Raw genomic sequence first — 72089 nt, forward strand, 5'->3', positions numbered from 1 at the left:
ATTATCTTCCCTACCTTCACCTATGCAGAAAGACCACTCATAAGGGGGGAAAGAAAAGGAGGAAGGGCACAGTAACCCTGCATCTCATGTGCTCTGAGGATATAAATGCAACCTTGACCTTGTCCTTGCTTCCTACTCAAAGCTAAATTTATCCAGGAAAAATTTCATCCTGCAGTAAAATGTGGGTTATCCTCATGGCCTGATCAATCAGCAGGGATGAAATCAGGCAATGTTGACTATTCAGTTTTATCAGCCGCAGACAATAGCAAAATGTCACTGGATTTCTCTGAATCACGCATTTCATGTAGCTGATGTTCCTTTTTTAAATTAAAGACAGCACATTGCAAACTTTCTGACAAATCTCACTGCTGTCCTGAGGTTACATGAGATCACTGGTTATTCATGTTAGCAGCTCCTCAGACAAGGAAAAGACTCGATAATCTACACAGTACCAAGAAAATGGATTTGTCAACATTTCTCATCAAGTTGAATAGAGAAAAAAAAACGGAAAAAGATTTTTTTTTTCTCTGCCATAAATTTTCTGTTGCAATCAAGCTATTGCTCTTCCAAGATATGTTCCTTTGACTGAATTAGAGAGGTTTTAAAAAGTAACAACTGGTAAAATATGCATGTACTTGCTCATCTTGAGCATCTTGATTTGATTGGCCTTGATTTGAGCTACCAAGGAGAGTAGGCATCTTATATAATTTTTTAAGCAACGTTTATTCTAATAAAAAGTTTGTATGTAGTACAATCCTTTTACCCTAATGCAGCTGGAGCCCTGTCAGAAACTCAGTACCCAGCAGAGTTTCAATTTTTACCCACAGACACACTCCATCTTGCAGCAGCTCTAAAGGCTGTTCGCATGGATCAGACATGTTTCTTTCTAATGAGAAAACTGAAATTAACAATTAAACCCACATAGAAATTACTAATAATCTGCTGTTGTGGTGATCACACATAGAAGGAGGTAGAAATCAGAAAAATACGAAGCAATAAAATGCCCATTGATGACCAGTAAGGCAGAACTCTCCTCTTCTAGCAGGCTGATACTGAGCTTTAAAAACTAAACTGCAAGTCCATGGAATTTGACACCTTTTTCACCCTATGATACTCTAATTCTGACAAATTCTAATTCTGTCTAATTTTTTTTCCTTATTTCCAGGGACTGAATTAGACCAAATTTTAGCCGTATCCTGTTATGAGAGAAACAATGAACCCATGCGGCATTTAAGAGTCAGGTCTCAGCATAAGTAGAAATCACTTAGCCTGCTCTGCCTCATACCTTGAAGAATTTGGCTTGATCTATAGACCACACTATTTCTATTTGTCCTCTTACTTGGTCTGTTCAGCCTGGAGGAGACTGAAGGGAGACCTCACTGCAGTTACAGCTTCCTTGTGAGGGGGAGAGGAGGGCCAGTGATCTCTGCTCTGTGGTGACAGCGACAGAACCTCAGGGAATGGCCTGAAGTTGTGCCAGGAAGGTTTAGTTTGGGTATTAGAAAAAGGTTCTTCACCCAGAGGGTGGCTGGGCACTGAACAGGCTCCCCAGGGCAGTGATCACAGCATCAGCCTGACAGAGCTCAAGAAGCACTTGTACAACACTCTCAGGCATAGGATGTGACTCCTGGGGACAGCGCTGTGCAGGGCCAGGTGTTGGACTCAATGACCTTGTGGGTCCCTTCCAACTCAGCTTATTCTGTGACTTGCGGTTAAGGTGGAAGTCTCTGTTTATAAGGGAACATTTGGTCACAGATGAAGGAAGGTATTTGCTTTCTGCTGCTTTACTGCACACCCCCAGCACATTCCTGCAGATGGGACAAACAGAGGCCATGTGGCTCGGTCTGCCATGGCAGCAGCTGGTACTGTGTGCTCTGCAGGGCCAGCAGATGAGGCTGCTGTTGGGATAGGGGCTGCAGGCAGGGCAATGTGCAGAGCCAGCAGCAATTCTCTGCTGACCAGTGACCCACACTTAGGTGAGCACACAGAAGAGGAGTGTTTGTACTCTGTGTCATAGCGTCCCTTCTTATTTCGTCGCTTTGAGAAGGCCAGAAGTTCACACCTGGACTGCCCTGTCCAGGAGAGGCTGCCCAATACCCACCTGCAATAAATTGTGTGCTCAACACTGATTCTTAGTGATGTAGATGGGAAAAAGCCCAGCCCAATGGCAGTACCATACATTCTCACAAAAGCCTTATCAACATGTTTCAGTCTTTCCAGGACTGACTCTGATGTCAGGGCGAGTGGGAAGCATGGACAAACAGAGTTTCCTTCTTTGTGTGCTGCCTTCTCAGTCCACATTTTGCCAGCCTAATCAGATGGAGATAAACACCTTGCAATAGACTGGGCAACTGACGTCAGCTTTTTGTGTGCTTGGAATGATGTCAGCACAGCTTTGCAATGCTTTAACCTCTGAGCAGAAATAAGCCCAGCAGCAACCCACCACTTTGCACAAGCTGCTACGCCAAGATTATCTCCTTTTTGCCCCGCTGGCTACAGATGCTGGGTGAAGGAGGCGGGAGAATCAGAATAGGATCCACTCCTGTACTGAGCCAGTTTTTAAGAGGAGTCTAAACAAATTTGAGTTACATAAAGAATAAATGACACCTCCCAGAACAGTAGTGAGGCCCTTAAGAAATGGATACCACTCATTTACATCAGTGCAAATAATATCAAATTAATTTCTCAGAATTTAAATTACCATCACTGTAAATGTATTTTTCCACATACTTGCATACACTCACCAATATACATAACAATTTACACGTTAAATTCAGCCTAGAGTTTCAAATTTTTATAGAGGCCTCTGCCAAGGCATTTCTAGAGGATCAGGATTTCATGCTAATAGCCTACATTTGCTTAATTCAGATGTCAAAAAAACCCAAAATGGAGACACAGAAACTGGTACCAAGAATGTAAGTGTCAAGAACATGGGGAAAAGCAAAAGTCAGTGCCAGAACTGGTGTGATTAAGGAGTTTTTTTAGTTTCTTTTTTGGATTTTCTTAAGAAATTTTCCTCAGTAGTTTCTCCTGTTCAAGGAGAATTACACCATATTACAGGCCACTTTACTTACACTTTGATTTCAATGTCTCATTGTGTTACCAATTTTCAACATTTTCTTCTGCTTTAAGAATAGGAAAGTTACAAGCTAGTTGTTAGCTGGAATGTCACTTATTAAATTAGCAAGTTTTTCATAGAAATTTTAGCCAAAATTTAAAGAATAAAGAACTGATTATTACTAATTCTTTTGGTATTCATTATGCTATTAGTCACAGAGCTCACTCATACATTTCCAAATTTCAACACAATCATTTCAGGATGAAGTGTATTATTTTTTTCCCTTCTTAATAATTTTTCCTTGGCATCAAATTTCATGCCCTTCCTCTCCAATCGCCAGGAAAGCACAGTTTGGGATTCAAGACTCTTGGGTTGAGCTTTTTTAGTTTACTTTTTCCTTCCAGAAACACAAGTTTACCAAGCGTAGTTCATCTACAAGAGAATGCATTTTTAATTGAGTTGTTTATATCCACAACACATGCACACCTCAGCAAGACTAAGGGATCAGGTTATATGACATCATGGTGCCAAAGGAATAATTGTCTCTTGTTTGTGCAGTCCTGAAGAAAAGCCCATAGCTTGAAATCGCACACAGGGCTGCACTGACAGGATATATATTGTAGTAAAAAAAAAGTTTGGTTTCTTTTTTTTTCCCCAGTTGGGAGGAGTAGAGGAGAATGAGGGGCTGGAGGGCTTCCAAAGTGTGCCATGGGGTCATATTCTGTGAAATGGTTTTGCTTGTAGACATGGCTTTTCACCCTGCACAGTTGTGAGATCATCCTTTTCCCCAGGACTGAGAGGCAGCTAAGACAATGTGACAGTCTGCTCAGCAAAATCCCAAATCCCACTGCAGTTGCTTCCCAAACTGAGGGTGGAGCACGAAGAAAGCTGTCTCAAGCACTTCTGCAGCAAGCAGTGCTATACCTGTATACTCAACTAGCAGTGCCCATGAAGCAGAAATAACAAAAAAAAGAACCAGAAATCAGAATCACAAATCCCCCTCTTGGGTTTAGCTTTAGTAAGAAGGAAGCTTCAAAAAAAAGATACCCCTACAGCATTTTATAAAACTGACTTCAGCTGCCAAAGGATTCCTCTGCAGCTTCATCCTCAAATAAAAAATTCACTGCAAACGAGCAATCATTAGTCAGCTGCATTTTTCATACAATTACTGGCAGTGAAAAAGCAAGCATGCAGGTTGCTGGAAAATAAGGTCTAACTGCTTCCACCCAAACAGAACAGAAGCTGTTCACTTAAGTTTTAGTGGGGGAGAGGGAAATCCTCAGTGCTCCCCCTTCTCTCTATGACTGATTACAATCTGCTTTTTTCTATAAAGCACATTTATTGTGGGAGTTTGATTTGAAAGAATTTCAAGTAATTTAAACTTTGGCTGCAGGCATTCAGATCATTTAAAAACTGATCTTCAAGCGTTTCTACATGTTAATAACATTTCTGGTTAGTGCTATAATCAAGTTTTAATTCTCAATCTACCAAAAGAAACACATGCCAAGAATTACCTAGGAAGAAATCATGACAAAGTTAGCCAGGCTGACAGTAAACCCTACGCTAGCAGTTTTACTGCATTAATCTTTACTTTGCAAAGGAGAATTTTGAGGCTGGGGGGTTTCTTTAGGGGTGACTGTCAACCACCTATAGCTTTTTGAAACTACAGAGGTGCTGAAAAGAGCCTGCAGTGTGGTTCAAATCAAAGCCCAGTTCAAACACTCCTTAATAGACCAGGATTCATCTCTCCTGCCTCATGTACTCAAAGCATCTTATTTTGCATCTTAAACCCTACATGCTCTTATATATGTCACTGCCTGCATCTGTTAATTATCAAGGTGAATTACAGAAACAGAATCTGCCCTTAAATAAAAGACATTAAATTAACAGGTGCTAATTCAGATCCTTTCTGGAGCTGAGGTGCAAAGGCAAAATGCAGATTGCCCCAGGATTTTGGAAAGTGCAAATACCAGCTCACTCCATTTTCGTATCTCACTTCATCAGCCAAAGAGCCTCCCAGCACCAAAGCTCTCACCACATTTCAAGACCCTTTTTGAAAAAGGTAAATGAGCTTGGTAAGATACAGGGACAAGCAAAAAGAAAATAAAATAAAAGCCAATTTTATTCATAGCAAATGGTAAAATTGTTGATGAAAAGGCTTACAGTGTTAACTTGTAAATAAATATAAGTGCTAAGTTTTCTCAGATCATGGACTAGGCAAGAGCTTGTCAGCAACACAAAATACCAGCTGAACGATGCTAACAGAGCCAACTCCTGCAGCACCTCAGGCATTCAGTAAAAACACTGTTCACCACTGAAGTTTAGTTAAATATGCACAATTTTATTTATTGAAGAGATTAGGACAAAAACATTAAACCAAATACATGACAAAGCACCAGAGGCAGTAAAACCCCACCATGCACATCACCAATCTTTCCTCCTATAAGGTACTTATAAAATAAAAAAATGTCCTTCTTGACACAGCACCATCTTCAGAGTGTAAAAACATTACTCCTTTATATTCTTAGTTACCAAAATAGAACCAAGGCAGGTCAGCTGCAGCTAGCTTTGTCTCTTGATAAAGAACTGTGAAACATCCTCTTGAGAGTGGGACCATAACTTTCCTGCAAGGCAGGCAAATAGCATCCATACGTCAAATGCCAAGTAGCTGTACGCACATGCCACATACTATAATTAAGCACAAATTCAAGTAACATTTACATACTACAGAGTCCACATGTACCTACCCAAAAAACATGACCACTTCACAAAACGTATACAGGCAGTAATATCAGAACAACTGAGGTACTGGAAACACAAATATTTATGCCAAGAGATTTCAATATCATACAGCAATATAAAAGCAGTAATAAAAACATTTGCCAGTCTAAATCAAATAAAGCTATCTAGGAAAAAAAAAAATAAAGAAGCTAAATAAAAAGTTATTTAGGGACAGAAATACCTGAACAGAAAAGAAGTGTGTTAACTACAGCATGTAACATGTCATCCCAAGTCAACCCGTAATTGAAGTACTGGCTTAATACATCACTACTGTGACATTTTCTTCAATAAATAGAATAAGTCTTGACAATACAAAAGGTGCATATTACTGTGTATGTTTCAAGAGGAATATCTGTAATATAAATGTTCAGCTTATTAATACCCTCTTATTTCTTAGTCTGGACATAAGCAAAAATGAAAACCAAACAATTCTTTTCCCAAGTTTAAAGGAATTCAAAGAAAAAACCCACAATACTCTTCCTCAACAATAAAGAGCCCTCTATTTACACATGGGCTAGTCAGTAAAGAAGAGATTGGTATTCAGATGAAGACACTGTTAAGGGCTTTCTGCCCTCTCTCGTCATATACGTGCAGCATGGCAGATATGGAAGCCAGTATCTCATATCTTTAAAAAAAAAAAAATTATACAGTTTTCTTCTTTTCTTTTTTTCTTCCCTATTATAGCAGTAATTCATCTGGAAGTTCGAATTATAATAGCTTCCTGCAACAAACCATTTGACACAAAACAGAACAGCCTGTTAAATGACAGTTACTTCCCCTTAAGGGAACAAAGCATTAAAATGTCATTTCCTGACAAGAATATTAAGTAGTTTATTTAGAAGAAATGACTTGAAAATAGCTATCAAGAGACATGAACTGAAATTTTGCTTGTTTTTAGCACCCACTTTTCATGTCCGTCTTTGTGCATCTAATTTTTTTCTTGTATTAATCCCATTAATTATTAGACATCTGATTAAAAAAGTTAGCCAATTGTATTTTCCCTGAATAATGGCTGAAGTTAAATATCTAACAGTGCGATGCCAAGATGTGAGCTGAGGCAAAAAAGTTTCTATTTGTTGTGAGTTACCACTGTTTTTAATGGAACAGAAACAGGAGTGATACAGCTGCACCAGAATTGGCATGTGCAGTCTCCTTGGCTCCAAAAAGGTGAGAAGCTACAATTGCTCCATGCTGCCTTTTCTCCTCCAAATCAATCTAACCTGATAGCAAGCTCTCCCCGCCCCCCCCAATCTGTCCCCATGCTACATTTGTTATATTAGCTCCTTGTGGAGGTTCCTTCTCAATCCGAGGACCTCTGAGTGTCTTTTGCTACCAAGCTAGGCTGATGCAGGATGTGATTGAACGCGGTCAGGAAGGGCTCCTTCATGTGTCCATCTCCAGGTTGTGTACCTTCTGAACACCAGTCTTTGTGCTCAGTTAAAGAATGGGTCCAAGTCTTCTTCCATGTTGACATCAGGCACCAGCTGATCTGATACTTCCTTAGCACCATATCCTGAATTCGATACATTAAAATCTGTAGAAAACCACGGATGGTCCAGAATTTCCTGGGAAGTCAGCCTTTCTGATGGCTCTCGACGCAGTATGCTACGTATGAGGCATTTTGCCTTAGGGGATAGAGTTTCTGGAATGTTAAACTGCCCTCTACGGATCTTGCTGAAGAGGGAACTAGGCTCAATGTCATGGAAAGGATAGCGTCCAACTAGCATGGTATAAAGCATGACACCTAGACTCCATACGTCCGCTGCTTTGCCAGAGTAGCTGCCATTTGTGTTCAAGATCTCTGGACTCACATAGGCTGGGCATCCATGCTTATCAGAAAGAGAGTCATCATTTCCTCTTAAAATATAAGCATCTTCTAGGCTTTCCAATTTCACTCTAGTCCTGCGGGAGGGAAAAAAAAAAAGAACACTATCAAGGTAAGTAAAATCAAACACAAATTCTGGCTGCTGCAATTACATGGTCATAATAGTCATACTCTGCCAAAATCTGACAACTGCAGAAGTGCATCAGTTTAAAATCCTACTCACAGCAGCTGTTACAGATAAATTGGTATTGTCTCTTACATACTGGTTAGAGATATTAGAGACATATAGGGAACACTGCCACACATACAGCTACAAGATTTCAAATACAGTCATGTCCACTAAATTCATTAGTAAGTTTATCTCTTAAAAATAGAGAAGGAACTACCATATCCATGCTTTTGGTTAATTTTACACAGACATGATTTCCAAAAAGGGACATAAACCTCAAGACATTTTCTGAGCTGGATGCATTCTAACCTACCCCATGTAGGATTCATGCCCAAATACAAACCCAGTTCTAATGACACAAGGTTATTTTGACACCTTCATGCTGGCAAAGCCACTCTGTACACCTGTAATTCCATGAGGCTTAACAGTAATGAAATGGTCACTCTGATCCGGAACAACCCCTCCGACCAACCAACATCTTCCTTTACCCCAGCAATTTTAAGAGAAATTAAGAATGAGCACTTTTAACAGATTTCAGTCTTCCCAAATAGACTTTTGGGTGAGGGAGATCAGGTGAGCTGAAGACCAAGATTAACAGCAAGCTTATCTACCCAGCTGAGCTGGAGGAGCTCCTCACACTGGAATGAACAGAGAAGCTGGCAAAGGACTTGCAGAGATGACAGGGATGCCTTATCTAGATTGCAAACCCCTGCTGCCTGCAAAGCACTGTGAACTTGTCACTGTGCTGCAGTAATTATCTCTGCAAGAGAATTTTCTTTCCTTATGGATATCACATAGGAGCAGAAAAAATGATGCAGAGCTGCTTGTCATAGCACAAGATGAACATAACCTTTCTTTCCTTTCTCACTGCTAGGCTTTGTATCTATATTTTAAAAATATATCCCTGTTGGAGGCATCCAAAGGATTACCAAGTACCTTTTACTATTTCCCAGAAAAGGATGGGTTTGAGAATAGAGTCACTACAGTGCAACTGGGCTTGTCCAGTGCCTTGGGATGGCAGAGTGACCTAGCAGTAGTGCAGATTTTCCTTTCAACAATTTGGGATCATAACTTAACTTGGGTATTACTGCCCTCATTCCTCAACCCCACAGGTCTGTTATGATCACTCTTAGCCCTGTGTCATGGCCCTGTTCCCATACCACAGACATTTACAGGCAGGGACTGATCTCCATCCCAGAAGGCAAAACTTGCGTCTCTTGACTAAAGCACGTAATTTAACAGGCATTAAAATAGACAAGGAGAGCCTTGTTTCTTAAATGTTTACTGAAGACAACATTGACTGAGCTTGAGCTGTGACATCTGGGCCAGCTCTGGCTTAGACTTAGTTCCAGGGCAGTTCAGCCCTATCTTTTTTGAACCAACAGAAGAGCCTTTTACTCCATGGAGTACTCCAGAGGCAACGGTGCCATAAACTTTCATGACACTTGGACCTTTTCAACAGCTAAATACGTTTACTAGCAGAGGTGAAAGCCCCTCTGGCAACATGCCCCAAATGAGGAAGTCATAAATACAGAATTCCGAATACCTGGCTCCCAAGCACAGTGTGTCAGGGCAACTTCTTCTCTCCTGAAACAGGACAGTGTTTGCTCCTCCAGTTCAGGGCTAATGTGCTTTGCTCAAGACACCTGCTTCCTCATTAATTACCACTGCCATCCTAACAGTACTTCTGGCCATGGATGACTCCCTCATTAGCACTCAAATAATACTATACAGCAGCAATGCACCACACAGGAAGCGGGCTGCAAGGAAAAACTTAACTACAATTACCAAGACCACAGAAATTTCCCTCTGTACACAAAGCAGAGGGTCCACAACAGGAGAGTGACTTTAGGAGAGTCCTTTCACAGTGCTCAGCTTTGACACATTCCTGCACCTGCACAGCAGAGGAAGAGAAGCAAGGAGAAACGCCCAGAGGAAAAAAACATGCCAAAGAGGGCAGAGAACAGAGAAGAGGAAATGAAAGGGAAGGCAGGGACATGAGTTGTGGTTCCATTTGCATTGCCCACCTCAGTTTTTCCATAGAAAAGCATGTGTAGCAATAAAACAGTGGGGCCAGATACTCAAACATGCATTAAGTCACTGAACTGCCAGACAGGAAAGCATCGACTCACTCCTGCTAACTAACAGAAGCAGAACACACACACAGGGAGTGGGGCAGAGCAGGCTATTTATAAACAACTTCCAGGAGGGAATTCACCCCCACAAGCACTCGCCTGCCATCCCAGTGTCAACAACACAGGGAAATGTTGTTTACTTTCCTATCCTATTTTACATTTCTGGGAGTTGCCAAAGACTTTGGAAAAACAGTTCAATAAGAAGCTTTTATATTACATAAAATTATTGGAATTCCCTAATCTCTCATTTCCTACAATGGACGCAGTACAAAACCACAGAGAACAGACTGAAAGGTGCATCAAAAAGTCCTATTTTTTTCCAAAAGAAAGAATTTCTTGATAATAAAAAAGAACCATCACACAAAAGCCATATCCTCATCTTGCTTTCCTCGCAAGGTGCTGCAGCCTCCACACAAAACAGAGGGTTTTGTTTAAGCAAGCAAATGGAACAACAGCTGGCCCTTATCTCCCTGCTCCTCTGTAAGCTATGGGCAAATGAAAACACTCAACCCAGGTTTTTCATCCTGCTGAGCTGACAGGCTTTGAGGAAACAAAAGGTCCCAAATTAAACAAAAACACAACCTTCAGTCCTCTTCCTCCTGATCAGCCCCCAAACCCTCAGCCAGAGCCTCCCTTGTGTGCAAGGTGCAGGTGGTGAAATGGCTCCCCCACAAACAGGCAGCGCTCCCGCGGCACCGGGCACGCGTTTCCCCGGCAGGCTGCAGGGCCTGCGTGCCCTGAGCACACACCGCCAGCTGCACCGCCTCAGCAGGGCTTTTCTCCCCTCCCAGCTACACACAGGCACCGCCCGGGTGTTCCCGGTTCCATCTCCAGCTCCGGTGTCTTCGCAGAACACAACAACACAGGTTTTCTCTCCGCGCAGCCAGGAGAGCACAGGAGGACGGGAAGGGCTGTCTGATGTGACACAGCCGGCAGCAGAAGGAGCTCACAGGGTGGTTCTGCCAGCGCCCCTCACCACCAGCCAGGACTGGGGCTGGGTGAGCCAGTGCAGCCCATTTTCAGTGACAGATTATCTCACCCACCTCAGCCTCAGCCAGTGGGTACCGCGCAGGTGTGCGCAGCAACTCTCACTCCCCTTTTAACAGTCATTTCACATCTTTTCAGGCAATCAAAAAGGAGCAGCCTGGCTCAGAAGCTGCTATTTCCCAATGCACAGCACCCCATCTCTGTGAGAAACAGCTTCCAGCTCTTCTGGTCTTACCTTAGTCTGCATTTCAAGCATTAGCTGAAAGAGCTGCCCTTTCTGCAATACAGTGAGGATTTTGGGTTTGGTTTTTGAGGTTTTTTTGGGAGGGGGACAGCAGGCAGGGAGTATGGAGGGGAATGGGAAAAAGGGGATTCAAAGTCTAAATACAGAGAAATGCAGAGACATGCTGAATGAGAAGCAATCTCTCCCCCACATGCCTCTCTCAGAAAACACTGAGATCAAATACCCAGGAAAAGGAATAAAAGCCAACGACAACAAACAGACCCTGAAAACTACAAGTTGATTTTGAGAATACAGAACCTCCACAGAAAAGGGTGGGGAGTGCATCCAACTGCAGATTAACTGGACAACCCAAAATTTGACATTTGTTAAGGCAAAGGACAGGAAAAGTCAAACATGAAGGTGTGAAATCACAATCAACTTTCAAGCGCCTCCCATCACAGAGAAGAAAAAGGACAAACAAAACCAGCTCTCTAAAAACCTCTCATTCTTTAAATAATTAACTCACTTGAGTCAACTAAAGATCCCCACAAAAGAAAAAAGTTTTCCAAAAGCACCAGCATTTGAGCTTGACGAACAGTTGCAACAAAATTAATCCCCAAAGTTCAAATGCAAGCTACTGCCACAGCTGGACCAGAATCACTTTGTACACACACTGAAGGGCAACAAAGACTTTTGCCAACCCTTACGTAATTACAATACATAATTTCAAGTTTTAATGCAGACCCCAAATAAGCACTTGGAAAAAGACCATTATGCATCTATCAGATCATTGATAAAACACTGCATTAGTTTAATGCATTAAAAAAAATACAACACTGAATCACGGCTATTTAAAAAGGGGAAGCTATTCTGCCTATGAATGCTTTCCCATTACTGGTGAATGAAACCACAGAAGTGCAATCAGAGGGCAGCAGCAGCACTCGGACGGGAAATGCGTCTTTGTCCCCATAGAAACCGTCAGGGAAACCCATGAAAAACAATACCACTCAGTTTCTTATCAATATGCCATTCATTACTTGACTGCATTCAGACTTTGCTCTTCAGTAATGTAACAAAACATAATCAATTAAACGTCTTCCAGAAGATTCTCCAATGCAACCTTCTGAGTTAGCACTCACCTCTGCCTTTGTTGCTCATTCCATACTTTTTTCCAACAGATTCACATTATTCTTCCCTGCAGAGCTTTGGGACTACCAGCAAATTGCTATCCTGCCTTTTGACCCTGAAACCAGGCTGTAAGAATCCAACATTCACACTTACTTTCCAGAAGCAAACAATTTCCATACAAAATCAGTGGAATTATTCAGAGGGCTCTAAACTATTAAGGCAGGATAAAAAAAAAAAAACAAAACAACAAACTTTAACATTTAAAGTAGAGATAACAACTGATAATAGTCTGAGTGTTTCAGAAGAAAATATCTTCACTGCAGTGGATAAGCAGTCAGTAGTAAAGGAGCCTGCACCTGAATCAATGAAAGCATCTGCCTCTAGTCTGTACCCAAAGCCATCTGCATGAGAAATAATACCTGAACAACAGCTGAGCTAACATTCCCATTTTGGGAACACTAACTGCAGACCAGACCCACAATTTTTGCGCAGCAACACTCCCCGAATGATAGTCAAATCAGCTGCTTTGGGAAGAGACAGAAGGAGCCATCCTGCTACGGACACTCCAGATAGACCATCCAATTGTTACTTAGGCTGGGTCAAATTAGAAGATCCAGGTTTACAGATTGTATGCAGCAGACTCTGGAGATCAGGAAACAAATATATTTGCCATCTCAATTGCCATTTTTTTAATACAATTGCAGGTAAACATAAAATGGCAATTTCTAAAAGTTCTTCACAATATTCCTTCAACAGTAAGAACTAAAAGCACTCAAGCAATGTTATCTCATCTTTCAATATTACTCTGACTGAGGCCAGGAAAGCCCTTCCCTAGGTAGAGGCACTCAAGCCACTGACTGCCCAGTGGACCAGGGATTGCTCCTAGGTGGCCAGTAATTCACAGGTCACTTAATCGAGGTCAGTTGCTCACCCCCATCATAAAGACGAGAAGAGCAAGCATGCAATTAAGAATCACAAGGAGGCAAAAAAAAAATAAAAAAAATAAATAAAAGGGAAGCTCCATACTGTAAGCAGTTATCTTTTGCTAATCGATTTTTATTTTTTTTTAAACTAAGGGAATCTCTCCTAAATAATGCAGAAGTAGGCTGCCATCAGGGAGCCAGTGAGACAGGGAAGGCAGTAGCAAAACCCCGGGTAGATGATTTGCAGCTTTGGTGCAAAGACTCGTTCTGAACTCACAACTACCCAATCCCCTTGGGGGCAGAGGGGCACACAGGAGCAGGGGGAAATGTTATGCCATCAATTTAACTCCTGCTCCCTTCACCAATAGATCCCTTTCCAGTCTGTAACAGCACAGAGCACGGGTATTCACCACACAACATCCTACACAACTTCAGGGAAGAAAAAAAACAAACCCTGCACAAAGGCTGTTAGACAGTCTCTTGCATAATGAAACAGGCTCAAGGATATGTTTATAAAGACAACTGGGACTTGCAGGCAGCACAGGTTTACAGGATGAACCTTGTTCCTAAGGGAAGATTCCTTCACTGGCACTTCCGCACAATAAGGAAGCCTCTAAATACTGCATCTCCCCCACCCTTCCTCTGCAGGGATGCTAACAGCACAGTCAGCCCTGCCTGCACCCTCCCTGACGTGCAGTACCAGCTTTTAACTTGTTTTAAGGGGCTCTGGGGTTTTTTCCTTCAGAATTCCACTTAAAAATGCTCTGACTCACCCCCAGGAAGGGCTGGTGCCCCAAAGACCTCAGCTTTAAAAACTCCAATAGGATTGCTGGGAACAGCCTGTCCTATATGCCATATACTTTGTTTCTTCCATGCCCTTAATGCCTTAGGACAAAACACGTTCCCCAGAAGGTTGGTAGAGTTGGTAGGCAGCGATGCATGTGTTGGAGTGCTGTGAGATCCAATGCAGACCCTTCCACAGAGGAGTCTGGTGGAAGCTCAGACCTTCCACAGACATACAACACCCCGGGATATCCATTTTTTTATAAGAACCTGGTTCAGGGCAGCTACTTCACCACCCCACTTTTATCTTGCTAGATCACATTGAAGATCAGAGTTTTAAAAGGCTGTGCTGCCAACAACATACTGTGCTCCCAATCTTTTCTAGGTCTTTTGATACAAGGTATGATGAAGCTCTACAGAGAAAGAAGACCACAATTTTATTTTTTTAACATAATTGCATGTTGTGAAAACAGCCCCGCACTTTCTGAGCCTATGATGGGTGCTCAGCACTAAGGCAGAGTCATGCTATTATTTCACAACCTTACTGAAAACCTTTTGCTTAAATGTCTGCAATCCTGTCTCCAAGCAATACACATCTACCAAAAAAGCAGGTGCTCAAGTCTAAATATGCCCCAGGTTGGCTCCTGTTTACAATCTCCACCTTTCCCCTCCCTCCCAAGCCTGAAGTAATCTCCCAGTGTGATAATAAGGACAATTAGAAGAGAAGGCAGCAGAAGAATTTCACTCTGACAATCTACTGCAGCTGTGGCTAGTTGGGCTCCTGCCTCCCTTTCTCACCCCCAGAGCTGACATCCATAGATATCCTCAGTCTCCACTCATAATTCAACGTGACCATTTTGAAGCAAGTCTATGGATGGAGATTTTCAGGTCTTCAAAAGGACCAGCTGTTGAACTGAATTTGAGATGTCCTAAGACACATCCCAAGGACTACAAAGCACCTTTCATTAGAGAGATCATTCCCATGATGGGCATCTCAGGAGAGGCACCACCCATGACTGGCATGACAGCCAACACATACCACTGCATCCTGCCTGAATGGGGAGAGTGAAGAAGACAAGGCCCTACTATGAACCACAGACAGTCCAGGGGTAAAACCTCCTGCAAACTCCAGCACTGGGTACAACAGCAAAGGTTCTTGACACTCATGTTCTCACTGAAAGGCCCTGAGCTGACCCAAGGTCCATTTGAGTTCCCATTATCATCCCAGGGCCAGACAGCAGCCAAATCTTCCCTGGCTTTTGAATTAATTTATAACCTTTGGCACAACAATTAACCTGTATGACTATCTACGCCCTCAGGGAGAGATTTGTGCACTTCACAGGGCGGGTGTGATGTTCGCCACCTGCAGACAGCCTCTCTCTTCCCTCCTGCTGGGAAGGGCACCTAGTAGGAAACAAATTCAGTGTTGCTCCCAGGAACAGGGTGAGATACACAGATTTAGTAAACAAACCACATAAAGGCAAAGGGGGCACGAACCCTTCAGTGAAAAACAGTTGTGCAACCACTTAATCTTCTACCCTAAGCCTCACAGCAGATTTGCTGTCCATTGAGAAATTCTCCTTCCTCCCATATTCTAAGAATAATAATTTCTGGTTTAAAATCTGACATGTGATTCTCCACTATTGAAGAACTCGTACTCTTTGGCCCTTTTGTTTGCTTTTCTTCCACTTCAGGACTCTCTTTCTAGAACTTAGGGAAAGCATTAACTTATATGTTCTCTATGTTTCTAAGGGAAACAGCAAATTCTAACACATTGATAAAGCAGCAGCTGACCACACTGTAATCTGACAAATGCTGGGGAGAAAAGCTTGCTACTAATGATAGGAAAATGACAGGCCTACATGCAAAAAGGTTGGTATATGCATTTGTATTTTTTGTGGGATCAGGTTTGTATCATGAGAATTGCAAACAACAAAACTAGGTCATGTTAAAGCATCATCCACGCAAAGCTGAGAAATTTAAGAGAAAAAAATATTCTGAGAGCACCAAGTAAATACGTTATGCTAACACAAGCTTTCTAAATTAGTGTATTGTACTGGCTGCATTCCCCTGGCATAGAGCAAAAAGTGTCAAATCCTGTTTATTTTTATTGAATCACACCTGCCTCATATTTACTCAAAGAATAGAGGAAAATTACAATATCTAAATACCAAAATTATTTTAATTTTCCCTTCAACAAGTATGATGAATGTACAAGGTCTTTAAGCTTTGAATATTACGACAGCTAATATTTTAATATAATTAAAGGCTTAAAAACACACTAAAGAAATTAATAATTCCTTGACAGCAGAAATGTTCTTGTATTAAGCAAACCATTGAAACAACCAACACAGAAATGCTTCATTTAATTCTGAGATCTTTCAGATGGCTCTTTCTCAAAGCATCTGCTATGTATCAGACTGATGAACTGCTTTATTAGCGATATACTGTGTATAGCACTATTTTTAGCACAACCCAAAAAAACCCAGCCTGTTCTGCAACATCATTATGGGACACCAGCTAGGAGAAGGGCATGGTTCTTCTGCCCAAGGGCCTACTATGAGGCTGTACATGGAAAACGGTAAATACCATGCCATGAACACAGATAAAACACTCAAAAGCAAGAGCCTCACAATATCAACACCAACCTGGCTTAATACCCAGGATAAAAAACATTTAACAACATGGATGGAAGCAGAAAACATACAAGGATATGTTTTATTGTAGGTCATCCACTGTTTTGGATTCAAGTTTCATCCTGAAGTGTAAGGACACAGTTTTTGAAGTGTTCAAGTATCTTAGAGGTATTTTAGAAAGTCTGTTGAGACTCAGCATGGCAAGTCAGCTTTGTTTTCCATATTTTCAGTGTTCTGGGAGCCACTGCACTTATTTAATAGATGTGCTGCTGCTTGCTAACTCAGTCTTACAAAACATTTCCAGCCATGTTGTAATGTCTTAGAACTTCTGCTTCATCAAAATTAGCTGCAGGTTTATGGAGTTTAACTCTGAAATTTCAGTACTACAAGACTGGCTATTTCACCCATAGTTTACAAAGGGATCCACAGACACACCCCCCCCAAAAGCCACAACTGCGCTACTTTTTATACAAAACAAAAACCCCATGCAGCAAGAGCACACATCACTTTCATGGAATGCAATTTACCCTATCTTCAAACTTCCTAGAGTTTAGAATTTAAAGAAACTATGAGTTACCTTGAAACACAGATAAATTGTTTCTGTTTGTTTCCACAGTGGAATTCTGAGTTTCATTTCAAGTGCTGAACTAACTACAGGCGATAGTGTAAAACATGGTCAGTCTGTCATGGATTTAGCAGATTAAGAGAACACCTCTAGTACAATTAGGACCCCTACAAAATGCTCAGTGCTACCAGTCTACAACAATACTTTATTCCACCTTCTTACCTCCCAGTTCATTAGAAACATCTCAAGGCACTGTGACTTGCAACATGCTAATAATATGCACTTTTAGGGGGGACATCGAGTTGAAGCAAAGAGCACTTGTGGTGCTGCTAGATGAGGAGCCCAAATCTTTGCAAACTTCAGCTGTAATTTAGATAATGGGAACAGGGTAGAAAAGTCTTTCAATACTGTATGCACTCACTTGCAAAACTTCAGGAGCTCTGTTTTTCTATTGAACTACCAGGATCTCATTAGGATCAATGAAAAACAATGTACTAAGAAATGCTTTAAAATTGATTTTCTTTTTTTAAACAAATGGAACTACTTCCATATAACCTTCACATTCTCTCTGGCTCCTCCAGTCTGGCAGCTCTCAGCTAACAGCAGACAAGAATCTTACTAAGAAAAAAAAAATAAAAAATAAAAAAAAGCACCGAGTTTTCCATTCATGTGTTGCCTGCATGCTGTATTTCCCATCTTTTCTTCTACCAAAATAAAAGCCATGAGAGTCTTCAAGAAGAGGAAGTTGCAAAGCGGTAGGTACTTAAAATGAACTGCAGAAAAACAGCCTTGAAGAAATAGGAAAAGAACTACTAAGAAAGAGCTCCACTGAAGAGCAGGTGACACACAGCAGCAGAATTCACACACGTTTCTCAAAACATCATTTTTATCTCTTCTCTCCCTCTTTGGTTCATTGTGAGCACCAGAGAGCAAGGGATGGTGCAGCACCCATCTGCCAGGCACTGCTGCTGACGGCAGCTCCTCAAGGACTGCTCAGCACACACAATCCTCAGCAGCAGCCTCAGACACACGGGAGCTCCGAGGGGTGCAGACAGCACACCGACACCTCTGTGAACTCAGGAGGACCAGGAAGATTTTTCATTTCTAAATATAGCAGCAGACTGAAAGTGATGACTGATTACAGTATGATGAGCAGAGGATGTGAAAAAGGCAGTCACTGCTGTTTGGTTCTATTTCTATCTCACATTATTTCATCTCTGTTTATTTAGCAGAGGGAGGATTACAATACCTTCCTACTTACAAACCAACATTACATCCAGAAGAAAACCGCATTATGATTATCTTAAAAATAACCAGCAAGTCCTATTTGACCTTTAAAGTGAATTATTGTATAACTAGAAGACAATGCTCAAAACCGAGTACCAGTGTCATTTCACAGACAACAGCTAAGTTAAAAACATTCATAAAAGCCAACACTGCTATTACAGTACACACCACTTTTCTTGGGTGGCTGAAGCATTTGGCCCTGTGCCTCCTATGTTGCATTCAGTTCCTAGTAAGCAGCAGGGTAGGAGTTCAGCAGCATTCAGCACAGGCCTACATCTGCTCCCACTGCACTGCTCTGAGCTCATCTGCCTTCCCTTGGAGGAGCTCTTCCAAGTTCTGCTCTTCATGCAAAACCACACATGTTTATATATATCCCCAGGAAAAAAAAAAAAATCCACTTTAACATCAGGACATTATCAGCTACAACAGAGAGCAATCCCTCTCTCAACTATTTTGCACAAGTTTCCTTCTTATCTGCATCAGAGGTTCTACAATGGTGCTTAATTATTAAACTGGGAGTAAAAGTTGTGGAAGTACAGTTTATATCTACCTGCTCTGCAATTCTGTGTGAATGGACATTAAGCTCATTTAATTTTAGGCTTTTTTATTTGAAAAAGATGAGAAGGCAATTGGACCTTGGGGCTACAGTAAAAAATGCTTTGCAGATAATCATCTGAACTGAATTAATAAGTGAAAATATTATTTTTCAGTGTGTAAATAGATTGAAAGGAGAAGCCTATTTTGCAAAACTTAGCTTGCATTAAAATTTGAGTAGAGACTATTTAAACGTGCTAGATGGTCATCTTTATGATGTCATTTTTATTTTAAGACCAGGAACTTTTCTTTCCTGAATGAATTGTGTATTAGTTTTTTTCTTATTTTTAGATCACCAACTTCCTGAGCCTGTGGAGAACTTAGAGAATTTGGCTGTTGCATGTAACTCCCCCGAATAAAATTGATATGCACTGGTTATTTTTAACAGAACTCTCCAGAACATCCATTTCACTCTGCAGCAGTTTGAAGAAGTTTCAGACAATTTTTAGCAGTTAATTAAAAGGGAAAAACATCTCTCCATCCTCTACTACGACAGGAAGAAGCACAAAGGCAGGCTCTGCTCCCATTTAGATTTTTGGGGGTTTTTCAATGGTCATCTTCCAATTTAATCACTCTGTGAAAACCTGGCATTATTCTCACAGTATTTATTGCTCTGATACCTTATGTGGAAGTTGCAAATAAATTCATCATTCAAGACAAGAAGACTAATAAACACAATGTAAGAGATAGGAAATGTCCACTGTTATAAAGCGCAGCTATTGCTCCATATCAGAAAGAGCACTTCAACAATATACCCAGAGCATCCAGTGCTATTGCTTTCCCTGTCTTCCCATACTCTTTTCCCAAATCATTTACATAGGAGGGTGTATAGGGAAGAGATATTATTAAAAAAAAATAAAACAGTAGTTCCCCAAGTACTACAGCAGCTGATACTACAAACAACACCCCCAGTGCAAGGCAGTTTTAGTCTTAGTAGGATTAGTGACCACATAATTCTCTTACAAGCAGCCTCCAGACCCTTCCAGCATGGAAAACAAGATGTCCTTAGAACAGTTCTATATAAAACACCTGACTGTTTTTCCTCTTTACACCTCCTCTCTGGAATGAGCCATTTCAGTCCCCAGTCCTCTTTAACATACTAGATCCTCTTTTAGCACCAGCAGCCTTTATGAGGGTGCAGCCCTTACACCAGACACCCTTTCAGAGCTTTCCTGCAGGAGATGTCTCCCCATTAGGAATGAGGAAATTTGTCTAGGTAGAGATGCAGAGGCCAAGCACCGATGCAAATAGTGCTCTATACTTACTTTACTCCAAAACCTAAGCCAGAAGGTAAAATGGCACATCCATCCCATGATCAGGTTGCAGAGGAAAATAAAGTGCACTACAAACAAATGGTACAGTGACAAGAAAGGGTACAATGTCCTGCAACTCCAACTATCTGACCTCAGGCACCCCCCGCCATAAAGTGAGGGAAACTCTTACCTTTCTTCATCCTTGAAAATAAACTTTCGCAGCTTGAGATCTCGCAGTACCAGTCCACCATCATGGCAGTGTGCAACAGCTGAAGCTATTTGATAGAAGAGTTTGGCTGCCTCCTCTTCTTTAAGCTTCTTGCAGGTACGAACAAACGAATGCATGTCCCCATAGCTCCTTTCAAAGAACACATATGCTTTTGTCTCCCCAAGAATTATTTCAGTAATTTGGTTGATATTTTTATGTGCAGGCAGACAAAAACATGGTGCTAATAACTCCTGGTAGCAGCCAATATCAAACACCTGCAGGAACAATGACAGTAAAGCCAGGTTAGAGACAAGAAGAACAGTGAAGTCATGGTAGATCTGATTCTGCTAACAAAACCATCTCTAAGTATAATTTATGCTGCTGCTGAAAGCTGCCCCAGTGTAAACAGGACGTCACAAACTCACAGCACTGAGGACAAGACAAAGCAGACTGTACAACCCCACACAGAAGACACACATAACCTTGACAGGAAAGGCTAGTCCTCAAAACTGGTAGCAAGCATAGTTATATTAGCTAACACCTAATCAAATCTAGAATGCAATCTAAATTAAGCTGTGAGGACCAGTGATGTATAAGGACAGTACTCAGAAGGAAGCATGTTTCTTTCCTATTTTCCATCTAAATAAACTCATAAAAAATACAGCCAGTAGCTTTGTACTGAGAGAAGCTGTCACATTAAATCCACCCTGATACACATGCCTGCCTCTTTTGATTTTATTAACCCATTAAAGCCTTAAGGATTTTCAGGCTTAAAGTATCATCTATTGCTATTCCTATTTACTTCCTGCCTTTCTTTCATCTCTGAAAAACAGCAAAGTCACTTTCACTTTCCAAGTCTCAGTTCCACAATGGCTGTTTATAAGATCAGAAGGACAACCCGGGAAATAGCTCTGCCTGTTGGAGCACAGACAAACACCCTTCAAAAGGCAAAGACAAAACCACCCTGAACACTCTGCATTTCAATCAAGTGCTCCATTAAAAGCAAAGTGTCCCTTTACTACTAAGTATGTTATCACTGATCTTATGAATGAGCTGTAAGAACTAAAAAAGCTGCTGGGAAACCCAAATATAAAAAGTTACTATAATCTAGTGATGACGAATGAATCAGTATTTGAGTCAATTGAGAAAAGACCACATTACAAGAAAATGAAAGACTTCATTGAGAACAACAGAAGTCAGTGTGTTAAAAGAGACTATGAGCAATGTATTGATAGGAGTTATTCTTATTTTTAATTATACCTGCTGCAGAGGATTGCAAAGCAAGTATCAGCATTTCCACCAGCATAAAAATTCGATTAATATGTAACTTACTTGTGAGTGTTTTGTTACTTTGGTAAAAAGAATTTAAGGTAGTCATGGGTCCTTTGAACTAAATATAAAAATGAAGAACTGGTCTAATTCTCTAACCACTGTTTTCAACTGCAATTGGTCTTTTCCTTTCTGTATTCTAGCATTTATGTTCCGATAGCGGGTATTTGTACCCTCTCTGAGAAGCAAGTATCTCCCTGCTTTCTCTCAAGCTTTAAAAACCTTTAAAAATTGAGTGAGGAAGATACAGTTCAATTTACCTGAGGCTTCAAAACCTGCATCATTTAATGCTTCACAGCACAATCTTAATAAACTGCTTCCACAGAAGAGGACCCAAATCCCAAGAAACTGGGACATCCCCTCTTCATGGACCTCCTTTTCCCCTCACCCCATACCTGTGCTGCCTTATCCCGACACAGGGAAAAACAACCTTAAAGGCAGACTGCCAAACAGACCCAGCACATTTTACGGGGGGAGGATTAGCACCGAGGCATTCTGGTGACATGGTGCACCAGGGAAGCAGAACCAGGGCAGGGAGGGGGTGTTGCTAAAATCCCTGGTGTGCAATTCATTCCAGAAGAGAATTCATTGACATTTGGATCTCAAAACTTGTAACTACTACATTGTAAGTGAACGGCTCTTTTACAAAGCAGCTGCTATAAAATAAAATTTAAGCAGGAATATTCATGTAGCTCAAACCCTCATGTGAAAAAGCATCTTTCCAGAATTCTCTCCTAAACCAGATTATCATAATGTAAATAAGTTACATTTTGTGGTTCTCAGACTATGTTAAATAAGTAGTTCTGGATATGTACCAGTACTGTGTTTGAAAGGGGGTAGATAGGAAGTACTATCATACTGCTACACTGTCAAATACCTTCTATAAAGGGCTTCTTTGTATTCAAGCTTTTAAAGATCCCTGGCCTCAATTCAGCAAATGTCCAATAAGCTGCAGTTTGATTTAGGTCTCGCTGGGAATTGGAAGTGAGAAGTTACCATTGTTTGGATGCCACAGAGCCTTGAAGCAAATAACGGCATCTGTACAGTCAGTGGGTGCAGCCAAATGAATCTTGAGAATCATCAGTATGTGTCTGTTATCCAACCCAACATTTCTGCAAGCAATCTCTAAGAGCATCTTCAGTAAGGCACCAGAGCACCTCTCTTTGCCGGAAGGCTACTTGACAAATAGTAGTCATGATACTGCAGGCATTTTAAAGCACACATTAAATTAAGCCGAGTTCAGGACTGGCAACTGCATACTCACAAACTAGCAATCCAGGCTAAGATTGTATTTTTGGAGCAGAGCTAGTAGTGCCTCGCACGTATGGAAAAACTGATACTATTCAAATGTCAGGATCAGCTCAAAAACATACAGCTTAAATGGAAGGGGAAAAAAAAAAAAACCAACCAGCCCAGTCTTTGTGAGCTGCAGTTATACTGTTCATAGTGTTATCAAAACAGTGCCTTAATCCTGCAAACCAAACAGGAAACAAAGAAGCGCATAGCCCCCGCTTTACCACTTGCTATGCAAGTTCACCTAGAATTTCATGCAGAGCAGCAGCTTTGTGAGATCTGTTTATTTCACTAAAAGATGCCAATGTCCTAGAGTGCAGCACTGTACTACTGCATCGAGCTGGGCTTTCATTCTCGAAATTCTCAGGTTCTGTTTCAGTTTAGTGACAAAGCATCCAGTTCAGCATGCAATTTTAGTTCTTTGCAAAGCCATAGGCCTTGTTTCCCCTAAATAATCACATGAAGTCCTAGGCTGCCTTAACATCAGGTTTTATATCTCAATCAGTAAGTATATTTAAACTGCCCTCTGAACCCCAATCTTCACAAATAGCAAGGAGGAGCAATTATTTTCAATTCTCTGCTACAGCCTAGCCCATAACTTTTTATGAATCAAGTATGAGAAAGTATGGAACAGTCAGCAACACCATTAATAATCCCTGGAATACTAGTAAACTATAATATATCTACTTTTCCATCTAGAAGTTTGCCAAATGGCATTAATTCTGTGTTTTGGGAATAACACAAACACTGCAGCATGTGCTGCAAGGTTGCAATTTGCTACGTAGTTATAGAAACTACTTCTGGGTACTGTTTCAGTTTGCTGGACATAAGTCTGTCTAACTACAGACAATAAGAATCACTGTTTGGGAACAAAGGATAATATTCCCTCAGCTCAAAAAGACAAAAACACCCCTCCACAGATGTTCACACGTGGGTTTCTTTTTCCCCACAGCTCACCTTTTAATAGTAGGAACAAACTGGGAGGAGGCAGAGAAAAGCCGGCAGGCTACAAAGAGTGGGAAAGCTATTTTGTCTGCACTTCTAAAAACCGTAGGTGTGCAGGTTTTATTCTTGCTCAGTTGGGCAATGGGGGAGGATGCTGTTTGCAAACAACCTCCACCGTGAGGGAGCTCAGGCTGATTAATTAGATGTGGTTCTTCTTTTTTTTTAAATCACTTTTAAGACAAAGCTGATGGCAATCTGCCCCCACCCCCTCCTCTCCATCCTCTTCCGTACCCCAACGCACAGATAGAATTGGGGGCAGCAAAAACCGAGTAAAGTCAGCAGGTCCCAACACCTTAAAATTAGCTGGGGATTCCCTACTCCATTTTGAAAAGTGAAGTGCGGGGAAGATGAGGCTTTCTCCTGGTCTGAACTCACGTTAAAACCTACTTCAAGAACGGCTCTTTCCAGAACAATATCCCCCTGCCAATAGAAGGCAGACCTGGCTCCGGGCCACCGCTATAACGTGGCCATTGTCTGGAGAGAGGGAAAAGTTACGGGATTCGCCTATAATCCTGTCTCCCTGCCTTTTGTTTCTCCACTGTTCAATAAATGAGGTACGCGGCCGTGCTCGCCCTCCTGCAAGACACGGGAAACCCAGACGCGACAGGGGAGAACCCGAGGAGGAGGAGAACAAGGAGAAGCATTACCTTGCAAACCAGCTCCTCGCCGCTGTGCAGATGTACGGCTCGGAAAACGTGGTCTCCCTCGAGAGGCTCCAACAATAAGTATTTCCCGATGCAAGAAACGCAATGCGACAAGTTCGGGGTCTCCGGCGGGCTCGGCGAGCCTAGATTCGGGCTAAAACTCTGGCTTGGCTCGATGGACCGTATGGACGAGAGCTCTTCAAAATCCTGGGTTTTATTCCGCGGTCTCCCATATCGTGCTATCGTGATAGGGGTTGACCTTTGTATGTTCATGAGTATGGAGAAGACCAGCCGAGACGCTGCACCGGAGCCCTGGCGTGGAGCGCGGTCCCTCGCCCGTCCAGCTGCGGCTGCCTTTGTGTGGCGGGGGGGGCGGGAGCGGGAGCGCGGCGGCGGCGGGCGACCAGCCTCAGCGCCGCGTCCTGGGCACAGGGAGAGAGCGCTCAGCCCGCGGCCCTTTGTTCCCGCCGCCGGCCGGGCGCGCAGCGGCGCGGAGCAGCGCGGTGCCGGGGCAGCGGCGCCCGGTGCCGGGGAGCCGAGGAGCGGGCGGCGGCGCGGCCGGGGCTGGGCGGCCGCCGCTCCCGCGGGGCGCGCAGCGCGGGCGGCAACAAAAGATCGGTAACGCGGTGTGCGCAGCGGGACCGTCCTTCCGCTCCCCTACGGCCCGGCAGCGCCGCGCTGCCGCGGCTCGGCTGTAGATGGCGCGGGAGCCTCGCCGCTAGCGCCCGGGGCGCTCCGAGAATGCCCCGCGAAACAGCGAGGGAGCATTTAACTTGGGCCGACAAAGGAGCGGGACCGCGGCGGGAGGCTCGGGGGAGCCGCACCGGCACCACGGGAGCGCCGGACAGCGTGCACCGCTCCGCGCTGGCGGCAAGGAACGGGCTGTCGTTGTCGCGACAGAACAAAAAGTGCAACCGGAGAACAGAGAGCGCTCCCACGCTCCCGCTGCACAGCGGATTTGTGAGCGGGGGCTCGCTGCCTTCGCCGCGTTTAATGGAGTTCACGCACAAAGAAAAACCGGTGCGGCGAGAAGGGGCCGAGTTCTTACTGCAGGGGCTGGGAGGGCGATAAGCGAAAGGCCGTAAGGGGCAACCAACCGGAATCGCTTAAAAAAAAAAAAAAAAAAATAAATGCAGAGAACAAATTTTGTTTGATGATTATTTTTTTTTTTTTCCCCTTGGGGATAGGACACGGGGAGGAGAGGGGTAGCCGCGCCGCTCCCCTCCACGAGGCTCCCCCCGGCGTATCAGTAACTACTTACGTGGCGGGGACGCTGGCTGCCTCCGTGCTCGCTGCCGGCCGCCGCACGCCCGCACGGTGCCCAGCGCGCAGCCCGACTGCCCCGCCGCCGCCGCCCGCCCCGGCCCGGCCCGGCCCGGCCCCGCCGCGCCCCGCCCCGGCCGCCCCGCCCCGGCCCGCCCCGCAGCCTCCCCCCGCGCCGGCCGCGATCGGGGTAAACAAGGTGAGACGTCCTTCCGCAGCCCTGCCGAGCCCAGCCGGGGGCTCGGGGGCGGCCGGCCGGCTCGGGGCCCCGGCGGTGTGCCGGTGTGTCCACCCGTGTGTCCACCCGTGTGTCCACCCGTGTGTCCACCCCTGTGAGCAGCGCTGGGGTGCTGACCGCGGCTCCACCGCTGATACAGCTCCAGCAGGTCCAGCCTCTCCGGGGATTGCCCTTGCGGCTGGGGGCGAGATGTTGGTGTTAATTTTAATATCAAATAAAAGAATAACAATAATAATGATAGTGGCTTAAACGCCCCTAAAAGCAGAGTCCGCCCCGCTGCCGGGCGCGGGGACTGATGCGATGTCGCATGTGCTGGCCGATTTTTTTCTCAATGAAGCAATCGGTTTTTTCCGGGCAGCACGGGGCCCCGCACACTTAGGGGAGCACAGGCGGCTGTACCCTGATGCTGTCGAGTGGGAGGAGTTCTCCCGACTCCAGACTTGTCTTAATCCGTCCCAAAATTAAAACGGAGGGGAGGAGGGAGTGCGGGGGAAGGGAAGACAGAGGGAAAACGTAAACCTTTTCACAGAGAAAGCCATGAATGAGGTCGGTTTGTCTCCGCCCAGCTCCGCTGCGGGCTGTCGGTTTGGTGGGGTTTTTTGCGTTTTCGTTGGGTTTTTTGTTTGGTTTTTTGTTTGTTTGTTTTGCCTTTTTCTTTTAATCGGTCCCCTTTTGTTTAAATAACAGGAGTTTAGCTATATATTGAAGTTTGATGAGAGGTTCCCTGAACTCCTAATTAGCCTGATATGTACTCCCTAGTTGGATGTTGGTGGTGAATTTCTTTAAAACAACGACCGAAAATAGCCCAAACCAAAACAAATACCCACACCTCTTCCCCATTTCCCTCTCGCCCCCCCCAAAAAAAGGGGAAAAACTATATACAAGCTGACAGTAGGAAGAGAACAGGTCTGTCCCAGAGCTGCAGCCTTTGCAGGGCAATGCCCAGGGACTGTCTGTGTCGAGTGTCCTTTCCTCACATCAGCACAGGGAAGGATGAGAAATGGGAGAAGGGTTGTTTTGGGGTGAACACCTGCGAGTTTGGGTGATGCCTGTTTTAAAAGGGTAGAAAGAAATGAGTATGATGAAAATGAAATAACCAATGGATGAGTCAGTCCCAGGGGTTTGCTTTGAGGCAAACCTCTGAACAGGCTCCAAAGAGGCTGGAGATGCTGCAATCAGGGTCTAGTTTTGACAGGGGAGGCTTTGGAAATGGCTCTCCACAGTACTGCACCTGCTTCATGCCTTGTCCTCCACACTAGGAGCTGTGAGTGCCCTGTTTTACAGTTATAAATACCATGAGAAAAGGGTCGTCATAATTTTAAATTCGGCATGGAGAAGACGAGCTTCTGGCACAGAGATCTGACCTGGTGAATGTCACTTGGGTAGTGAGGAGGGACACAGACCCAGTGATCTGCAGTAGAGCAACCTGCAGACTCAGTGTTTGCTATTTGCTGTAAAATGAAAAGGTGCTTTTCCTGCCTTTCCTCACTTATTCCCATCACCTCTGAATACTTTGTAACTTTTCAATACCATTTTTAGAAATGAGATGAGCAGTGCCGGATACTGAATCACTGCAAATAAGGACAAGCCATAAAGTTATGCAATACATTCTCCAGTATCACATCCTGTGATCCAAATCAAACATTCTTTTCTTAGTAGATGGCTTTTTACACAATTTCTCCCTTCCTCTCCCCCTGCATACTCCTGACTATGACAAAGACCTAGGCTCTTGCATCAACCTTTGTTCTGTAAATAAATATTTTCTGTTTAACTTTCTTAGTTACCCAGCATCAGCTGGAGCCACAGTCCCTAGCAACTCTAGAAAGGCTACCCAGAGACTCCAAGCCCAACAGGAGAAAGGAGTGAAAGAAGAAGGGGACAAAAAGTCTAATTCAGCCTAAGCTTCTGATTGAAAACTCCTGATTTTTATTGGAATTGGAGTCTAAATCTGAAGATGGTATATCATGTCTATATATATGTCAATATTCAAGTTTGGAATGAAGAAATTATAAATTTTGGGTTCTGAATTAAATCTATACTGTAAGGTGTAGAAGGATACATACAGTGTGTAATGACACAGTTACCTATCCATTGGATATCATTGGACGAGTTTTACTCTTTCAGAATATTTTAATTATTTCACTCCCTTTGCTATGGAATCCCTCCCCAAACCTAATAATTTGTAAATTTTGCTTTTGCTCTCAGTTATGTTAATAAAGATACTGCCATTTCAGTCCAATGTTAAAGTAATAAGCTCTGAATGAGTAAACCCCTTTATCTGCCTCATAGACACATTAGGTATACATAATTCTGTGCCCGTTGTTTTAGTCTGTGTCAGTCAGCTGGAGCTGTAGAGGAAGATCAACATATAACATGTGAGATGTGAAAATTAATGAGATCATAAAAGTCATATCAAAGCCTGAAAACAAAGCTGGCATTGAAGCTTTGCCTAACTGCATCCAGTGTCCCATAACAGTGCTGCTTAACCAAATGAGACAGATGTGAAACACATCAGCCAGAATGTCAGGGCTAAAGGGATGCCATTGGCTGGTCCAAATTTAAGTGTCATGTTCACAACACTTAGAAGATCCAGTTTGAAGTAAACTGTGTTTACTTATTTGTGGCAAATATTGCTTCATTGTATTTTCTCATTCAATTGAACGAGAGAAATTTTCTGAGTATGTATGATAAAACAGTTAGTGAATCAATGGAACCTACAAAAGAAGTAGCCAGCCAATTGGCATATGACAAAACCACCATATCTCCCCATGATCTTTCTGAAGGCACACCAGAGTGAAGTTAATTAGGAAGGATTCCTTTTAGGACTGCTTACTGACCAACTTTTGCCCTTTGGACTTCATTGTGCTGATCTACCTTGCCTGGAAACTGTCACCAAAAGAGACAATCCAATTAGAAGTTTCTTTATCTTTTAAACAGATCCTACAATTATCTACTTCTTTGATGATGTTGTCCAGTACTATAGTGCTGAGCTTCTTCTCTGGAATTGCTCTTTCTGCAGGAAATGCAGCTGCAGGAGAGGAAGGGGGGAGAGGGGGAGACAAGGGATTGTGTGTGTGTGATGTTCTCCCTGGAGCATTTGTCCTATTCTTAACTGTCCCAGAAGAGTCTGTGGAGAAGGCCTTATATTTTCATGCTATGGAAATCATCCACCAAACTCTCCCCTGTTCTGTATCCATGATTTATCTGCAGGTAAACAGCAAAAACAGGTGTAGAAACTGGAGTTTCCTGTTTCAGGGACTGAGAAAAAAATATTAAAAGAAAAGTGTGTCATAAATCTGACCTTGTGAAAAGTATCTTTTTCTGTAACTCTGATTTTCAGTCTGTTTTATCTTTTAACATCTGCTTTTGCAAATATGGACTCTGTGTGGACAGGAGCCAACCCTCCCCTCCAAGCCAATAGCAGCCTTTCTTCCATTGATGTCAATGAGCTGAGATCAGAGCACAAGTCTTGTGAGTGATCAAAGACAGTTCTACATTTAAAAGACTTCCTTTTCCAGGTCAGTCTGCTCCTTGTCCCTTTACAGAAAATATATTATCAGTGTACAAACACAAGCTAGAACAAAAAGGATAATAATTTTTGAAGTGGTAAAAGAAAGACCTTAATTTTATTTTTTAGCTGATTTACAAAGTGCAGAGCTGAGCCTACTGGGAACATTAAACAACTATTAAGTACCGAGAACTGTCATAGTGAGAAGACAGTCTCTTATTTCAGCAAAATTAATCCAAGTAGCTAGCTCAAAATATGCTTGAAAGTACCTCCCCATCAGTTGTCAAGGCTGGATCCCTGTGCCAATTTGAATGGGTTTTTCTATTTTTTGTAATTGTTTTCACTTACCATTGATGCTGTAACTCTAGTATATTAGTAAGGAAGGCTGAAGAAAGTGATAAATCATGGGACAGTAAAGAGACAAGTCTTTTCACCATACATCAAAAAGGCAATTCAAAGACATGAAGACAAGTATCTCTTCTTTAAAAAATCTCATGATTTTGACTTTTGTCATGTGCATCCATTTATTTTTATTTTTTTTATGAGCTGATGTCAAGACAAGAAATGTACCCACCTGAATGAGCTGCATGTGTGGGGCTTACGTGTGTGTGTGAAATAAGGATACAATAAAGTATGTAAAGAAAAATACCTATGTGCCATATATGCAGTCAGAATCAGGCCTTAGGCTTCATTCTTCACCCAGACAACAAAAAGAAAAGGTGTTATTGAATAACTCAGTGCAAGATTTACAACTAACTACAGTGCAATAAAAAAATAAAATAACCCACTCTAAAATATAATTTATGTACAGAAGCCACTTAAATGAGGTAGAGAGAAGCAAGTCCAACATTTCTGCCTTCTTGTTATATTGTATATTAATTACAAAGGAAAAGAAGCAATTAACAAAAGTTCTTTGAGGTTTGCCATTATATGCTTGTTAATCTGGGACCCAAAAAGTGTCTTTGTTGTCCTCAGGAAAAATTTCTGTGCGTGAAAGAATGTTCTACCCAAGAAGCAAAGCAGTCCTCACCTCAAGAGTCAGTGATCTTCCTCTCTGGTTCTGGATCTCAGTTATGTATTAGATATTTTCAAGCATTAGTATTACATCCCCAGGTCCTAGCTATGGCTATGACCACAGTATGTTCCCAGCCTAATCATTCCTGGTAGTTTACAAGTCTCCATCTGTATGTTGAATGCACTGCTGATGGGTTTCAGCATTAGCAGAAGTAAATTGACCTTCTAAATCACAACAGTGCCCTCCAAATCTGACTGTCAAGGCTGTAGGCTGTTGGCTCCCACAGTTAGACCTTACATTTCTCTGTTACCACTAACTCTCATTATTCACAGATGGCACCATTCCCAGAAATTAAAAAGTGGTTGTGTTATGTATATCCATATCAATGTTATCCCTTGCTAATTGAAATCAATCTTACATAGTGGAATTCTCCTCTGAACATCCCCCTCTTTCAGCTTTATGAAATAACCTGAGGAAAAGCATTCCTTCATTGCTCAGATATAAGTACCATTTCTTTTATATTTTCCACATTTTAAGTTATACTGGTATTGCTAAGAGAAGAAAAAGTGGTGTGGGGGCATATTTCTTATTATTTCTTTTGTAATGAGACAGGTGAGTAGAACAAAGCCATGGGTCTAAGATCAGGAAGAAAAGTGCTATGTTTGCACATCCCAGGGAAACCCTCATACACAAGAGAAGGCATGAAATTCCGTGACTAGTTATTCCTAACCTTTTAAGATTGAACACACTCCAACCTTAAATTGCCATTAAGGTCTCTTTCCTTTTAGGGATGTGTAACACTCATTTTTCACTTGAGGTTTCCTCGGGGAGTTATTTTACAGATAAGTGCACGACCTGAACCAAATCCCACTTAAGCAGGTTTTGCTTCCTCAGTTGCACCCATCAGCATGATGCTGGTGGAGGCGAATGTGAGATGGAAACATGACAACTGGATGTGCTTCTAGGAGCTGTTCTCCAAAACATCACTGTAATCATTTGTGTTGCCAGCTTTTCGGGCAGCACTGAAAAATAAGCAGGCTCACAAAGCAGAGCTAGAAAAAAACATCACCCCCACCATTCACAAAGCCCCTCTTGATGTGCATAAGAAACTGCCATCAGCTAAATTTGGATCCCATTCTTCACTCAGAAATGTCTTGGTTTTTCTTACTTAAAAATATATGTTACAGCTGCATTCACAGGTGCAAAATGTGTAAACCACCTTCAGACCATTTCTGGCTCTTCAGCATGAGTCATTAGCTTACCTGGAATTGATTCCAGTTGAACAAGAGAAGGACTTAAGAAGTACTAGGTAGAAAAGATGTCCAGCTTTAGTGCAGAAAATGGTAAATGTTGGTAGTAGTTGCCTATCCTTAGTGTAACAGAAATTATGTGTCTTCAACTTTCCATTGGACTTCCTTGTATATTTTTATACCAGAGCAAAAACTCCCCTATTAGGCAGTGTCTGTTCCACATGAAAGCACTTACAAACCATAATCAAGTTACTCTTTAGCCTTTGCTTTGATATACTAAATCTAAATAGACTTACCCTGTAGAGTCATTCCATTTTACTGCCAATTTTTTTTATTCATATTCTTGTGGTTCTTCTCTGAATTACCTCCAATTTGCCAACATCCCTCCTGAGCTGCTGATATCAGGACCGACATTATTCCAATACTTTTATTGACGTCAGGGTCAACCCGCTACAATGTGAAATGCAGAAGTAACAGAAGCCCTTTACTGCCCTTTGATGGATAGCATCTCTGCACACTGAAAAAGATTGCACTGGCCATCCTGGCAACATGATTTCAGAGGGCTCTGGGGCTCAGCTGGGGGTCTATCAGGACCAACAATTCATTCTTCAGTCTCAGCTTCCCAAAGAGGAATTCTTATGTGAAGTAAGGCCTGAGGTACTTGTTCTTAAATAGGTCCTTTATGTTGGGTGACATGGAAACACCTGGTATTTCTTTTGCACCTGGTCCTCAAGCAATGCCAAAAAGGCATTGCCCACTTCTGCCCACTAATGAATTCTGTTTCCTTGAAAAGTACTATTAACAAAGATAGTGCTTCCTTCTGTACTGCTGGAATCATTGTTAATTAACACAGGGCTGATGAGCAGTGCCTGCAGACCCCACTCTCTGAGCCCTACTTTAGGTTAGGATGTTGGATCCCATGCTAGCCAGCTTTAAAACAAGTTGGCTGTCATGGAGAGTTCATCATGTTAGTTCTGATTTCCATCAGAATCTCTCATAGTACTGTATGGCAAATGCGTCCAAAGTCAAAATATAAGATATTACCACAATTCCTTTTATCCACCAAATTTGTAGTCTTATAAAAATAGCACATTAATTTGATAAGATCTTTCTTCCATTATTCTGTGTTGATTGCCATTAATTAAATCGCACTGTTTTAATACTTTATTAATTGACTTTCCTATCAGCAATTCCATCACTATGCCTGGAATAGACATCAAACTGACAGGCCTATAATTACCTGGTTGCCCTATTTTGTCTACAGAAGTATTGGCAAAGTATTTACTTTCTTCCGGTCCTTCCTCAGATGACTGGTTTTAGTCAGTGTATGCATCTTTCTCAATTGTAGCTTTTTGAAGATCTAATGAATTTTTTCTAAGTTGCTGTAAATTATTATTCACATTTTTGTTGGTTTAAATTTTGTCCTCCAGGCTGGCTGATACATCTCTAAATTTTTTTGAGCTTTGTAGAACAGGATCTTTCAGGGTGATGATATAAATTTTACTGGTTAGTACTTTATCCTGCTTGCGTGTAGAACATAGAATGCGTTTTAAAAGCACAGAAAACAAATTCATTGCAACAAATTCATTATGACTTCCACCTAAACAAACTCTAAATTTGTGATTAATACTTCCCTGTCAGGATGAGGTCTAATGTAGAAGTTTCCCATGCCAGATACAGCTCTCTTTGAGTCAGGAAGTTGTTTTGTGTATTTTTTCTTGAAAATCCAAGAATGCCTTAGTACTTGCATCATGAGACATCCCTTTGCTCCCCCTTCAGATTTATCTTGCCAAGACTGAAAGTGCCATATATAGTGAAAGGCTTTTAAAAGGCTAATGGTGAAGGTCACCCTACACCCAGAGGTAGGGCTGGTTAGATGAGCCAGTTCTGTGTTGTTTGGAACAAAGCCTTGTTTCATGCTACACTTTCAGTGTAACCCTGCTGCTGGCACTGAAGACTGAAGTCCGTGAGAGCACTAAAATCGGAGAGTTTTCCCTGAGTGCTGGCCTGGGTATCATCAGAACATTAGCCAGAAAGATTGACTGTCATGATTCTGTCAGTTCTGTGCTGCTGCTGCCCAGGTGTGTCACAGTCTTCAAACGATAAGCATCAGATCTGCCCCTATCTGGAGAGGGGGGAAAAAAAAATCATGTAATTGTCCTTCTGGCTGAATGTAGCAGAGGTCTCTTTCAGGTCCCATGGAGCATGAACAGTAGTAGCTCTGCAGGCACCAGCCTGTGCCTCTTTGTTTGCAAAGTGCTTCCTGTTTGGATTTCCATGAGCATTTTTTTACCCTCCATTTACTTAAGTGATGACATTGACCAGACAAAAAGATATATGATCTTACTTAAAATGAGCTTTTCTTCTCTACAAGCATAGGAGTTTTGTAGGTACACTGAAACCATAAAATGGCCTTACAAAGTCAGAACAGTGGTCCATCTCCCACAGTGTCTTCTCTTACACGCAGGGTAAATGTGAATGTCCATGGCAGAGGACAAGAACAGAGCAAGCACATAATGGAACAGCCTTGGAGTGGTGTCTCCAACTCCCCTCACAGTGATTTTTAGCCCATTTGCTTGCTGAACCAGTAGCAGTTCCGTTCCATTTGTTAGCAATCAATGGATTTCTCTACAGCAAATCCTTCCAATTTGCTTTTGATCCCTCATGTGCTCTTATCAACTGCAGCATCCTGTGGCCAGGCATTCCATAACTTAATTGTATATATGAAGAACTCTTTGTTTGAACTTGTGTCATTCAAACCTCCTAATTTCATTTGATACTTCCTTGTTACTCTGTTAGAAGAAGCAGCAAATAGTAATTCTGTTCTTCCTTTCTCCCGGTCGTTCATGATTTTATAGGCTCTGTATTATATCCCATCACTTTTCCCAGCTGAAAAATCTCAGTCTATTTAATAATTCCTTTTATAAAAGATCTCATTTCACTGTTCCTTTTCTGCTTCTGCTATACCCTTTGGAATGGGAAACTGGAAACCTACTCAATATTCAGGATACACTAACTGTATAGATTTATAGTGGCATACCATTTGTTCTGTATTTCTTTAAAATAGTTGTTTATACTGACTTGCATTTCTGATCACTACTAACTGCTATCCTGAATGTGACAGTTTGTGCCTATGTCTGTATTAATGACTCCAATATTTCTGTATCCCCTCCATGGTCAGAGCCCATTGTTGGGTCATGCAGTTCAGGTTATTTTCACTCTTGTGAACTGTTTTGCATTTATCAGTGTTGGATTTCCACTGCCATTTTATTACCCAGTCATTCTGTAACATAAAGCCCCTGTGTAGCTCCTCAGAGTCAGTCTTCCTTTTTATTGCCCCACAGGAGCAAACATTGCAGGTACATTATTTACTCCCATTTCCTGATCACTTTGAATATTGCCTACAGGACAATATATGTATTAGGTGTTGGGTACAGGGAGCAGCTGGCACCACAGAGCAATGCCAGAGCCCACCTCCAAGGGGATGCAGACTATGAAAAAAAGGCCAGACTAGAAAAAGTGAGCTCAGCCTTCCTGCAAACTTTTCGGACAGTCAGAGTGGCCTTGTCTTCTTTTCTTCTTGAAAATGAAATATGCACCTGAAGAACCTAAGAACATAAATCAGAGTCACCTTGGGCTCTGTCAGTGGCCAGCAATGGTGGTCCTTAGGGATAACTTAAATACTAAATCTAAAAGGAAGTTTTCTGTCTCTGCATCAACAATAGGTGAAAATTCTCTGTTATTAAGCACCAGTTTTGAGTATCTCCAATGAGATGGGATAATTCCAGACTTCAGTTTGTAGGCTTTTTTTGGTGAATTGTAGACTGTGCTGTTTTGCAAACAGAGGGAAAGCAGAGTTATATAGTATCACCTAGGCTGGAACACTGGCTATTTGAAGCATGTTATAGCTGATCTATAATTCACATGCTTATTTTGACAGGCTGGCTCTTGTTAGTTTTCAATGGGTGTGGGAGGAAATAGCAGTGCATAAAACTTGCACATTACTAATACCATTGCCATATAAAACAAATATTTGAATAGGAAGTTTCAGAAATGATTCAGTGCTCTAACTACAGAATATCCTACAGGAATTTTTTATAGTAACAGAATTAATGAAAAGCAAATCCTATTTTTCCACCATGGGCATAGGGTGGTCCCAATGCAGCAGAGCCAATGTGATACTTCATCTCAGGGATAGAAAAAGCAGCCTCTACAGATTGCTGGCCCCCTGGGTGACTGAAGCTTGCTTTGAAAGGACTCCTTGAGCTGAGAGGTTGCTATATGCTTTTTAAGTGTCTGTACCAGATCGTGTGTGGGTGCAGCAGACAGGGGCTAAAAGCCCTGAGCTGCAATACAGAAGCAATTGAAAGACACTCTGTTGTTGCTGCTCTACCAACTGCAAAGGAAAACTCTCTTCCCACCCCTGCAGACTATTCTAACCACATCCTTTGAAGGTACTGAAGTTATTTCACTCACTTAGCCCACAGTTTTCTCAACATTAAGTCATAACTTGAAAGCTATGGGGCGAGGAGATAATTGTTACGTCAGTAACAACATTTCATTCAGACACTGTCATAAGTAAAGGATTTCTAGGTGCTGAAAATGTCATATGATCACCAAACAAAGAAGCCAAAACATAACTTTAAAAATAACCACCTTTGCACCATGGATTTGTAGTTCACTGAGAACAATTTGCACATAGCTTAGTCTCAGATCTCTTTCTTATCTGCAGTATGGCTGTTCATCTGTAGTTAGAAACAGCCTGCAAAGTTTGACACAGATGCTGTGTCTTCTCATGTTTTGTGCTGACTTTATCACAAAATAACTTGGAGCTTTCGCAGTTTGTGTCTCAGATCTCTATTGGAAAATGAGGGAGAAGCACTTTGTTAACTCCTGGAAAACTGTGGTGGTTTTAGATGCAACAGCAAAAAGGGGACACATGAATTTGTGAAGCTGAAACAAATTTGATGCATCCCTGGTACCACTTTGGCAACCTTTACTATGTGCAGTGACACAACAGTGTCTGTGAACTTCAACAGCTTGGTCAAGGAAAATTTCTATGTTTTTCAATTTCCAGTAACTTTTGCAATGTTTTACAATGACCACTTTGACTCTGGAAAATCCACCTCAGACTGTAGAGTCCCCTTTACCTTTTTAAAAGAGGAAAAGCCTGCTAGTCATGTCTGCTTTGTTCCTATAATCACTTTTAGATTGAATGTATACTACTATTTTTTACTTGTTTCTATTTTAATGATCACATATATATGATACTGCAACAGGTGGGGTTATTTATACACATGGACAAAGATGTGAGATCTCCAAGTTGTTCAAGATCTTAAAATAACTTGTGTACTAAAGGAATTTTTTCTGTTAATCTTAGAAAAAGGTTGAGGTGTGGGGAGGAAATTAACATGAAGTTGTTTTATTTGTCTCCCAAGGCATGAATGAATAACTGTTGCCATCTAATCTTTCTATGTGGGTCTTCAGTCTGTTACTTCCTGGGATTTCGTGTTGGGGTTTTTTTCCTGGCTTCCTTGGCTAAGATGGACAAATGATTATTGACAGAGAAGTTTTACATTTCCAATGTGCAGTAGACCTGAGGAGTGAATATTTTTTTCCTGATCTCAGGTATGTGTAAATTATTCAAAACAATACTAATACTAAAGAGCTGTCCCTTAAAATCAAAAGCTTCTAACATCCTTCAGTGGTGATGCAACAGTTCACAAGACTGAGTGAATAGCCAAGTGTAATTCTGATCCCTCTACTTTGCCAGGCTGTGACACTGGCAGACTTCCAGAATAAGCCAATTTCAGAAGAGTGGAGCCTCCAAATATGATCTTCTGTCAGTCACAGAGATTTCAGCTCCAGGAGAGGAAAGATTCATCTGGCAGATTATAATCGCTACTGTACGAGATGGTGAAAGAAGTGATCTTTCCCTAAGCAGGCTGCCAGCTACTCCAGGACCAGTCAACACCTTGAACTGTGCTGGGAAGCAGTGGTGACTTAGCTCAAGTATCACTACATCTCATCCCACTCTTGTGATGCAAACCACTGTTTTTTCCGTAGGTGCTACAAGGGCAGCTCCCAGCCTGTGCTGAAACAATCAAAATGCTTCAGAGTTTCCAGAGCCATCCCCATTCTGGGCTTTCACAGAGAGAAATCAGCAGTGAGGATAACAGTCACACCTGATTTCTGGGCTCTTACTGCAGGACAGACCAGCCATTCCCAAACCAGTTCCTGGGGGATGCTCTGCTCTCGCCTTCCCATTGCAGCATAACAGCAACAGATTTCCACGGCTCAGCCTGGACAGAGTGTTGCAGTAGGTGAAGCCTGCAACTTGCAAAGCTGTGGTCAGAGGGAAAGTTTATAGCCAATATGCACAGTAGCATCTCACATCTCCCCTAGGGTTTCTATCTCCACAGGATCAAGTTCCAGCTGCAGAAAGAGGGGAGTTTGGGAAAAGGTTGGTTATAAATTACCAAGGGGAGTTCTTCAACATAAGGTGTGGGACCCAGAACCAGAATGTCTGCATGAAATCAAATAACCCCGATATACTGGCTAGCTGTGATAATAAATAGACCCAAATGTATTTCAAAACAACTAAAATATTTAGGTAGAGTGATCTTCATAACCTTTTTCTAACCTGACTAATCAATCACCCAAGTTTTCTTTCTTTTCCAATTCTACAAAATCATATAAAGGAGTATACTGTGTCTATGACAAACCTGAGTCATTTGGGTGGTCCTGATAATGGGATACTTCATTAGATATGAGCTTTAGTTTTGGTGCATTCAGTGGCTCCTGCCAACACCTTAAGAAGATTATCATTTCTGGTAAGGGCTCAAAACATTAAAGGAAAACTAAAAAGAGAGCAAGTTCTTTCAAGAGAATAAAGCTTATGCTGTGGGCAATTGGAATGAGCTACATCAGCTTTCAGAGATTAAAGAGAAAAACTGCAAAGAAGATTTGCCAGTTGAAACTCTGTGTCATTAGAGATCCCCTTTTTTACCATCAAAATAAAATTAATTTAAAAAATGAAGCTGTACGTGCGTTCGCTTAGGAGTAGGAACAAGCAGCCATTCCTCCACCTACCGCTCAGCTGCTGCTTTATATAATGAATGACTACTCATTTTTAACATTTTTGGTATCTTACCTAAATTAAAAAAATGAAAGGGAAGTATTCATTCAAAGAAACAGCTGCCCATCTTGATACCTGTAATTATCTATTATAGCTTAATATTATTGGCAAAAATGTAATAGTTGGGCAGTCAGTAGTTCCTTATTACAATTATGAGCAAAGTTACTTGACTTTCTGATGTTAAGGTTGACTGTATTAGTCAAGGGAAACACTGTTTTTTTGTTGTTTATAGCCTTATCAGACTCCAACAAACTGAATTGAAAATACCTGTGCCAGACATCTGTTTCAGCTTCATTTTATGTGTTTCCTTTTGGAAAAAATCAGTTTAAAGGGTGCTTAGGGAAAAGAAAAAAAAAAAAAAAAAAAAGCAAAAGAGAGAATTATTTTTTTTCCTACCACTGATGAAATATTTCTGGTGGCCCCATGAAAAAAACCCACATGGCATACCCTAGTACTACTAAAATATGAGACCTAAGTTCACTTAAGAGGCCTCTGCAGTGACCATGTTCTGCCAAGAAATAATAAGGCTAAGCAGGATTTTCTGCACATTACAGGGGACGTTGTAGAAATGCCAGACAGGAGCCATTTCCACTTTTCCCTTCTGGACTCTCCTGTCATTCTACATTATCAGATAGGTATAAAATGACAGTACAGGTGCATATTTCTCTTGCTTTAATAAAATGTTCAAATTACTGAAGCATTGATCTTCCTCTGCATTTTTCTCAATGTTTCTTGCATGATTATCTATGAAGAGATAACAACAAGAGTCAAAATGAGTTTAGTATAAATTCTATAAAAAGCACAGATTTAAGGCAATTTTTTAATAAAACTGAAGTCTCTGCTTTGAACAAAAGGGCTAAAAAATAAACTCACACAGCTAACACCCTGTATGAAGTAACTAATTTGGGATTAGTATTAGTATTACCAAGGGAGGAAAAAAGCCAAAAACTAGTAGAATTAATATTAAAATTGCTAACACTTATGATTTAACAGTATTCTTAAAAGATTTATCTCTTGGGAATTTTAGTGAGTACCAAAGTTATCTGAGGGTGTGACTAGCCTGGCTAACTGTGGAGAGTGTTCATCTTCATGCCCTTAAAGACAAGGTCACTGTTTCAGTGATAAATAAACTATACCATGTACTAAAAGCTCAAAATATTTATTGTATATACCAGTGGGTTGGAGGAAAATAGTACATATAGCAGACACAAAATGTCCCCTTCAAATTTAATGACACACCTCTCTCAAATTAAAGGGTCATATAGCAGAATACATGCCAGGAAAAGTTTGGATAGAAGATCAAATCTAGAGTAGATTGATCAATAGCAGCAAGGAGCTTACAGTGAAAATTGCAATGCTTTAACAACTGAAAGGCTACTTGGGGAATAAGGTAAATTTTCTGAAAGGGCATTTTTTTTTAGAAGGGAATAAAGGAGATTTCAAAAGTTAAATCTCTCAGCTTTCTTATTACATTGTGTTTACATAATCATAACCAGATGCTTTAGGCAATAGTCTCTTCCTGTGCTTACAGTTTGCTGTTGTCTCATCATTCCTTTATTAATCTTTGTGAGGATTAGCAAAACAAACAAGATAACTGTGAAGCTGAAAACAATTTCATGCTACTTCTTATGAGAAATTGTTTCCAAGGAGCAATGTTATCTTTTTACATAACCTGGATTTCCTCACAAAATGTGTTGGGAATTTTTTGCTTTAGGTATACCTTTCAGTCTCAGAGGTAGCAAGGCACTCCTCTTTCCTCACTCTCAAGCATAGGTAGGATTCTGCATGCCCACAGCTCTCAGAAGCAGCAAGGCATTGGCTTTTTAAAGTCTTCCATCCAGCCTTTGTATGCAAGACCATGCACTCCCACCATGCCTGTAAAGAGCAGCACCTTTCACATTATTGTCTAGCTAAAAATAGATATACACTTACTATAAGACAGCATTTACCAAGCAGCTATTTCCTCTCCCTGTCAGCAGAATAAAATATACATAAATAAAGTATCTTCTACACACTGAAAATAGAGCTCTATAATCATCCCAGTGCACGGGACAGAGTTATTGTGCAATGACAGCACACCTTGTTGTGTGATAGTACAGAGCTTTTGCCCTTTGCCTAGCAACATACCAAAGCATGGGATCAGAGTCTACACCCTGCCTTATTGCTCAATTAGGACCTGGCAAATGTCCTTCGATGTTACCCTGCCTATATCCACATATTTTGCTAACACATGTAACTTCACATTGATGTTGTTAAGGACAGACGTGGTTATGTGTCTTCAAGGTCTGAGGCTGTTTGTGTCTTGGGTTCTTTTGCAGGAATCAGAGCCATCTAGGGAAGAGAGGCTTTCTTGGCTAATGCAGCACAGGTAGCATTTAACAGAAAGTCTTAACTGTTGAATCAAATTAATTAAGTTGAATATTGCCCCAAAGAGTTGCAAAATAAAGAAGAAGTTGCAATAACCTCTGCAATCTCCTTGATAAAGTATCCTAAATATAATATATGTAAAATTACAGTTTAAATTGAAAATATGTATTCAAACATAATAATTTTATATTTAGAAAAAGCTGCCTTTTTTATTTCACTGTAAGTGTATGCAAATGAAAGGCAGTAATTTTAAAGCACTGTTATCCAAAGACTATAATTATTCAGGATTAGGTGGTCATTCAGCATCCCAGGGAAGTAAGATCACTGCCTTTCTTCTTGTCATGGGAGCCACCATCTCGTTTCATTTGAGTCAGAGAAATGACCACCTTGAATTCAACCTCTGTGTTAAACATGCAGCTGCTGGGAATTTTCTCTGCTTTAAGACCAGTTCAACAGTAAAGCATGTCTCATTTTTGTGAAACAGTAGTCACACAGAGTAAGGAATGGTAAAATATCTAAAAACACTCTAATATATAAAAAACACTATATTGCCACTTCTTCTAGGTTTATCCTTCATTTTCTCTAAGCAGTATTTCTAAAATTGGCTTGAAATAATTTTTATCATTTCCTGGCAAGATTTGACCAGTAATTAAGGTGAAACTTTCTCTATCTTAAGAGTCAGAAGTACCTAATTTTACACTTGGGGTTTTGAAGTGAATTGGACAAGATCTGAAAAAACAGAACTCCCATCTAGTCCCCTCTTTTCTCCAAACTGAAAGGTTGTCTCTCCCAATAGGAGCAGAAAACCTCAACATTATGAAAATGTCTCCACAGATAATCTCTTGTATTTCAGAAGGGTTTTTTAAGTGCGTTTTTTAAAGTTCCTGCTGAATGATGTTACGAGGCCTGGTAATCATAGGATCACATCATAGCTCTGTCCTATGCAGTTCAATATTATAAAAACACTACTAGCAATATGATAACTATGAAATTTCTATTTCTCTGAAATTTTCTAAGAGATCCAAAATGTCTTTGTGAAGTCAGGCAGATAGAATGATAGTAAGACTGATGGACAGGTAAGTGCATCATGGTCATATTAGCCCTTATTCCTTAGAAAACTAGATTGAACAGTACAAAGAAATTATGAAATAATAAATAAGATTTTTCAGCAGCTTTAAAGCTTTAATGAGGAGCAGAATTATGCCTTCTTATGAAAATTTAATACTTAGTAATACCTAAAATTGTTCCTAAAAGAAACCTAGATTTTAAAAAATTTGAATAGGGTGCTATTTAAGAGCCTATTCCCACAATCCTGTATTAACAGACTGAACTTGCACGGGTACAATCATTACCTTTTATATGATTGAATGAAGGTTTGTCTTGAAAACAAGCACATGATGTTTCCTTAACAAAAGTAAATCTCCACACTCTGGGGAATTTGAGTGCTTCTGTGTTTATATTCCACAAGACCATCACTCTCATGGATGCACCTTTAATTCAGCTTGTGGGAGATGAATCTTTTACACCTGTCTTATCAAGGGGATTGCAAAATGGTTGGTGATGTACAGAGAAGGAAACTGTAACTGCATCCAAAAAGATGGGACCATAAAAATTACCTTCCTATGTTCCAATTAGTTTGTTGCTTGAGACCAGAAAATAAATAAATTACAGGCTTACACATACACTCATTAGAGCAGTGCATGACAGTCAAAAAGCCTTTCCTATTTTCATTAGAGTACAACAGAGTGTTGTGGCCAGACCTTTCAAAGCAAGGTTTTCAAATGCAAATTACCCAAGTCATTGAGAAACCTGATCCTCAGAAGCTCTAAGCACCTCTGACTTTCATCAAAACATTGAAACTTACAGATAATAAGATTGTAGAGCTTTGCAGCATAGGATTTTCCAGCAAATCTAAACAATTTCAGAGTCAGGATCAGTTGCACCACTATTACCACTGCTGTCATCAGTGCACTGCTAATCAAGCCTCTCACACCAGAGTAGACATAATACCCTTGTTTGAAAATCTTCAGAAATGAAGGAAGAACAAAAGGATCAGCATCTCAGGAGAGATAACAGGCCCTGCAAATAACTGTACCCCCTTTGCTGTGTGCTCAAGGATGCACAGCTGGGACACTGCCATAGAATTCACACACACACCTTCTAATAGTCCATATTTGTTTAAGTGTCAGAGTTCATCTGGCCTCACACTGAGTGCATGAGGGCCAGTTCAGGGTCCATTGGCTTGATTCATAGTATTCTAGAAAGAAACTGTGGTGCAACCCCTGGTTTTACAGACACAGATATAATTGTACCAAAAAGGAGTGTATTCCATCCAGGCTACATTCTCACACACATCACCAGCATATACAAGCCATCTGAGGGACATCATTTGCCTCTACAAGGAGATGTTTGCCCTGTGTGTTAGGCAAGGTCTAGAACAGTTTTGTGCATCTTAGTAATAGAAGAATGTCACTCTAGCAAGGAATATTCCATGTTGACACAGGTGATGGTTATGATAGCACTAGTTCCAGTTCCATCCTTTAGGCAGGTACAGATTTGGCTGTACAATTGATGCCTTAAGTTTTATCTTCTATAGTTTTCAGATCAGTAATGCTGTAGTGTGTAACTAAGACTCCATAGCCTGTCAGCTACTGTTCTCCCATTTTATTCAGACAAAACAGTTTCTCTCTAGGCCTGAAACTCAAGGACACCTTACTGTCTCAGACCCCAAAAATTGTAAACAACAGTGAATTGGGGGGAAACTTAGAGTAAATGACTTCATTACCTGAAGCTGTAATTGGAAAATTAACCTCTGATATGCAAATAGACCAAACTTATCTGTCTGAAAAAGTCATGACCATTGTCCTCTGCGAGGCTCCTGCACTGCCCAACCTGTACCCTTTGAATGCCTTTCAATAAAAAACTACTTTTTTTTTTTTTTTTCTAACTCTGTCTAGCCTCTGTTCTAGGTAGCCTCTCCAACCCATCAAGATAACTGTGTGCAGGCAGGCTTGCCATTGGCATTCTGCATCATGTTGTGATGGTTTCAACTTTCCCCATCTTCCTTCTTTTAGTTTGCATCTGTCTTCTAATAAATATTGAATATTTACAATACCACTCAGTTAAGTTAGTTAAGAATGATATATAAATTCTGTAACCAGCTGAACATGGAGGTTACCACTATTGTAAGACATCTCCATGAGTTCAATGCTACTATTCACTTTTGTGAATAATCCCTCTGTGTGTACACATTTGCACTATCATGGCTTTAAATAGGATCTTTGTCACATATTAAAGAGAGCAAACTCTTTCAACCTTCATACTTACCTCAATCTAAAAAGAACATAGTGCTGTACGGGAAAAATCTACTCAATGACAGACATTCAAGACTTCCAGGACCGCTGCACACTGCTGAAGTGCAGAAGTGGATAAAGGGGTGTTGGTGTTTTTCCATTTCATTGTAAGTACAAACTCTCTCTGAAGGCATGTTGCAGTTGTTTATGCTCTGAAGAGAGCAATATTTTTAGCTTTACCACTTACAGTACTGGGATGTATTGCAAACTTTTTGATTAAGCATCATAGGCTACAAGAAAAGCTTGGAGCTGTAATGCCTCTAGAACATTTTTAGGCAGTTACCATGCCAACCATAAAAATTATGAGCAGGATGAATACAAGAAGTCTTTTTGAAAATAAAATAGTGCAAAGTTAATGCAGAACCCAAAGTTTTGGAACACGGTATTATATTGTTGGAAGATTTATCATGATCCATATATAAACCTACTGGTTGTGTCAGGAGCTCATCAGCTGTCGCTAACTTAGTCTGCAGACCTGCAGAGCTTTCACTCAAAGAATAAAGCATCTGTTTTAGCCGTTGCAGAGTTTGGAATTACTGCAGAAGCATGAGCAAACCTTCAAGCAAAGAATCACTCCAAACTTGAAAACTGTATCTTTAGATGCATGTTAAGTAGTGCACGGGAATCATGGGATTCCATTGAAATTCCTCGATAAGATCTCCATTATGCTGGATGAAAGTTAGCATTCACAGAGAAGCAGAAATGCAAGCTGTAAGGTCAGGACAGGAGGAGGTCGTTCACTAGTTAACTTCATGGGCAAAACAGACTCCTCTTGGGAAAATTAGTTTAATTTATTGCCAGTGAAATCAGAGTAGAATAATGAGAAATAAAAACAAACCTTAAAACACCTTTCCCCCACCCATTCCTTTTTCACAGTTTCAGATTTACTCCTGTTCTTATTTCCCTCCTCCCCTGAAAAGGTACCATGGCACAGGAGTGAGGGTTCCAGTCAGCTCCTCACACGTTGTCTCTGCCACTTCTTCCTTCTCTGGGAGGAGGAGGAGGAGAAGGACTCTTCAAGCCCTTTCCCTGCTCCAGCCTGGGGTCCTCCAGGAGCTGCAGGTGGATCTCTGGTCCTGCACAGAACCCCATGGGCTGCAGGGACACAGCTGCCTCACCACGGGCTGCACCAGGGCTGCAGGGGAATCTCTGCTCCAGTGTCTGGAGCACCTCCTGTCCTTCCTTCTTCATTGGCCTTGGGGTCTGCAGGGTTGTTGCTTTCACATATGCTCAGTCCTCTGTCTCTGTGGCTGATGTCTGGTTGGTTTTTCTTCCTTTTCCTAGCTGTGCTATCCCAGAGGTGCTACCACCATCACTGATGAGCTTGACCTTGCTCAGCAGTGGGATGTCCTGGAGCCATCTGGCACTGGCTCTATCAGACATGAGGGAAGCTTGGCAGCTTCTCAGAAGTCACCCTGTATCCCCACTGCTACAAAAACTTGCCACCCAAACACAAAACATTGGGCTATTGTGTTTTCCAAGTGAACTGTTTTCATATATTTGGGATAGAAGGGTGAAAAAAAATTCCTTTCCAAAGAATGTTTGCTAATGGCAGATCCACAACTTCATTCCCCTGGAAAACAGTGAGTTTTGAATAAATAATTTGAAAAACAATAAGCTATTTGTGGAATTCTCAGTGAAAGCACAATCAACTTCAAGTTCCTTTTGTTGAGGAACACAAATATGTACATATATATATAAAGAATATATTAATATTATATTATATTATATTAATATGATATTATATTATGTATTTATTATATTTATTATATTACATTATGAAGACTGAAATAATTATTAATTTTAGGAAAAAATAATTCAGCTCCTGGTTCTTCCACATCCCTTGTTTGCAGCAATCCCTTGTGGCAGCTGAGAGTGAGTTTTGGCTGTGTAAGTGGTTCAGAGCAGTTTGGTGCCCACCCTTATGGTCAGTGCAATCAACATACCTTCATCTGGAGATGAGAAATGAATTTATTTATCAATGAAATTAATATAAAAGAATGTTAATTCTCTTCATGACACCAGAGATAGATTTGGCAAAGAGGAGAGAAGCAAAAGAAACATATTGTGATATTTTGCCCTATTTCCTGATCAGTTTCAGCTAAAGGTGACAGTTTGGTGTTTGTTAAGATCCTGACTAAGGACTGATTGGAAAGGGACAGTCAGGGAATGGGATGTGCCTGGTGTATTGCTTTGGCAAACTGGACCCAGCCCTCAGGCTTGGGTTTGATATTCCTCTCACAAAAGTACTTAAAAAAGAAAGATATAGAATCTACAGCTCTTAAACAGCTGTGTTTGAAAATTAATTTAAACTTACACATATACTAATTTGCCTATATGTTCTCAGGTATTTCAGTCTGAGTCAAAGACAAAAGTAGAAATGCTGTACTTTCCATATATTTTCATATTGTGTTGTTCAAAAATTTGTTATATTCATACTTTAAAACGAATCTTTATGAAATCTCTGAATGAGCTATAATAGATCTAGAAATATTTGCATGTTGACTAAAATTATTTTTATAGATTTTTTTTCTTTAACACTCTGTTCCAAAGATGTAATTTCCTAATAAATTTAAGGGATAATTGTTTCCCACAATGGTAGGAAACAATAACTTCAAGTATTCTGCTGTGTTTACTTCAAAACCAGGGCTTCAGCTCCTATTAAACAGAAATGTTTAATAGGATAAGTGGATGCTACTTTATGTTTTCCGTTTTGATATGGGATATTTGATTTTGGATACTGGTCAATGAAATTCTTTAGGATTCCTTCTATGTGATCAATTCCAGGGCACTGGTAAGGTCTGGCCTTGGGTGTGTGGTTTTAAAGTAAATTTAAATAATTGTTAAATATGTAAAGAGGCAGAAAATCCAGCTGTCTTTCTTTATTCATGGGTTGAAGTGGAAGTGGAGGAAGAGGAGGCAGTGGTAGTAAGTGCAGGACACCGAATTTTGCAATAGGTTTAGGAAGACAGCCAACATAAAGAGGAAAAAAATGTGAGCAGCAGCCAACACACAGGCTACTTTGCTCAAGTCAGATGAATGCTGATCTGTGTCTTGCACCAGGTCATGTAAAGCAAGAACAAGGGTAACATTTCCAGCTATACCCAAATGTAAAATAATTGTGGTTCAACAATCCACACAACATATGTGAGAGTAATTAATTAGCAGTTGGCCCTTTGTAGCGCCCACAACCCAGCGCTTCTAAGTGTGGGCTTGGAGCCCTCTGTGCATTCATTTAGCAAAGCCTCTGCACTTGAAATTCAAAATAATCAGTTTACCCTTTGATAAGTTAATCCTCCTGCTCCCTTCCACCTCCTCTCTCCCAGACCCCACAAAGCCTCAGAAATCTGGGTTATGGAAAATTGCCAAATTGAACCCATTTAGGCCTCAATTACCGAAGTGATTGTATCCTAGGATTATCCTGGAGTATGAGCTGCTCCCCTCTTGTCACACCACATTGCACCTACTGTGAGTCTGTGGGTCCAGTGGTCTAAGCTAAATTTTACTCACTGACACAGCTCACTAGAAATGAGAGGAGATTCTGGCCCTGGTTTTAAATATTTGAACAGGGTAAAAGCCAAGAAGGGTTGGAAATTATTTAGCCTGCTATTAGGAGATATAATTAGACATACTTGGGTATAATTAGACTTGGATTAAATAAAGGGGAAAAAAAAGCAGCATGCAAAAACAGCCTTGCTAACAGTAAAATCCCTTATACATGGGAATAGGGTGAAAATGTGTGAAAACCACAGTGGAAATGAAGTAGGTGACAGCATAGTTCTTTTATCTGCAGTATTATAGAGGGTCAGTTTATACCCTTTGTTTGCTGAGTGAGGAAGAAAGAGTGACCCTGGTAAGCCACAAGCACAGGCCATAGTTTGTGCTCAGGGATGCTGTCATACCTGAGGTACCCCCATCTGGCCAGGGCTTGTTGAACAGGATGTGTCATCTCTCTCCAGAACCGTGTGGGTTTCCTTGTGTAAGGCACAGTGTTATATTGGGTAAGATCTACAATGAGCCTTTTTCACTCCTTCAGCAAAGGTGGGGCTGTTTCTCAGAAGGCTCCATTAGGAGAATGGCATAGGAAAGGATGATGCTGCTGCATCAAGCAAAGACCCAGCAGAGAAAATCCTGAGACTCTTATAGGGATATGCTAAGAATTAAGACTTTTTAGCTCCACACAGCAAACCATTCACAACTTAAGCCACAATTTTGCAGTTCTAGTAACTGAGGTTTACAAAGGTCCACCACAGATATTTTCTCAGATTAGCAAAAATAAAAACAAAACTGCCTAGAGAAGATTACTAAGGTGGAAAAATCAAGAGCACAAAATTTAGTGAATTCAAGTAACTTAAATTCAACTGTGTGTGATCCTAATTCTACCCTTTTGTGTGTTTTGATACAGTCTTTAATTGCATAATCACATACTATTTGGTGAATAATTCCAGACCCAGGGCTGATTTGGGATTGTGTGAAGTAAATAAGGCATGAGACCACACACAGTGAATGAAGTGGATAAAAAGGAATATTGAACAGCTGCCTTGTTTACTGAGTACCACCCACTAAATGAGGCAGTGATTCTGCCGAATTAAAAAAAAAAAAATTGTATGTGATCAATATAATTAAATACTCAATCATAATGCTTAAGTACAAGGAAAAGCAGAGAGGCAATATGAGAAAAGCAAGCCCCCTTCCCTAAATCTGCCATTTAGTCAAACCACACTTGTTTTGCTGTTTTTCACAGGTTCCAAGAATGCCTGTTCTTGCTCTCTCCTCCCAGTGGCTGTAGTGCATTTCTGATTCAGTTAAACTAAATCCAACCTACCCCCATTATAAGAGCTGGAATTGCTTTCTCAGTCTATTTTCCTTTCATACGGTGTTATAGCAAGGGTGAAGATCCATGACTGCATGAGTAAGGGTATATATATGCCACAAAAAAGAACAAAGTGGATTTGATCTGACATTCAGATAGGGAAGGTCACTCAGCACAAGTAGCTTTTGTATTAGAATGTTGGAATCCCATTGATTGTCAAACCATTTCTTTTTCCATTCTCTAAAATAACATCAATCTTATGATGCATCATCTCCATAGATAGTATGTCACTCAAACATGTTTTGGGAGGATCTGGAAAAGTTAGCAAACTTCCTACCAAAGGTGTGGGTTTTCTGAAAGTCTTTCACTTCAAAAGCACAGAAACATAAACACACAAAAAAATTACTCCTGAATAATCAAAATATGTTTTCATCTACATGTTTATAATTTTCAAAATCTTTCTCCCATGCCTGATGACTTTTATTTTTTAAAAAATAAAAATCCTAGATCATAGTTTCCAGCATTAAGAGTAATTCCTGTCTACCTAGATTAAAAAGGGAGTGCACAATTCTTTTTAAAATTTATATGAGACAAAGTATAACCCAGTGTTAGAAGTGGGGGGCAGTAAGCCAGCAAGGTGTTTCTGTTTGTGCCAGGCTTTTTTTTTTTCTTTTTTTTTTAAGCTTTGTAAATCACATCGTCTGTTTCTGCATGACATCCTCCCTTGTAGCACAGAACTAATGTGCTTCATAACTTTCATTGTGCATTTTGAATTCTGATGAAAGTCATTGCAAAATTGCAAAGTATTCTTAATATTTGTCTGTAGCTGAGAACCCATCCATGTTGTCTGGTATGTTCTTCAGATATCTCTAGGACTGAAGAATCCATTGATCCTGATTTCCTAAAATATTTGGTTCTTCAAGGTGTAGAAGTGAAATGTTTAATCACCTGTCATTTTAAGACCATGTAACTTCAATAAATTTACACATCTAATTTAAGTACAAATATTGAGCATTTTTCTTGATCTGTTGTGCAGCACCTTTCCAGATCAATGTGTTACACTGTTTCAGAATAATCTGGAGGTACATTGCTCAGAAGTTGCTACCCTCTGCTTCAGAGATTCATACACCTTCTAGAACATGAAAAAAATCCCTGGGTACCTCTTGCCTTCCTCACAGAGGTGTTGTGAGCCTTAATGTGGTATTATTTGAGCTGCTTGGATGAAAGATTTTCAGAGAAGGTATTTTTATGTCTCATTTAGCATGAAAAGAAGGATAAAATGAAACTAGAAAACAAAGAAAATAGAAGAAAATGTGGATTTAAAGGGTATATGAGTCAGTAGTGTCAGTCATGCAAGTTTGTTGGGTAACTGAGAATCTCTTCATGTTCTAGAACTTTGCTACACAGCAAGGAGATGCTTAAACAGATGCTGTGCCTACCATAAGAGTACACATGATGCTTGAAATCCCGTCTTTGCTCAGTACCATCACATAACATACATACAATACTTCTTTGAACTGTTGCTGAATGGATAATCTATATTTCATAATTCAGACTGTCAGTATTTCCTTTGCATAATTATAACAGCAGGAAATATATAAGGCCTTTGTGGAACTTGAAAACTCTGTTGCCTTGGGCCATATTTAATGTGTAATAAATTATTCAGCAACAAAGCACTCTTCATTATATTTACAGTAAGTTAGAGCTAAGTGTGTGAGGTATACATAACTAACATGGAACAGAATTCACTATCGCTGCCAAGGCTGAAGTTTCTTCTGAAGCCATTAGTCCCATATTCAGTGAGCCAAATCCCCATCAGCTGAAAACTGACATAATCTCATTGAATTTATCTTGGAAGTGTGAAGGGTCACCTGTCTGATCTCCATCTGAGAATCAGAAAGGTCAAAGGATAGGTGGTGTGGAATCTCACATTTACGTAGATTATAGGACATTCCTTGTGTTTCCTTCTTGTTCATCTACATATGAACGACAGTCTGTCAACAACATTGCTGGAAAAAATAGTACTGATTTCTCTGACTGGACCCACCAGACTTTTTAGCACATGCCTCAGCTCTGTTTATGGACAGTAACCAGAACAGGTGATGCACCATATCCAGCCTCTGCTCCTGGTAAGATTTTTATGTTCCATAGAAATTTTTTGTCAAGATCTACATTTTAGAGACCAATTTGATCCATGTAGGTTTTCACATGCTCACACTGAACCTGAAACAACTTATATATACATAATACTTTTCTACTAATGAAAAAGCTATCTGCTCCAGCTGCCTTAATGTTGCTCTAGATACAGCTAGCAAGGTACATGTGCTATGAACTAGTGACGTAGCAGGTGAAAATTTGCTTTATTGAGTAAGTTCAATGTAAAATTACGGAATTTAGAATTAAATTAAGGTGTGTGTATATCAGCAGTTTTAAGAAGAAGAAGGTTTTTGTGACAGATCAAAGAGAAAATAGGACATCTTTTTTTCTTTGTCTGAAATATACCAAATATTTGCTAATTGCTTTGTTCCCTGAATATCATAAAACAAGAAAATAAAAGTTCTCCTTGTATATGTTTCTACATTTGCAGTTTCCATCAATTCTCTTCTGACACCCAGAATTGTCCCTGTATTTGGAGTCTTTGAATTTCTGCAGAAAAAAAAAAAAAGTCTATTTTATCTCCAACTTCTGCCAGGAGCATGGTAAAACTTTCTTAGCAGCAATCACATTTCCTTTCCAGTTATAGCATATTATTGTACCTGACTGTCTTCATTAGTGGGCATAGGAAGCACTCAGCCTTGCCAGGAGAGCTCCTGCAGGCATTCTACCCAAACCCTTGTGCTTTATGAGGCATTTTGATGTTCTTGATCATTAAAAGGATTTGAATTATAAGAAAAATTGTTGTAGAAGATAAAAGAGGAAAGTTTAATGTCTGCAATGGTCAGTTCCTAGAGGTTTCAGTGGACCATGAAGTAACTTTATTTTTGCCAGATCCTGAATAAGAAAAGGTGGAAAAGTCAGCTTAGGCAAGAAAAAACAATTATCTGCTCGTGTTCAGTGGAGGCAGCTTTTCCATGTGCATGGTCGATAGTCTGGGTTCCTTAGGAGATGGAAGCAGCCTGGGTTGTACTCCTTGCTCAAAGAACAATCTCATATTTCTGTAATGAGAATTAAGTTCATATCTTCACACTAGAAAGTAACTTTACTCCGTTGCCTTTAATGGATAGAGGAGTCTGCCATGCACCCATAGCATGGCAGTCTGCAGGTGGGTGCTGAGTGTTCTTCCCAGGTAATCAAAGGTGTGGATTTCAGTTCCTTCTGTAAGCAGAGGTACTCTGCTTGCTTAGTTGAAGAGTGAGTTACTGAGGAGAAATGAAGTCTCTGCCTCTGGTATAAGGAAGGAGAAATCCCTTGAGAGATAGAAAAGGGTTTGTTTAAGTTATAATATCACCGTAGTCTGACTCCTGAGCTAGGTATTGACCTGCTTAGCACATGGAGAAAGGGATGTGGCTGATCATGGATAGAAACAGAACTGGCCACAGCTGAACTTATCACTGCCTCATACTTGTCTTGTGTTTTCCACTTAAGTCAAACCTCTGTATCTTTCTCTCTGATGCAGCCAAAACCACCTTTCCATCACCCCTTTTTTGGAGACCATCTGCTTTCTCAGAGCTTATGTGGCATGAAGAGGCAAGTTTTAGGCCAAGTTCACTCCATAAAACTTATTTTGAAAAACTCCAAATTAAAGATTTTGTTTTCCATGGAATTCTGATGGTGTGTAGCTTGACTGTCAGCAGAAAGGAGCCATTCATTGTAAACTCAGCTTTGATTCTGCAGCTTAAATTCCTGCAAAACTTTTATTACTAAAGAAGGATTTGCTCATGTAATATGTGTGAGAGCAGATACACTAAAATAATAACAAGCATAAATTGTATTTGGTCTTACGAATATGTAAAAGCTTCATGAAATCAGCTCAGCAAATTTTAAATGTACTTGCAGTAACAAAAGTCTCTGCCTACCAAGTTCATGGTGGAAAATGAGAATCCTTTGCAGCTGTTGCTGTGTTATTTATAATACAAGTTTGGATCAAAAGATGGGTTTTAAAGAATTCCTAATGCTTTACTCTGCTGCCAAATATGTTCAGCTTTTAACAATGTTGAAACAGGCATTTCTACAGTGGCAGTTCCTCTAGGGTGATAAATCCCAGCTTATGTTTTACAGACGGAAGGTCTCCATGATCACTCTGCCTATGTTCAAAAGCCAGGATTCAAAACAATCACACAAAACCAAAGTCTAAAGTCAAATGTAGTATTTGCCTTGATCCCCTTCTACTCTCTCTAATTAAAGAATAGCCATTCTTTCATTAAATATCTTCTATTAAGTGTTTCATTTTCATTACTAAATGCTCCTTACCACTCACATGCTTGGCATCAATGATAGCTGTAGCCAGTCATTATGATCCATGTTTGTCATTTTTTGCATACTGAATCCTTTATTGCACTTCTAAATTGCTCAAAGTTTGTTTCTGTCTGACTTTGACAGTGCTTTGCAAGAAGTTCATGTGTTGGACAGTATGATTGCTAAGCTGAGATTTTGTATGCAGCTCTCTGAGCTGTTAAAGTGCCACTTTCTAATTCAAATAGAAACACATCAAAGCACAGTGCGTACTATTGTTTTTCTTCTCTACTGCTAATCCCTGTGTCTCAGCGGTGCCCTTCTATTACACTGATTACAAAACAGAGTTTTAAGTCAAACAAGATTAAAAAACATAGTACTGTGACTCCCAACCTAATTCCTGACAAATCTGTGATGCACCAGATGCTCCTTCCCTCGGGATGAAATGATACATGGCTCTCTTTGGTTTATCACTGCACAGACATGTTTACCCCACCCAAGTTGCTCACATGGTGTGGAAGAAAAGGCTGTTAAGGGAGCTGTACTTCCAAATGCCTTTGGGATTGAAATGGGGAGCAGTCAGATTTCTTATTTCTTCACCTTTTGGTGCCCTTGTTCACATCTATTTTATTTCAGTAGTTTGGAGGAAGGAAGGAAGTGGGTATGTTGAGGTTTGAGCTGTTAAATTGTGGGAGCTAATGCTTATTCCATGAGCCAGTCAGGAGAGTCTTCCCTGCACATAAAAGAAGGCCAAGAGCTGTCAAATATCATGATCTAAAAATATGATGAAAACTTCAGCTTTTGTGCTGTGAACTTTTTAAAGAAGCCAGGAAGAAAGCAAGTATAATTTAAAACAAAAGTAAAATCCTTCCCAAGCTACCTTTTCAACTCCAATTGCAGGAAATTATAATTATTTATAGACTTCATTCAATTAAAGTCTATGAAGTCCCTTAAACTTTAGTAAGCTAAAGCAGATCAGGAGTGCCAAGGTGATTTCTTTTCCACATAAACAGCTCCTGAAGGGACAGGGATTGGCAGGGACACCATGTGGCATTCTGCAACTCATGGTCTAGCTAATATTTCAGGAAACAGGATGAGTGTGAGCTACAGGCCCGGTCCTGCACCTATCAGTGTTAGTGGCAGCACTAGTAATGATTTCATTAGGAGCAGGACCAAGCCTGCTTTCAGCATTAGACTCTCGGTGCTTTAAAGGCATGCAGAGGAATTGTGAGGAAGATTGGGACTCAAGAGGCAGATCTGTGTCAATGGGAAGAGTGATGCTGTTTGGGTCTGTCCCTGTTTGTACTGGGGGATTGCCATGTGCCTCTCTGTGGCCACAGGGACCCAGACAGACCCATCTCATACCAGCAGTGATTTGCCCCTTCTGCCCACACCCTGGTGCTGACTGAGGACAGCCTGAGCACAGTGTTGGTGCAGCAGCTCCTCGGGACGTTCCCAGTGACTGACAAAAGAAAAAACCCTCTGCAGACATGGCCCGAGGCTGCTTGTGTGACCTGCCAGGGTGATCTCTAATAGTTACTGCTGACTGTAAACTAAGTAGGCACCAGAAGCCTAGCAGAGGTTTGTTCACCCATTCTACCTGTTACAGCTCCACAGCCTGGGGCTCTTTCAACAAAAGCCTGAACATCACTAAATGGATCCATCATACAAATGAGCTCTTTTACCCCCATCATTTGTTAGGAAAAAAATAAGCTGCAGCGAAACTTTCTTCTGTGCATGCTTCTCTACAACCTCAGGCTTCATTCAGTCAACAGTGATCATAGAAAAAAATATTTAAGACCGGGAATAATGTTTCTTAAAACTTTAAGCTCCATCATGATTTCATCAGTAAAACAATCTTTAACACTAAGTATTAAAAAAAAAATAGAATAGTCTCTGTTAGGCTGTTCTTGAAGACTAAGTGCTATCAATGCAGCTTCAAAACTGATTAAAATGCCAGTATTGAATTCTCCTCCTGGGGTAACCCCTCATCCTTTTCCTTTTTTGACTATATATGGTTATTCTACATGCTTTAAGTTACAGCTAAAAGAATCCTTTTGCTTAAAAAAAACGTTTACTTTATATTCAAGACGTAAAAAAAAGTCCCTAAAATTGTATACTTTTCTTTGTATTGATTGGTATTTTTGATTTAATTTCAGGTCCTAATCTCAATCTAGAAACTGTCTCCTAGGTCTTTGCTGAAAAGTGTTTGAAAATTCAAGATCCCCTGAATCAGCAACAGTAGAGGGGTACTTCAGTTAATTTAGCCACCATAATTGCTTCAGCAAAGGTCATGAAACATTTGGAACATTAGATTGAGCCAAAACCTAAATGTATTCATCTGTACAAATACTGGTGAAAAAAAAAAATCCTCTTCATACAGTAATGACATCTCCCAGGACTAAACAGAAACTTGATCATTTGGAATCATCAAAACAATAACAAGGGAGATAAAATTAAAAAAAACCAAAAGACAAAAACCAAAAACTTAAGCTCTTTGGAAAAAAAAGTTAGAATTTAATATGAATTAGTGTTGTGCTGCACAGAATAATATGGTGACAGCAAGCTCGAAAAGGAGAGAAAGTGAAAGAAAGCAGTGCTTTTACACTGCTGTTCTGTATTCCTGGTATATCCTTTCTTAACATAAGTGTTAACACTAAATAGAATGCAACATGGTGCCAAATGCTTCAGAGTTGATATGGACTGTGAGTAGGCTCTGTATGTAAATGTATCATTGCAAGAATATGTGAGAAGAAACCGCTCCACCTACAGAGAGAGGTGTAAATAGATGCATATACTCCACACAGCTGATGATAGCATGATTTTCATTAAAAGAACATTAAATGTTCTTAGTCCTGATTGCAAATGAACTTGTCCATTCTTTCTGAATTTTCAGTAAAGATATTGAAAGTGCCTGTACAGACTGCCTGAGATAATTTTGCAAAATGTGAACACAACGCTTTAAATCTTCCTTGTATGAAATGTTCGGGGGAGTACAGCTCAGAGTTTGAATAAACCTTCAGTTTCACTGATGACACATAATGTTAGGAAGGGATGGATTGCACTATAGGTTAAACAAGTGTATTTCAGTTGGAAAAAACCCAGCAATTAGAAAACACTTTCCTTCACATTATTGAAAATGTGTGTCTGCCTGCCTTTTAATTACAGTGTGTGGAGACACTCTGCTGAATCACCCAACTTGGTATGTTCTAGAGAGCTTATTGTCATCATCTCCCTCCATGGACTGCATCTCTCTCCTGATAAGAAAGAACAAAAACAGGAGCTATGATCTGAGGCTGACTCACTAAAAATTTCACAGACAGACAATGCATTATAGATTTTCAAATCATTAGCCTAAGCAAATATTAGGTTGCACACCAAAACAAATAACAAAATAGACCTACCATCAGATGGTTGGTCTCAGCTTTAAGTCAAGCCTTGGAAATCATACTCAACCAAAATTCTGTTTCCTTTGTGGAAGAATCATTACTGTGTCCACTCATGTAAGAGGTTAAAAACAGGATATAATTTGCTAGGACTTTGTCCTTAATGCAAAATTGAATGGGTTTGGAATGTGATCATCTGTGAACAAAGTCACAGGAAAACGCTTCAGTTCATGAAAGATAGCAAGTGTGATGTTAAGCTAGATTAACAACATTGATTTGAAGAGCATAATGTGACTGTGTTGTATCTATGCTGCAAGATGAATAGTGCTTAACATGGGGAAAAATGTATTTAGTATTTAGTAGGTTTAGTATTTTTACTAAAAAAAGTGAGTAGCAATGATGGTGTTTGAATTCTGTCTGCTCAAGAACTGCTTTCTGTCTGTTTTTGAAGTTTTACCTTTCTATATTCATATTTGCTCATAGCCATCTCTAAAATTTCTGTGGTGAATGAGTTGTTATTTATATGTCCAGAACTGTAATTTTATAAATGTAGCCTTTCTAATCTGCTTCATTTCTTAATACAGAAAAACTTTGAAACACATAGACAAATTCCAGTGCACACTAAGATTGAAAGACATGCCAAAATTAAAGAGAACTGAGATAAAATTTGCAGATTACTAGAAATGAATAGTATAACATAGGCAGCAACATGCTATTTAAAACAATGGCTACCTCCTTTTCATAAGTCAACATAAACTTTCATCTGTGAAAATGCAAGTGATATGGGATTGACCCTTTTGAAACACTGGAAATTACCCCTACTTTTCCTTTCACGTCAAGAATACAGAGCATTCTGGTTTGCAAATTTTTGAAATTGTATCATTTTCCTAGAAAATTTGAGAGCTTCTTGTGCCCCTTGGGACCTTCTTGGGAGTTTTCACTGCTATACTTCTTTTAAAATATATATTGGCATTTTTATTTTTGGAAACAAAATCTTTTTTGTACTTGAACGTCCTGGACCATACACAGTGGAAATGATCTCTACAATGTATAGAAGGTGTATACTTGTATTATTACCTTGCTACTATTACTTTAGTTTGGAAGCGATCCAGTACTTGATTCAAATACATTTTTGAGGGCTGAAGGAACATGATCATACCTGTTGACTCCACTGAATTTCCTAGCAACCATTACTCTTTGTTTTTCCCCTTTTATTTTTTACATACCATGTTTCCCCAGTTTCCAGTAAACTGAAAAGCTTTCATTTCTTGAGAACTAATGTCATCTCAAAGCAGTAAATCAGTGGTGGCACAGATGCTGCTCTTCTGACTTGTATCAATGAGATGCAAGTCACAGAAAGATAGGCTGTGGGGAGGAACTAGTCAGTTACAAAGCACATTAGTTGGTTATGTTGCCCCTTCACATGATATAATCCTGATTTTGATGCTATGTTATACTGACCTTTAAGTTTACTGACTAAAGAGAACAATTATGTAACTGCGATCAGCTAAACCAAACAGAGCAAAAATGTGAAGACATAGAAAAGTTCTAGTACAGAAATATAAAGTGCTGCTCAAAAATTTCACTGACCAGTTTATGACAGCGTTAAAATTTAAAGAGATCCTCCTTAAAAGATTTTTAAATTTAAAAATTTAAAGAGATCCTCCAAATAAAATATAGTTCCTTTTAGTCTTGCATGTTAACAAGATAATTTCTTACTTATTTCATTAGAGATACTAAATGGTCCATGAGTCCATGTGGATGTGAGAACAGATGGGCAGAGGCATGTATTAGTGCTTTGTTTCCTTTTTTAAATTTACTTTAAATACCAGCAGGTGTAATATGCTTTTAAGTAGAGCAGGCCCTGATTAGCTGAAAATAGCTAATGCTATTTAGAAACATGGCCCTTCAAAGAGCAGGTAGTTCTGGAAAGGTTTCTGGGGTATAGTTGGAAAGAGGTCTAGGCACAGCTGAATAGCTGGCTCTGAAACCAGGTAAGATTAGTCTGCGTTGGGTCTGGGATTTCCTAGTGGTTGAGTATGTTCCTAAAAAGTTCGTGATGCAATGATGGCTAGAGGAAGAGGACTGAGGACAGGAAAGAGGTGTGGAGGTGGTTGTAAGATCTAGCTGAACAGAGAAGAGTCCTTTTAAAAGGAGGAGTTGAGAGGGAGAACAGTGTGGAAAGTAGCCTGTGTCACCTAAGAGCAGTTGTGGGGAATCTGCATTGTCCTTCCCTCCTTATCAAGCTTGTTCTCATCTTCCAAAGGCTCATTGTTTACAATAGCCCTAACTCTTGGTAATGTACCTTTTCTTCCTTGTTTTTTAATCCTGTTTTCAACTTCTAGATACTTCATTTATTTATTTATTTATTTATTTTTCCTGCTGTGCAGTGTTTTTAGGTTGAAATCTTTAAGGTAAGAGTGATTTGAACCTTAATGGGATGAAAGACCCCTATGGTTGGAGACCAAGCTATGGTTGGAGATCAAGTGCTGCTGAGGGAATTCAAGGCTATCTCCACAGCCTCTCTCCTGGAACTAGCTGTATACATACTTCACAGTAAGGTTCATGACATCACCCTGGAAAGCTGCCATCCAGCTAGCCATAGATCTTAGCTGAATTTTCCTTGCTAGGAATCACCCTTTCGGTTCCCACTTTATTTGTTTTTTTTCCACTTGGGGCGAGTCTGTGCTGCAGCTCAAGCTCAGAACTTGAGGCTGCTCACTGAGGAAAAGGGAGGTCAGAGGCCTGATTCCAGGGGGTCCAGAATTTCACCTAGATGGATTTTTTACTACCGTATACAATTAAGTGGAATTAATTTTTATTGTAGAAGAATGTAAGTGTCCTTTTGGCAAGAGAAGCTTAATCTGTGACGGACAAGCTGCCATGAATACTCACGACTATGAAGAACTCTTAGGCTTTTGTTTTGCCATTTGGGTTATAAAGGTCAGGCCTTGGGAAAGAGGCATGAACACAGAGTGAATGTTCTACCCAGAGAAGAGTGGGTACTTGGGCATTTGTTTACATCTTCTCTCCCCAGCTTCCTTTTGAACAGTAAACAGTGTGCTTCAGAGATCATCTCTTGGACTTCATTAGGGATTTTGCCCTCTGGCGAGAGGGCAGTCATTTAAAAGCCATTTGTTTGTTTTGGGTTTTTTTTATTAGAAAATTCAAACTTAACACTGGACTAATGCCCAGGAACTGGGAAAGGAAGAAGTCTTGAATTAGTCTTGAACACTAGACAGAAGTGGTAATAAATGTAATGGTTTTGTGTTGTATTATAGAAAGCCAATTGTTGCCATTCAGCGGCAATCCAAGTAGTGTGTGTTGCAGATATTCTTGCACTCTCTCCTCCAAAGTCTTTCCCAACCCCAGCAATGGTCTGTGACTCCATAAGTCCTCATTTCTAGTACAGTTTGTGTAATTTAAATATGTTAGCATTTTTAGAGCAGACTGAAAAAATCCAGTCTAATATTGTGCGTACACCATTTTGGCTACATATCTCTTCTACATGGTATTTTGAGCCATTTTCATTGTTTTGTATTTGCTGTTCTATCGACTGCCTTGACTTGCAGATATGCTTCACTACCCATTGATTGTATCTAATGTTTTCCCTGTTCTTTTCCAATGTTTCTATTTTCCACTTCATAGTCCTTTCCTCCATTTACTTGATTCTTGTCTTCAGACCTTACGTCCTTCCTGATATCATCAGATTGCTTTTCTACTGAAGGACAGGAGCTGTCAGGGCCTTAGAGATTATCTCACTGCTTTAAAAAAAAAGTTGGATTTGCCTGTGGCTCATGCTCTGTTCTTTTGTCTACACAACCGTCATGGATCAACAAAGTCAATATGACGAGCTAGTAATGTTAATGTTTTTTACCTTAAAATCAAACCTTCTTGTCTAGATCCTTCAGAGTTTCCATCTCTAACACTATCTTTTGCTCAGTTGCCTGTTATGACTCCTCTGTAGACATTTATAAGAACTAAAACACTAGGTATTTTTCCTGAAACAAAAACTTGCTTATGTGCCAAGGAAAATAACCATTAAGACTACGTGTAACAATGCCATCTGGTGACTCCTGCCATAACAAGCTTCTTCCTCTGTCTTTGTCTGGCACTGCTTCCCCCCTCCCTTTACCATTCATGTCATCACTCACCTCCCTAACTCCTCTTTTCCGTGTCTTTCCTCCTCAATCACAGTATTTCTGAGAGCTGTAATCAACTTTTACTATAATAATAGGATCATGCAATCACAGAATGGCCTAGTTGGAAGGGACCTTAAGGATCACACAGTTTCGACCACCCTGCCATAATGTCTCCTTTTAAGTCACTGTATTTTTCTATGATGATGTCCTTGTACCGCCAACATCACAAGATATGCTCAGTGCTTGATCCTCCCCTCTCATTTTTGTCTGGGTTTGCTCTCTCAATTTGAAACTTTCCCAAGTTTTTGTACTCAGTGTTCATCTCTAATGTGGCTGTGCTGTTATCACCTTGTAGCCCTGTCTACTGACAGGACAAATCTATGTATTGACTTCTATTTCTGTTTATAACAGAACCACTTTCTACTGCTTCTCTTTCCCATTACTCATGTCCTCTGGAGTCCAATGCAGAAGATACCTTATTACCAGGAATTAAAAACAGCAAGGAGATAGTATTGGTACAATACTTAAGCCAATGATTCATCAGCTTCTCAAAACTTATGCTTAACCAGAAAGAATCAAAAAGAGATATTTTGTCTTTAACAAATATGAAAGATGTCTACAATGGAAGAGGTACATCTCTTGACTTCCTCATTTTAAAATAGATATTAAGAAGTTGCTTCATTGTGTCTTATGAGAACCTACTTGGAAGAGTTTTCTGGCAATAGATGGCTGAGAAAAAAATGGCAAGTTCAGTACAAAAACATAGCAAAATATTATTCATGAAGAAAAGCTGCCAGTGGAATAACTGAAGCTAGCAGGTTGAAGGCCTTTATTATCACTTCTGAAAAAATAAGATGCAGTTGAAAATTCATGCCTATAATGCTGAGGATGTATTCCTGAGAGAAGTCAAACAAATGATGACCCATATGGTCCACTCTACCCCTGAACCTGTCCTAGAACTAAGAGGTCTTGATGTAGTCATGGCATGTGTAGACAGAAGCTACATCTCAATGAAAATTCAGTTGCAGAAATTGAAGATGAAGGAAAGGATCTTTTAAGAAAGGGTCTTGTAAGCCAAAGCGCAAAAGAAATCAAAGTGTGAAATTATGAGTGAAGTCTTTAGATTAAAAAGTTTGGATGTGAGACAACTCATATCCTGGGATTTCTCTGTACTCTGTGGAGCACTTTCTAACTCAGAAGCTGCTTTTCCCCCAGTGATATCCTGAGTGAATCTTATAGCTGGTGTCTTCTAAGGGCACTGCCAAATAGTAATTCTGCCACCACACCTTTGTTCCTCTCTCCTATTCCAATCTTTTCTACCTGTGTGATTCTGTTTGTAGTGATACTTCTGTCATTGATGTCTTCTGTTTTTGTTTTCATTCTAACTCTTTATTCAACTTACCATCCCTCGCTTCTGTCACTAGAACAACTTGAAATGGATGGGATCAAATATTCTTCCACATTCCCTTCAAAAGTTCTTTGGATGAGATCATCAGCTGGTGAAAGTCATCACAGCTCCAAAATTACAAAATTCAAAATTGAAAATTGGTAATAAATATTAGCACTGAATATCTAATGATTTCTTCACCATCTTTCTTTTCCCACCTCCATGCCTGAAAGCACTGCCATTCTTTTCATTGCTCAGCACCAGACTTCCCTTTTTCTTGTTGGAAGTGAAATGCAATGCAGACAGGCTGTGCAATGTTAAGGTAGGTGAAAGTCCAATTAATTTTTTTGGCAGGTCCCAAATCAACACTCTCAGGCACACTACATCATTCTTGGGGCCATCCTGTGCAGGGTCAGGAGTTTCACTTCAATGATCCTTGAGGGTCCCTTCCAACTGAGGATATGGAATCTATGATTCTATGAAATAGAGCTCCCTTTAAAGGATGACCAAACACCCACTTTGAAGATTGATAACAATTTGCTTTGCTTGGCTTTGTTTTGCAATTTAACTTAGCTGCTCTGCATCGTAAGTGCTTAAAAAGCATAAAAGACAAGAGGATATTACAAGTATCCAATGCTATACATTACATTTGTATGCATACCAGGGTATAAATATGCAGGGCACGTGCCTGGACTATTAATCAAATTCTTTATTAAGGTCTTAAAACAGTACACATCTATGAATAATGCATTATTTCATAGCATATTGTTCACCTTATTTAAAAACATGGAGCTATCCTGCATATGTAAAATTTTATCCCTTGCATGTAGAATTTCGGGGTTGGTTTTCACAGGAGATTTATTAGAGTGTCTGAAACAATTCTAATAAGCAGTGAGCCATTGAATCTGCCACTTCATGAATAGAACTGGTAGTAAAGCATCCGCACAGCTGCAGGATCTATCTACAGCAATAATTTTAGATCAAGTGTTTTGTATTTGCTTACAAAGCACCCTCTGCTGTTTGAGCTGCTACATGCTTTGTAGATAAAGCTGCTTTTTGGAAAGATCAAAAACCCCTTTGTGGGACCCTATAAGAGCTACAAAAATATCCAGAGAGGATCTTATCAATTTGCACCTACAGTATGCATTGTTTGACTTGCATTTAGAAGTGTCACAGGGCTAGGAAACATGTTGTCATATCAATAACCTGTTTTCTTACCCAAGTAAGTCCAAAGTTGAATCTTACCTAACAGTAAGGTTAACAAATTCATTAGATGGGACAAATTGCCAGTTGGCAGAATGAAAATTGTAAATGAAATTCCTCATTTGACTCTTGTATCTCACATGGGAGGACAATATAGAGTGGATATCAGCTGCTTAACATAATTATTATTTCATGGTTATGGCTTGAAGGTTTAAGATTTTCATGGATCTTTCTTTGAAGCAGGAGTCTGGAGATGGACTATAGCAGAGGTTTTTCTGCACCTTGTCAAGGTATGTAAGTGCTGGTGTGTACAGCTTTTTTCCAAGCCTCCATGAAATGCTGTGCACCTTGCTTCATTTGTGTATCTATTCTTGTGACTGCCAGGAGAATCAAGGGGACACTGTTCTAGGACACAGGTTCCAAAATGAGAACAAAACCCAAGATATTTTACATGTAAGAGGCCAGGGTTGGATTAGCCCATTTACACTGACTGAAAATGAACTGCAAAGTCCAGCTGAAAACTGAAAGAGTAAATAGTATAAAACTGGGAAGAAGAGATCTGCTATGGCTAGATAACATTCAGGGAAGGAATCATATCAGCCCCTGAAGTCAGCAACTATTTGGTATATGTTGAATATCACTGCAATGAAAGGAGCAAAACATTTACTTGCTTTAAAAATAACTTACTCTCTATGTGGACTTCAAGGGCACTTGCAATACATGTTGTTATTCCTTGGTGTGATTGAGCATGTCTAATTAATAGAGTTGCTTGGGAGTTCTTCTAAGAAAAATCACTTCAAAAGAAAAAGCAATTTCTGAAGAAATTGTAATATTCCATGAAAGAAATGAAAGAATTTAAACAAAATACATTGTTGAAGGCCATTGAGAATCAAACCCCTTCAGTTCTTTAAACTGAACAAAAAAATAACTTCAGTTTATCTCAGATACCATACAATACCACAGCAAATAGTTTGCTGAGGTTTAACTGCTCAAATTTGATTTGTGACTTTTGGTTACGAGACTTATACTGAACCTGAAAATCTCCAGGTTGAACACCTGTTGCAGAAGATGGACCTTATTATGGAGCCTTATGCTGGATACCTGAAACCACAAATGATTCCTGACAATTTGGGTCAGCACATATTAGATATTGGGTTGTCAGAAGTACTCAGTACTGATCTAGCTCTGGTCCCATTGACGTCACTGAGAGCAAGTCAATTTGACTTCAATTGGAATAAAGTCAGGCTGATGCTGAGCTGTTCTGAGATCTCCACCCTGTATCTTCCTCATTGCATTAATTAATTATTGCTCAAGTTGCAGCTTAATTTAATAATGTCTCCCAAAACATGATGAGCTTTGCTATATTTCCTTCTTTACCATCTCCCTATCAGTTTACCAGCAATGTGAAAACACAGTGCTGTCAGAGTAACAATTTTCCATATCTTTTTCCCCTAGAATTCACTTTTGTGCAAGGCAGTGTCAGCAGTGTATATGAGAAACATTGAAATAACATTATGTATATCTCATTTAGTCTACAGGTGTCTCTCTGTAGGTCACTTTCTGTGTATTTTGAGCAACCTGAATAATCACATAACTTGGATGTTAACAATACTGTGTTCCTGATTCAAGCAATGTTCTATAGGAAGAATAAAAGGGAACGCAAGATGAAGAAAAAATCTGAAAGGACAATATTTACAGAGACTCCCTTACCAATGTGTTTCTGTTTGCTTGAAAAAAACAAAACCACACATACACAACCTATTATCAGGGAAGCCCATGTCAGTTTTGTATGGTGGGTGAGCTTTTTTTTCCCTGAGCATTGTTTACAGTAGATGTCTCTCTCTTTCAAGAAGTAAAATGAAGACCTCATTCTTCCTTGCACACCAACCTAGAGAAGTCAAGTTTACAAAAATTGATACAGTTTATGACACAGGTGATGGGAAATAGTAATTTCTGTTACTTTTACCTTGATTCTTGCACAGTTTTGGCAGAGGCCAACTTGCACTCAGCCAAACAACTCCCACACATGACTCAGGAGACAGCACAGGCCAAAAGTTGGCAAAGAGAAGCATAGGTGGCATCAGCCAGTTCTGAAGGCTGAGCTCTAGAGTGTGGCTGTGAGTACAGCAGCTGGGCTCAGGGACAGAGTATGGTCTGGAAACGCTTAGTTACCTGGTGCAGGTGTGGACTAAGATATGTAAATAGCTGAAAGGATGGAAAGTGTAACACAGGTCAGCATGGGAGACGGTGTTACACAGTCTTGTGAAAGGCCCTGAACTGTGATTAATTTTTGTGATGCAAAAAGAACACATTATCACTGCAACAAAACACAGTAATTTATGTGACAATCACAGCACTGCATAGGCTGGGAGGGAGGGACCCTGGGGGGACACCCACTCTTATCTCTTGTTCCTACTAAAGTTCAGCACAGCAGGGTCCTTAGGGCCCCATATACCTAAGGTGGGATTACTTCCAAGGATGAGGTTCCCACAGCCTCTCTGGGCAACCTGCTCCAATATTTATTTGGCTGCCCTCATCTTAATTTTCCCTTCTATCAGGTAGGAATTTCCTGTATTATAGCTAGTAACTGTTGCCTCTCCTCCCAGTCTGCCCCTCTGTCTCTGTCCTTTCTACATCCTCTTAGTAGATTGTTGCAGACAGTAAACGGATCCCCCTTGGCCATCTCCTCTTAAGGCTAAACAAACCCCATTCCCTCAGCTGTTCCCTTTTACTCTGTGTTCCAGCTTGATGGTCTGTCATTGGAATTGATGGAGTATGGCAACCACATATATATTCTTGAGGAGATGCAAAAAGGACAAAATATCCAAATGTGGTCGCAGGTGTGCCGAACAGCAGGGCAGGATCACTGCTCTGGAGCTGTTGGCTCTACCCCAATGCAGACCAGGATGTAGATGGCTGCCCTTGCTGCAAGGTCACCCTGCTGACTCCTGCAGAGTTTGCTGATGACCAGGGCTCACAGGGCTTTTTCTGCAAAGCTGCTTTCTTTAGAAATCTTCTTCCTTAAGAATCCTAGTCTATAAAGGTGACACGAAAACCTGTATTCCCCAGAGTCTGTACAGTGCTACTAGTTTCCCCCAAAGATTTGGGTATTAGAGGCCACATCCTGTTTCACGGGGATACCCAGTACACAGAAATACCACACCCGGTGAGTCTGCAAATTACAATATACAAAATCACTCTGATATATAACCAACCATCTTACATTATTTCCCTTCACTCAAGCAGTCCTTGAATGAATGAAGTGAATCATCTCTGTGCTACAACATATGGAGCAATTCTCAGAGTAAGCGTTCATTGATGTGGTCCATCATTCATAAAGCTACCCAGTAGAGAAGATGCTTGGTCAGTGAAATCAAAATTGATGATCTGTGTTCTGCAGCAGAGATTAGATTGATCTCAGCCCCAGCATAATCAAATTACCATTGCACTGGGTTTAAAATGGGTAGAATAGAGCCTAGTATAATAAGGCTTTTCTTGTACACTTAAGGCTATTGATCATGCTACTGCAAAGAGGGAAGAAGATTGGTGTAAAATGACAGTAAATCAAAATAATGGTGTTTTCCATGAGTTTTGGTAACACAGGATTCTCTACAACTAAGGTTGGACTCTACATTTTATTTATTAAGGTGAAAACAACTGACAGAGGAACTGATTTTCCAGTTTCTTACAAAACTAAAGAATTAAAGCCTTAAAAAAAAGAATAATAACTTCAGCGAAGGATGTGATTTTATATGTGAGGGAAGGCTAGTCCTGAAATTGCATGAATATAGATATATCATGGCTAAACATTACCCTTTGGTGCCTTACTCACAAAAAAAAGGGAAAGCCAGACTTTTACCACGAAGTATTTTACTGAGGCATCTCGAAGATGGTTTGTTTGCTTCCTATCTCCCTGGGAACAGCTGGTTTCTCTGGGACGCCCAACTAAAAATAACACTGTGAATATTTTTTATTTCAGGGATAATAGTACGTAGGCTTCTTGAATTTTACATTGCTTCATTGTGAAAGGATGAATTAAATTTCTTAGGGCTGTGGATGTTTGGAATATTGGAAACATTGGTGAGCCCAGCAAGAAAATAATACTATCTAATCATAACCCAGAATCCTAACTGCAATCAGCAGAAAACAGCTTCTCCGCTATAGGGCCAAATTTTGAGGACCTTATTTAGGCCAGTGTTGGATTTAGTACCATTTTCTTACCTAAAACTTAGCAGTTTAAGGGCATCAGGATTTACATCCTTGGTTCAAAGGAGATACTGTCAATAAAATGGACAAGAAAACCCCTTAAGTTTCTCTCTAGGCTCTCTGACCCTCAATAGGTAAAGTGAATCATACATTCACACCTACATATCCTAAACATGCAGCAAAGTTTCTATCTGACTCTATAAGCAACCCCACTTGATTCCCAAGATAAAGGGATGAGTGGTGCATAGGCTGGATGCAAAGAAAATTTTTTTTGTCTTGGAAGGAAGTCAGAAATAACCTCAGGCTAGGTCAGCAGGTAATGGGATGGCAGCACAATTTCCAAACAAAGGCAGATATGCCTAAAATCGCTGTTACCACTCTGAGAAAAGTGGCTTTATATCTTCAATATGACTTTTAAGAATTTTCTCTAGAGGGAAGGTGCTCAAGGGACCAAAATGTCTTTTTGCAGTACTAAAACACCTTCAGAGAAGAGAAGATGGAGGGCTCTTCCCAGGCAGGGTCAGCACCAGCTGGCCAGAGATGGAGGGACAGTGTGGTGCTCTGTCCAAAAGGCAGTGTCCTGCCCAGCTGTCATGCTCTTGCTGTTAACTAGTGATGTAAAAGAAAGGCCATTCTGGTATTTCTACTTTCTTTTCCATTATTGGATATCCTACAGCTGAGAGAGAGAGATATTCTGGTCTTAAGCATGCTATGGTATAAAAAAGCTGCCAAAAGACATCATGGTTACACTGCATTTGATTGAACAATCCAAAATATTTGCAGTTCAGTATTGCCAATTAAAAATACTTGCCAATTATCAACTGCTTGTAGCAGGGAAAATGTTCATTAGCTTACAAATCAAATTGTGTGTTATATACAAATAAGTTTGTATTAATAGATTAGAAGAAAGTGATTCTCCTCCCCACCTTTGGGATAGTTTGCTTAAAATGCTATTAATAACAATCAAAAATCATTAAAGATCTGCAATAATAATGGGCACAGAGTAAGTAGAAATCATGATATGCTCTCCCATTTTCTCACACTTGCCAAAACCTCCCGGGTAAGTGTTTACTAGCAAACAATAAAATATAACACATATAGACAAGGTAGAATGATTTAATTTAATTACTCTAGACCCAAGGGGGTTTGTTACAGTGATAAAATCTTCAATGAGATGATGTTATGTCTCCATTACTTCATATTTGCACAAGCACCTAGAGTGAAATTTGTTTTGTTTTGTTCACTGTTCTGTTTTTCAAAATGAATTTTTAAATCTATGGATTTCTGTTGCAATTGGAACAGGAAAGAATACAGCAAAACTATCAAACAGAACAACAAACCATTATCACCACAAATAGATCATTTTAGTTGCCATGGGTAACCAGTGCCAGTAAGGTATTCAGGCACTGTAGCCACCAGCACTGATACCCTGCTCTGAAATTGCTGACTGTGCGTCACACTGCAAACTTCAATAATTATTATGTGTAGGAGGGTGGTGGCACCAACAGGATATATACTTGTAATGAGTCATTCTTTAAATAGCTTAATTTATCATCGTCAAATAAAGGGGGAGGAATTTATCCTGTACAAGGCAGTTTGAAAAGCTTGAATTATTAATAAACTGAAATAACAGCAAGGCAGAAAAAACTGGACAAATACACACACACATGCACTCATAATATAAAAGCTTAATAAGATTGAAGGAAAGTGCTTCTGCAAAAGTAAAAAGCATTAACCAAGTAACTTGCAGAAGTATTGTCACAAGTTTGCAGCCATAATCCATGTACTCATGAATGTGTAAATGTAAATAGCCAGCAGATAAAGTGTCGGTAACTGCAACTCAAGGACATCCAGACTGTCACAGACCACTGGCTGTGTTTGTGCACAGGACAGTAGTTTCAAATAGGCAGTTTGTTTATTTTCTTTCATAGAAAAAACATAAAATGATAAAGATTAAGGAGAGTCATGACATGAAGAGAAAACATCCTGAGGAAACTTTTATCTTCTGGTCAGAAATGTTGATAACTCAATACACAGTACTCCTTATTCTGGGGCAAAATTGAATAATGCATGTGTTGTCCCTTCACACACAAACATACAAGGTAGCAAAAAGGTGGATGTGCACTGTGGGGCGTGGTCAGTCATTCATTGAGAGGATTACACAGCTCTTGTTAGTTTGGTTTCAAAGCAGATTTACAGCAGGAATCATAAATTTTCAGTATGAAAGGTTCCTTCCAAGCTGGGGATCCAAAGACATCAAACAAGGACAGACAGCAGGTGACCGACAGTCCCCCCACCATCTCCTGCTGAGGAGCAGGGGAGGAGAACCAGAGTCATGAAAAGAAGGGAACAACTGAGTCCTTGTTCCAGGCTCACAACTGAAGTCATAAAAGGCTGAAGTCCTTGGGGTGAGGTGTGCTTTACATGCATGTCTATGATTGATTAGGTACCTATATCTAAAAAAACCCCAAATGAAACAAAAAATACCTAATTCACCACACTGAGGCAGATCAACACAAAAGGACAAGAAAACACAAAAAATTTTTAACAGACATCCATATCCAGTGATGAAGTATCTATAGACCACTAAGTTATCAGGGCCTCTCAAAAGGACTAAGAACAAATTACCTAGAATGGATGTCTTTTTCCCCTCCATACATCCTTTGTCTTCTCTGCTGAACAGACCTCCCTACTCTCTCCACAGAGCCATGTAAAATAAGGGATTTCTATCATATTTCCAGCTCCTTTTATGGCTGAAGTTTTTCCTTCCATGTTGCTCATCAGGCTTTCCTAGAGACTCAACTCCTTCTCCCACAGGCTTTTCTTTGTGTGTTTTCTAAGCTTTTGTTTTTTGCTGTTCTTTCAGACATGTCTATGATGCATTTGCATGAATTTGTGAGAGTCCAGTGCTGGACCAGTTTAAGCAGCTGCATGACTGGGTGCATCAAATAGAACAACTCTCTCATATGTGATATTCAACATTTTAACCTATGGAGAAGATTCACCTTTTTTTAAAATGACATTGTGTTGATTTATGTTTCATTTGTGAGTAAAATCTCACAAGTTGTTATACTGCTAAACTAGTAAGAGTACAAATCTGTAAGTACATGTTCTTTGTACTTGTCTTAATTTCAAATTGTTACTTGCTGAGGAAATTTCCTCTTTCTTTTTGTCTCCTGAAAGCTTCTATCCTTTTACCTGTTTTTTGGGGGGTTTTTTTTTGTTTGTTTTTTGATTTTTTTTTTGAATGTCATACCTAAATTTTATATGTGAATTCCCTTTTTCCAAAGTCTAATTGACAGCATTGATTAAGACTTGTGTAAAATAGGTTATCCAGTGACCTGCCCTGCACACACACACCAACCCAAGCTGGTTTATGGTAAATTATAAATGAACCTAATAGATATTAAGTGTAAAACATAATTCTCCAGCTTGTGTATGGGGATGATGCATAAGACAAAATAAAAAGTCTTTTTAAATTGAGATGTAACCAACCTATGTTTTCTATCATGCCAGTTATAAATTAAAAAAAAAAAATAAATTGTACTTGTGTGGTCCATTTACACCAGTATTGGCTGCTTTAGTTACTTTGCTGCCTTCTA

General features: G+C 40.3%; 2 protein-coding genes across 2 annotated transcripts; one reads left to right on the forward strand and one right to left on the reverse strand.

Moving 5' to 3' along the window:
- Positions 1–5378: 5378 nt before the first annotated feature.
- TRIB2 (tribbles pseudokinase 2) lies at positions 5379–26184 on the reverse strand. The gene is made up of 4 exons (XM_058835081.1): positions 26088–26184; positions 24830–25248; positions 20538–20830; positions 5379–7741 (listed from the first exon to the last, which is right to left on the reverse strand). The coding sequence occupies exons 2-4, from the start codon at positions 25097–25099 to the stop codon at positions 7273–7275; spliced, it is 1032 nt and encodes a 343-aa protein (XP_058691064.1). The 5' UTR covers positions 25100–25248; positions 26088–26184; the 3' UTR covers positions 5379–7272.
- LOC131577100 (uncharacterized) lies at positions 25568–39129 on the forward strand. Its single transcript, XM_058834486.1, has 3 exons — positions 25568–25846; positions 26253–26518; positions 38167–39129. Exons 1-3 carry the CDS (start codon positions 25568–25570, stop codon positions 38375–38377), a joined length of 756 nt encoding a protein of 251 aa, XP_058690469.1. The 3' UTR covers positions 38378–39129.
- The last annotated feature ends 32960 nt before the right edge of the window (positions 39130–72089 follow it).

The sequence above is a fragment of the Poecile atricapillus genome, chromosome 3 (genome assembly GCF_030490865.1).
Source record: "Poecile atricapillus isolate bPoeAtr1 chromosome 3, bPoeAtr1.hap1, whole genome shotgun sequence".
Taxonomy (NCBI): domain Eukaryota; kingdom Metazoa; phylum Chordata; class Aves; order Passeriformes; family Paridae; genus Poecile; species Poecile atricapillus.

Bases quoted from the DNA above. Each gene is read 5' to 3' on its own strand.
- TRIB2 (XM_058835081.1), bottom strand. From the start codon at position 25,099: ATGAACATACAAAGGTCAACCCCTATCACGATAGCACGATATGGGAGA. The intron at 20,831-24,829 runs GTAATGCTTCTC...TTGTTCCTGCAG, and splicing joins GCGAGGAGCTGGTTTGCAAG to GTGTTTGATATTGGCTGCTA. The intron at 7,742-20,537 runs GTAAGAGTTTCC...TCCCTCCCGCAG, and splicing joins ATTTTCAAGGATGAAGAAAG to GACTAGAGTGAAATTGGAAA.
- LOC131577100 (XM_058834486.1), top strand. From the start codon at position 25,568: ATGCCCCGCGAAACAGCGAGGGAGCATTTAACTTGGGCCGACAAAGGA. The intron at 25,847-26,252 runs GTGCGGCGAGAA...CCCGCCCCGCAG, and splicing joins TCACGCACAAAGAAAAACCG to CCTCCCCCCGCGCCGGCCGC. The intron at 26,519-38,166 runs GTTGGTGTTAAT...TTTTTTCCGTAG, and splicing joins CTTGCGGCTGGGGGCGAGAT to GTGCTACAAGGGCAGCTCCC.